This window comes from Cupressus sempervirens, chromosome 10 (genome assembly GCF_028749045.1).
Source record: "Cupressus sempervirens isolate cs-2001-9-10 chromosome 10, ASM2874904v1, whole genome shotgun sequence".
NCBI classification, from domain to species: Eukaryota; Viridiplantae; Streptophyta; class Pinopsida; order Cupressales; family Cupressaceae; genus Cupressus; species Cupressus sempervirens.
In genome coordinates this window covers 258603817-258675905 of record NC_143127.1, presented here as the reverse complement: position 1 = coordinate 258675905, position 72089 = coordinate 258603817, and the positions used below count along the sequence as shown (strand labels likewise).

At 33.3% G+C, this 72089-nt stretch overlaps 1 protein-coding gene across 2 annotated transcripts; it reads right to left on the bottom strand.

Moving 5' to 3' along the window:
• Window positions 1-33239: 33239 nt before the first annotated feature.
• Window positions 33240-43478, bottom strand: LOC149533621 (heat shock 70 kDa protein 5-like). 2 transcript variants are annotated; one of them, XM_089807516.1, is made up of 2 exons: window positions 43401-43478; window positions 33240-35434 (listed from the first exon to the last, which is right to left on the bottom strand). In XM_089807516.1, exon 2 carries the CDS (start codon window positions 35403-35405, stop codon window positions 33576-33578), a length of 1830 nt encoding a protein of 609 aa, XP_089663642.1. In that variant the 5' UTR covers window positions 35406-35434; window positions 43401-43478; the 3' UTR covers window positions 33240-33575. The 2 variants fall into 2 exon arrangements, with proteins under 2 accessions (XP_089663642.1, XP_089663643.1); XM_089807517.1 differs by having other exon boundaries at window positions 33240-35431.
• Between the last annotated feature and the right edge of the window lie 28611 nt (window positions 43479-72089).

The following is a 72089-nucleotide window of genomic DNA, read 5'->3' as shown; positions in this document are numbered from 1 at the left end:
GACTTATGACCCCCTTTGACCAATTACATGATGACAAATTTCCCTAGGGGTCCTAGGACCCCTAGGAAAGTCTTAGAATTGTTCATAACCCATTACATGATGACATATGTCCCTAGGGGTCCTAGGACCCCTAGGGACATATTAAAATCTTTCATATGGGTCTAAGGGGGTCATAGGTTGACCTATGACCCCCTTCGACCCATTATATGATGACATATGTCCCTAAGGATCCTAGGACCCGTAGGGACATATTAGAATCGTTAATATGGATCAAAGGGGGTCATAGGTTGACCTATGACCCCCTTCGACCCATTAAATGATGACATATGTTCTTAGGGGTCTTAGGACCCCTAGGGACATATTAGAATCATTCGTATGGGTCAAAAGGAGTCATAGGATGACCTATGACCACTTTTGACACATTACATGATAACATATGTCCCTAGGGGTCCTAGGACCCCTAGGGACATATTAGAATGCTTCATATGGGTCAAACGTGCTCATATGATGACCTATGACCTCCTTTTACCCATTACATGACAAGATATGTCCCTAGGGGTCCTAGGACCCCTAGGGACATATTAGAATTGTTCTTATGGGTCAAAGGGGGTCATAGGGTGACCTATAACCTCCTTCAAACCATTACATGATGACATATGTCCTTAGGGATCCCAGGACCCCTACGAACATATTAGAATGCTTCATATGGGTCAAAGGAGGTCATAGGTTGACCTATGACCCCTTTCGACCCATTAAATGATGACATATGTCGCTAGGCATCCTAAGACCCCTAGGGATATATTAAAATTGTTCTTATGGGTCAAAGGGGGTCATAGGTTGACTTACGACCCCCTTTGACCAATTACATGATGACATATGTCCCTCGGGGTCCTAAGACCCCTAGGGAGATATTAGAATCATTCTTATGAGTCAAAGGGGGTCATAGGATGACCTATGACCCCCATCAACCCATTAAATGATGACATATGTCCCTAGGGGTCCTAGGACACCTAGGGACATATTAGAATGCTTCATATGGGTCAAAGGGTGTCATAGGTTGACCTATGACCCCCTTCGACCCATTAAATGACGACATATATCCTTAGGAGTCCTAGGAACCCTAGGGACATATTAGAATCATTCTTATGGGTCAAATGGGGTTATAGATTGACCTATGACCCCCTTCGACCTATTACATGACGAAATATGTCCCTAGGACCCCTAGGGACATATTAGAATTGTTCTTATGGGTCAAAGGGGGTTATAGGGTGACGTATGACCCCATTTGAATCATTAAATAATTACATATGTCCCTAGGTGTCTTAGGACTCTTAGGGACATATTAGAATTGTTCTTATGGGTCAAAGGGGGTTATAGGGTGACGTATGACCCCATTTGAATCATTAAATAATTACATATGTCCCTAGGTGTCTTAGGACTCTTAGGGACATATTAGAATTGTTCTTATGGGTCAAATGGGGTCATAGGTCAAAGGGGGTCATAGGTTGACCTATGACCCCCTTCAACCCATTAAATGATGACATATATCCCTAGGGGTCCTAGGACCCCTAGGGACATATTAGAATCATTCTTATGGGTCAAAGGGGGTCATAGGTTGACCTATGATCCCCTTTGACCCATTACATGATGACATATGTCCCTAGGGGTCCTAAGACCCCAAAGAACATATTAGAATCCTTTTAATAGGTCAAAAGGGGTCATAGGTCACATAATGACATATGTCCATAGGGGTCCTAGGACCCCTAGGGACATATTAGAATGCTTCATATGGGTCAAAGGGGGTCATAGGTTGATCTATGACCTCGTTCGACCCATTAAATGATGACATATCCTCCTAAAGGTCCTAGGACCCCTAGGGACATATTAGAATCATTCTTATGGCTCAAAGGGGGTCATATGTTAACCTACGACACCCTTTGACATATTACATGACCACATATGTCCCTAGGGGTCCTAGGACCCCTAAGAACATATTAGATTCATTCATATGGGTCAAAGGAGGACCTAGTACATGATGACATATCCCTAGGGGACCTAGTACCCCTAGGGACATATTAGAATCATTCTTGTGGGTCAAAGGAGGTCATAGGTTGACTTATGACCCACTTTGACACATTACATGATGACATATGTCCCTAGGGGTCGTAGGACACCTAAGGACATATTAGAATGCTTCATATAAGTCAAAGGGTGTCATAGGTTGACCTATGACCCGCTTCGACCCATTAAATGATGACATATATAGCTAGGGGTCCTAGGACTCCTAGGGACATATTAAAATCGTTGTTACGGGTCAAAAGGGGTCATAGATTGACCTATAACCCCCTCTGACCCATTACATGATGACATATGTCCCTAGGGGTCCTAAGACCCCTAGGGACATATTCGAATGTTTCGTATGGGTCAAAGGGGATCATAGGTTGATCTATGACCTCCTTTGACCCATTAAATGATGACATATCTCCCAAAGGGTCCTAGAACCCCTAGGGACATATTAGAATCATTCTTATGGCTCAAAGGGGGTCATATGTTAACCTATGACACTCTTCAACATATTACATAATGACATATGTCCCTAGGGGTCCTAGAACCCCTAGGAACATATTAGATTCATTCATATGGGTCAAAGGGGGTTATAGGTTGACCTATGACCCCTTTTGACCCATTACATGATGACATATGTCTTTAGAGGTCGTAGGACCCCTAGGGACATATTAGAATCATTCTTATGGGTCAAAGGAGGTCATAGGTTGACTTATGACCCACTTCGACACATTACATGACAATATATGTCCCTAAGGGTCCTAGGACACCTAGAGACATATTAGAATGCTTCATGTGGGTCAAAGGGTTGCATAGGTTGACCTATGACCCCGTTCGACCCATTAAATGATGACATATATAGCTAGGGGTCCTAGGACCCCTAGGGACATATTATAATCGTTTTTATGGGTCAAAGGGGGTCATAAGTTGACCTATAACCCCCTCTTGTCCATTACATGATGACATATGTCCCTAGGGGTCCTAGGACCCCTAAGGACATATTAGAATGCTTCATATGGGTCAAAGGGGGCCATAGCTTGACCTATGAACCCCTTCGACCCATTAAATGATAACATATATCCCTAGGGTTCCTAGGACCCTTAGGGACATATTAGAATCTTCGATCCATTAGATGACAACATATGTCCCTAGGGGTTCTAGGATCCCTCAGGACATATTAGAATAATTCATATGGGTTAAAAGGGGTCATAAGTTGACCTATGACCCCGTTCTACCCATTACATGATGACATATGTCCGTAGGGGTCCTAAGATCCCTAGGGACATATTAGAATGATATATATGGGTCAAAGGGGGTCCTAAGGACTTATTAGAATTGTTCTTATGGGTCAAAGGGGGTCATAGTTTTACCTATGACCCCCTTGGACACATTACATGACGACATATGTCCTTAGGGGTCCTAGAACCCCTAGGGACATATTAGAATAGTTTTTATGGGTCAAAGGGGCTAATAGGGTGACCTATGACCCCCTTTGACCCATTACATGATGACATATACCCTAGCAATATATTAGAATCATTCTTATGGGTGTAAGGGGGTCATAGGTTGACTTATGATCCATTTCGACACATTACATGATGACATATGTCCTTAGGAGTCCTAAGACCCTTAGGGACATATTAGAATACTTCATATGGGTCAAAGGTTGTCATAGATTGACCTATGACCCCCTTGAACCCATTTAATGATGACATATATACATAGCGGTCCTGGGACCCCTAGGGACATAATAGAATCATTCTTATGGGTCAAAGGCGGTCATAGGTTGTCCTATGACCCCCTTTGACCCTTTAAATGACAACATATGTCCCTAGCTGTCCTAAGACCCCTAGAGACATATTAGAATCATTATTATGGGTTAAAGGGGGTCATAGGTTGAACTATGACCCCTATGACCCCCTTCAATAGATTACATGATGACATATGTCCATAGGTGTCCTGGGATCCCTAGGTACATTAGAATTGTTCATATGGGTCAAATGGGGTCATAGTTTAACTTATGACCCCCTTCGAACCATTACATGACGACATATGTCCCTAGGGGTCCTAAGATCCCTAAGGACATATTAGAATCGTTCATATGGGTCAAAGTGGCTCATAAGTTGATTTATGGCCCCCTTCGACCCATAAGAACAATTTTAATATCTACTTAGGGGTCCTAGAACCCCTAAGAACATATGTCATCATTTAATAGGTCGAAGGGGATCATAGGTACCCCTATGGGCCCCTTTGACCCATAAGAACGATTCTAATATGTCCCTAGGGTTCTTAGGACCCCTTAGGGACATATGTCATTATGTAATGGGTCGAAAGGGATTATAGGTCAACCTATGACCCCCTTAGACCAATAAGAACGATTCTTATATGTCCCTAGGGGTCTTAGGAACTCTAAGGACATATGTCATCATGTAATTGGTCGAAGGGGGTGATAGGTCAACCTATGACCCCCTTTGACCCATATGAATGATTTTAATATGTCCCTTAGGGTCCTAGAACCTCTAGCTATATATGTCATCATTTAAAGGGTCGAAGGGGGTCATAGGTCAACTTATGACACCCTTTGACCCATATGAAGCATTCTAATATGTCCCTAGGTGTCCTAGGACCTCTAGGGACATATGTCATCATTTAATGTGTCGAAGAGGGTCATAAGTCATCCTATGACCCCCTTTGACCCATAAGAATGATTCTAATATGTCTTTAGGGGTCCTATGACCCCTAGGGACATATGTCATCATCTAATGGGTCGAAGGGGGTCATAGGTCACCCTATGAGCCCCTTTGACCCATAAGAATGATTCTAATATGTCCCTAGGGGTCCTAAGACCCCTAGGGACATATGTGGTCATGTAATTGGTCGAAGGGGGTCATAGATCAACCTATAACCCCTTTTGACCCATAAGAAAGATTCTAATATGTTCCTAGGGGTCCTAGAACCCCTAGGAACATATGTCATCATTTAATAGGTCGAAGGGGATTATAGGTAAACCTATGACTCCCTTTGACCCATAAGAATGATTGCATATGTCCTTAGGTGTCTTAGAACCCCTAGGTACATATGTCATTATTTAATGGGTCGAAGGGCATCATAGGTAAACTTATGACACCCTTTGATCCATATGATACATTCTTATATGTTTCTAAGGGTCCTAGGACCCCTAGGGACATATGTCATCATGTAATGTGTTGAAGTGGGTCAATTGTCAACCTATGACACCCTTTGACTCATAAGAACGATTCTAATATGTCCCTAGGGTTTTGAAGACTCCTAAGGACATATGTCATCATGTAATATGTCGAAGTGGGTCATAGGTCAACCTATGACCACCTTTGACCTATAAGAATGATTCTAATATGTCCCTAGGGGTCCTAGGACCTCTAGGGACATATGTCATTATGTAATGGGTTGAAGGGGATCATGAGTCAACCTATGACCCCCTTCGACTCATATGAATGATTCTAGTATGTCCCTAGGGGTGTTAGGATCCTTAAGGACATATGTCATCATGTAATGGGTCGAAGGGGGTCATAGGTCAACCTATGATGCCCTTTGACCCATATGAATGATTCTAATATGTCCCTAGGGGTCCTAGGACCCCTAGGGACATATGTCATCATTTAATGGGTCGAAAGACCCATAAGAACGATTCTAATATGTCTCTAGGGGTCCTAGGACCCCTTTGGACATATGTTGTCATGTAATGCGTCGAAGGGGGTCATAGGTCAACCTATCACCCCTTTTGACCCATAAGAAGTATTCTAAAATGTCTCTAAGGGGTCATATGACTCCTAGGGACATATGTCATCATGTAATGGATCAAAGGGGGTCACAGGTCAACCTATGACCCCCTTAGACCTATAAGAACTATTCTAATATGTCCCTAGGGTTTCGAGGACCCTTATGGACATATGTCATCATGTAATGGGTCGAAGTGGGTCATAGGTCAACCTATGACCACCTTTGACCCATAAAAATGATTTTAATATTTCATCATGTAATGCGTCGAAGGGGTTCATAGGTCAACCTATGATCCCCTTTGCCCCATAAGAACGATTCTCATATGTCCCTAAGGGTTGTAGGACCCCTAAGGACAAATGTTGTCATTTAATGGGTCGAAGGGGATCATAGGTCAACCTATGACCCCCTTTTGACCCATATGAATGATTCTAATATGTCCCTACGAGTCTTAAGACCCATAGGGACATATGTCATCATGTAATGTGTCGAAGGGGGTTGTAGATCAACCTATGACACCCTTTGACCCATAAGAACGATTTTCATATGTCCCTAGGGGTCATAGGGATATATGTCGTCATGTAATGGGTCAAAGGGGGTCATAGGTCAACCTATGAACCCCTTTGACCCATATGAACAATTCTAATATGTCCCTAGGGGTCCTAGGACCCTTAGGGACATATGTCATCATTTAATGGGTCGAAGGAGGTCATAGGTCAACTTATGACCTCCTTTGACCCAAATGAACAATTCTAATATGTCCCTAAGGTTCTAGGAGCCCTAGTGACATATGTCATCATTTAATGGGTCGAATGGGGTCATAGGTCAACCTATGACCCCCTTTTACCCATATGAACAATTCTAATATGTTCTTAGATGTCCTATGACTCTTAGGGACATATGTCATCATGTAATGGGTCAAAAGGGTTCATAGGTTGACCTATGACCCCATTTGACCCATAAGAATATTCTAATATGTCCCTAGGGGTTTTAGGACCCCTAGGGACATATGTCATTATGTAATGGGTTGAAGGGTGTCATAAGTCACCCTATTACCCCATTTGACCCCATAAGAATGATTCTAATATGTCTCTAGGGGTCCTAGGACCCCTAAGGATATATGTCATCATGTAAAGGGTCAAAGGGGGTCATAGGTCAACCTATGACTCCCTTTGACCCATAAGAACAATTCTAACATGTCCCTAGCATTCTTAGGACCCCTTTGGACATATGTCGTTATGTAATTTGTCGAAGGGGGTCATAGGTCAACCTATGACCCCCTTTGACTCATAAGAAGCATTCTAATATGTCCCTAGGGGTCCTAAGACCCCTAGGGACATATGTCATCATGTAATGGGTCAAAGGGGGTCATAGGTTGAACAATTCTAATATGTCCCTAAGTGTCCTATGACCCGTAGGGACATATGCCATCATGTAATAGGTCAAAGGGGGTCATAGGTTGACCTATGACCTCGTTTGACCCATACGAATGATTCTAATATGTCCCTAGGAGTCTTAGGACCCCTAGGGACATATGTCATCATGTAATGGGTTGAAGGGTATCATAGGTCACCCTATGACCACCTTTGACCTATAAGAATGAATCTAATATTTCTCTAGGGGTCCTAGGACCCCTAGGGACATATGTCATCATGTAATGCATTGAAGGGGGTCATAGGTCAACCTATGATCCCCTTTGACCCATAAGAATGATTTTCATATGTCCCTAGGGGTCGTAGGGACATATGTCGTCATGTAATGGGTCAAAGGGGGTCATAGGTCAACCTATGACCCCCTTTGACCCATATAAACAATTCTAATATATTTTTAGCGGTCCTAAGACCCCTAAGGACATATGTCATCATTTAATGGGTCGAAGGGGATCATAGGTCAACCTATGACCCCCTTCGACCCATATGAACGATTTTAATATGTCCTTAGGGGACCTAGGACCCCTAGGGACATATGTCGTCATGTAATGTGTCGAAGGGGGTCATAAGTCAACCTATGACCCCGTTTGACCCATAACAATGATTCTCATATGTCCCTAGGGGTCCTCAGGACATATGTCGTCATGTAATAGGTCAAAGGAGGTCATAGGTCAACCTATGACCCCCTTTGACCCATATGAACAATTCTAATATGTCCCTAGGCATCCTAGGACCCCTAAGGACATATGTCATCATTTAATGGGTCGATGGACCTATGACCCACTTTGATCCATATGAACAATTTTAATATGTCCCTAGGGGTCCTAGGACCCATAGGGACATATGTCATCATTTAATGGGTCGAAGGGGTTCATAGGTCAACCTATGATCTCTTTTGATCCATATGAACAATTCAAATATGCCCCTACGGGTCCTAGGACCCCTAGAGACATATGTCATCGTTTAATGGGTTGAAGGGGGTCCTAGGTCACCCTATGACCCCCTTTGACTCATATGAATAATTCTAATATGTCTTTAGGGGTCCTAGGACCCCTAGGGACAAATGTCTTCATATAATGGGTCGAAGGGTGTCATAGGTCAACTTATGACCCTCTTTGACCCATATAAACGATTCTAATATGTCCCTAGGGGTCCCAAGACCCCTAGGGACATATGTCGTCATGTAATATGTCGAAAAGGGTCATAGGTCAATCTATGACCCCCTGCGACCCATAAGAATGATTCTAATATGTCCCTAGGGGTCCTAGGACCTCTAGGGACATGTCATTATGTAATGTGTCGAAGGGGATCATAAGTCAACCTATGAGCCCATTCGACCCATATGAATGATTCTAATATGTCCCTAGGGATGCTAGGACCCCTAAGGACATATGTCGTCATATAATGGGTCAAAGGGGGTCATAGGTCAACCTATGATGCCCTTTGACCCATATGGACGATTCTAATATGTCCCTAGGGGTCCTAGGGACATATGTCATCATTTAATGGGTCGAAGGGGGTCATAGGTCAACTTATGACCCCCTTTGACCCATAAGAACAATTCTAATATGTCCCTATGGGTCCTAGACCCCTAGGGACATATGTCATTATTTAATGGGTTGAATGGACCTATGACCCCCTTTGACCCATAAGAACGATTCTAATATGTCCTTAGGGGTCCTAGGACCCCTAGAGACATATGTCATCATGTAATGCATCGAAGGGGGTCATAGGTCAACCTATGACCTCCTTCGAGCCATAAGAACGATTCTAATATGTCACTAGGGGTCCTAGGACCCCTAGAGACATATGTTGTTATGTAATGGGTCGAAGGGGGTCATAGGTCAACCTATGACCCCCTTTGACTCGTATATATTAATAACATACATATTAATATAATAATATATATTAATAACATACATATATATATATGGTTATTATATTTAATAAAAATATTATGTTATTATATATATATTAATAACATACTTATATATATATATATATTACATTATTATATTTAGTAAAAATAATAATAATATAAATTATATTTATAGATTATAATGAGAATAATATAATATATTATTATATATTAATATATTATATGTTATATCTTTACATTATGTTATATATATATATATATATATATATATATATATATATATATATATATATATATATATATATATATATATATATATATATATATATATATATATATAAAATATTATAATACATATTTACATAGTAATATAACAAAAATAATTTATAAATCATAAGCTATAAGTCTTAAATCCGGTTTTCACTCCAAAATGGGTTGGGATTTCAAATTTCCCACCAAAATTCACCTAGCCATATCGGATATCCGATTTCAAATCCGATATCCGATTAGGCTTGGTATTTACCAAGCTTATCCGGTCAACCCAAAAGACGTGTTTGAAGAGGGTGTTAGTGATACTCAAACTTCGAGTAGTCGTCTGACAATTTTATTTTGATTGAAATTGAATGAAACGAAAAGGGTTTTTTAATATCGCTCTCAAGATTCCATCAATATAATTTCTGTCAAATTCTGAGATCAATAGGTATTTATTAGTTAATTATCAATGAAGATTATTATAAAGTGTTGATTGACATACTGATTGAAAAACAGCTATCATTTTCAAACGGTATAACATTTTTTAAATATAAAAGTTGTGTCACATTTTATGCTTCGCCTAGTATAAGAAAAATAAAAAAAAATTAATTTTGGTAAAATTTTCTATTAGTTAAGGTGGTCAGACACTAGACTTTTTTTTTTCCAAAAAGTTTTGGTAGAAAATTCATATTTAATTATTTATTTGGAATTAAAATACCGAAAAATATGTGTCACATCCGAGCATGAGTCTACTTTTCATATCTATAATTATATTAAAAATATATTATCATTTGATTTTGATTAAGGTGGTCAGACATACACCTACTTTTTATTTTTGCCCTAAAATTTTTGGAGTACTACATTAAAATTCAAACTTTTGACCAATCAATTATTTTTTTCTCCTAATAAGGCCTAGTAGTTTAGAAATTACATTCAATTTCCTACAGATTATTTTCTTACAACTTTTTGATATAAAGTCCATAACCACTTTAAAATTATGTGTCAAGTTAACATAACCCTGATTTTCTGATTTTTCACTGCCACTTAAGGCCATAGTTTGGTACACCATGATCCTGCACATACCCTTAAGGAAAAAATAAACTCCAACTTGAATTTTAAATTCCAAACTTGAATATGCCCTAACCATAGTTGATAACTTTGAAAAAGTGATTATAAAGCATATCTATAGGGGATGTAATAAAAGTGGATGCCTTAGCAAAAAAAAGGAGCTAATGGAAAAATTTTATATATAAAAGAATAAAAAACCAATTACATCTTTCTAAAATTTTGTTAATACAATCATATTAAAACTATGAGTTTAATTAGGTTTCTTAGTTTTTTTAGGGATATCTTTAATATAATATTCTTAGTAGCAATTCCTTTTAATAACAATATTATCCAATCATTGTATTCCTATTAATATCTTTAGTTTTGTTTATTTATATCATTATTAACAAATTAATATTTTTTATAGGAATTATCTATTTCAAACTAAAATAATTATTTATAGTATTATGTGATAGTATTATTATTATACCCTTTAATATTGATCTCACATATTAGATTGAATATTTAAGGAAATTTATAGCCTAAAGCATTTAGAATTTCATATAATAATAATCTAAGTTTATAGGTAGACTTTTGAATATAAGGGTCATATATTATTATTCCACCAAAAAAATTTATCTTTTAGACTATATTCTTGTTAATTTCTAATATTTTTCCCTTGGCTATGTGGATATTTATCATAAGTTATGAATAAGAGTGCAGGGTTTCTTTTTCAATAAATTAAGTCCGTTCAAATCCCTAGAACATGAGTTATTTCTTTTCTTAGTGGTAACAATCATTCTATTTTAATCTCTTTTACTTTACCATTGAGTTGTTTGATGCCAATATTGTTCTCTTAATGAGTACTAAAGTTGTTAGAGTAATAAGATATTGCTTTATTAATTAAATCATTTGATTTAATTATTAAGTCACTTATTATCTCTAATTTACTTAAGCTAAACTTTAGGCATATAATAATTAATTATTACAATGCAACCTAGGTTTTACCCTGTTAGGGTTTTGATCTCCTTTTATAAGGATTGATCTCTTTGTAATTTTATTCATTCACTTTTGATAATAACAATCTCTTTTTTTGCTCATCAAGAATGTCTCATCTATGGATCTGGGATTTCCAGCCTCCATAGCTTTTTGCTTCTCTCTTTTATGACATATGTTTGCATGCAGGTGATTCTTGAGAGTTATGGGGTTGATCTTTCATCAACTTCAACGTGGTATCAAAGCTCCAGATTTTCATGCCTTTTTTCTATTTATGAGAGGTCTGGCTTGGCTTTCAGATCTATGCTTTTTCTTTGAGAGGGTTTCATTTTTCAGAGTTATTTTGTATTGAATTTGGGGATCACTAATTTTTGGGTCACTTTGATCCTAAACAGACATCACCGTTGGGCTCAAAGTGCCCAAAAACCCCTATTTTCATATAAAATTAGTCCAATTTGGAGATAGTTGGAATTTGAGACAAAAAAAATTTGCTCCCAGATTGGGTACGTTTTCGGAGGCAGTGATTTTTTTCTTTTTTGACACATTTCTCAAGGCAACAACTTTCAAACATTTGGCATGCAAAATTGAAATTTTTTGTCATGTTTTTTGAGGTGGTGATTTTTAAATTTTTGCACAATTTTTTAAAAAATTGACATGCAAATCAAGATAGTTTTGGTACAAAAATGACACACTTCTCAAGACAATTTATGATATTGTTGGCCACACTTTTTGATGTATTTTGGCATGGATCTCGAGGCAGTAATTTTTCCTTTTCTAGAACTTTTTTGACTTGCATATGGGTTTTTTGGCGATAACTTGCTCATTTGGACTCCATTTTTCAATCCAAAAGAAGTGCTGGAAAGTTGATTCCAAGTCCGTTGTGATGGTGTAGTTTGATGATTTTTGGTGGTCTATTTTGTCTTTGAAAGTTAGAAGTTCTATTTTGCACTCTGAGAGACTTATTTTGAGACATTCTATTTTCTAGATTCTACACTAGGAACATCCCATTCAGTTTTTTTGCTTTTCTGCATTCTGATGGATATCTTGGTTGTTTTAGGTTCAGGGATCAATTTTTTTGTTTTAGATTGTTTTTAATGGGTTGTACTATCTATTTTATTGGCTTTATATCTTTTTTTATCTTTGTTTACATCTTTTTGTAGTATTTTTGCAGACGCACTAAGATAAAGTGCCACTTTATTGCATTTTGGGATCTTGGACATTCTTGTGTTTTGTTATACTTGCACTATATTATAAAGTGCCTTGGGGGGTTTCATGTTGGCCATATTCACCATCTTCCTTTGTCAAGTGATTGTTCCTTCCATGACATTAGCCTCATGATGTGTCAGTGACATGTGCCAGTATAGGTGTTTGTACTTCTTTTGCACTCTCAATGTTCTTAGTTCTTCTTTCTGTATGAGATATTGCATTCAGTTTTAGTGTTCATGTCTTACCTCTCAGCATTAGAGGGGGGTTATGTTGGTTCTATTGCTTGTGTGGTTCAATGGAGTGAGCTATGTATTTAGTATTTGATCCTATGTACTAGGCGATTGTAGTGGCTGGATACCTATGCATTTTGGTGAGATGGATCATTTACAATATAGACATTCTTTCATTCCTATTTTTGGAGGCCATGAAGATACCTTCCATCTTCAATTGATCAGCTCTTCAAAATTAGTCTTCTCTACCTGGTCATGTTCTATAAAGTGGAGGTTCTTCAGATCAATAGTTTCACAGTGTTTGCAACTTCATGCTTCAATAGTGTTCTTCATGATCATCTTTTGTTCCTATCTTCTAGAACATTCTTTCCATATCTTTTTGGAGTAGGGTTTTTCCCATGTGGTTTTCTCTATTTCTCCTCTTTATAGAGATTTGGTTGTACTTGGGTACCTCATCAAGCCTTGTTGTCAGGACCCAAATTTGCTTTCAATAGTAGTTTCTAGGTTTTTAGCTACTCTCTAAGATTATCTTAAGGGGGGTTGTTAGAGTAATAAGATATTGCTTTATTAATTAAATCATTTTGATTTAATTATTAAGTCACTTATTATCTCTAGTTTACTTAAGCTAAACTTTAGGCATATAGTAATTAGTTCTTTTATTAATTATTACAATGCAACCTAGGTTTTACCCTATTAGGTTTTTTATCTCCTTTTATAAGGATTGATCTCTTTGTCATTTTATTCATTCACTTTTGATAATAGCAATCTCTTTTATTTCTCATCAATAATGTCTCATCTATGGATCTGCGATTTCCAGCCTCCATAGCTTTTTGCTTCTCTCTTCTATGATAGGTGTTTGCATGCAGGTGATTCTTGGGAGCTGTGGGGTTGATCTTTCATCAACTTCAACAAAAGTACAACTATCATTATCTCATGTTTTTGCCTGATCTTATGATTATTTTTAGCAATCTTTCAGTATAATTAAGAATCATCATTTATTGGTCATCCTTGTCTTTTAATCATCATCTACTAAGTTAAATAAACAATCTCAAAGGTCTTCCTAATTTTTTGATATTAATGTATATGGGAAATCTAGTGAAATATTGTTATCTTGCCTACGACTCTGAGCCATAGAAATAAATGTAGTTCTCTTATGGTGTAATATAGTTATTGAAAGAAGCTATTTTTGGTTTATGCCACTCTTCAAAAATTCCATATTTGAATCTCCTCTAATAGCCATGGATGATGATCATAATGATTTTAGTTTCTCCCTTGCAAAATTGAAAAAAATAAGTTATTCGAAGAAATCCAAGGAAGTAGTTGCATTTGGCACAAAGAAATCTTTAGACGGTGAAGAAATGAATGAGGAACTACTTATTGTGAAATGTTAGGACATTTGAAGGAATATTTATTTAGGCCTTTTTGGTTTTCCTTAAATTCAAAAGGACTTGATATTTTGATATTTCTATGTATATTGAGATCTATTATCTTATCTACCTCATTTAAGTTTTAGTTAGATTTTAGTTTGCAATCATTAATATCGTGATAAGATTTTATGTATAGATCTTAGAGTTTTGGTAGTAGAAATTAGTAATTAATCTAGGTTTAAAAAAAGAATAATACCCTAAAATTGTTGAACATAAGCAAGTTGTATATTCATATTTTTCATATAAGAACACTTGTTTGTAACCTTTGTTTAATATATAAATGATATAAATATAGTTACTACTTATCTATAAATGTAATTTTCATTTAATCTATGAAATGATCTATGCTTAAAATGACAATGTTATGTAAGATCTTTTATGGTATCAGTTTTTTTAGATTATCTTAAAAAATATAGAATTAATAATTTTTTTTAGATTAAATTAAAATGAGTGGTATGAAGGAAATTGGTTTGATCCTCAAATTCTAAAAATATAGAGTTATGTTATCTTATATACATTTATGATATTCGAGTTTCTTACAAGGTAAGAGAACAATTATTTTTTATAAAGAAAATATGTTTTGAAGGGCCCTTGAAACCCTTTACAACACTAGAGAATAAAACATTTGAAAGACCAAGCTAACAAAAACTAGAGTTAAAAAGGACATTGAGCAAAAAGTCCAACGAGAAAGGTCATCAACACAAGGAAAGCCTAAAACAACACAAAAGAGACAACCAAAACTAGGAGTCCATATTCATAAGGAGGTTTGCAACCTCCTTCTCCAGAGAGTCCATCTTTCCAGATGCCATTTTGATTTTAGTGAGCTCATTTTTGTACTTAGAGATTTACTTCTTCTTGTTGGACCTAGTCCTACTCCTTGGGCCTTCTGTCTCAGCTATAGAAGTCCCATCATCTGCAATGATCATCACCTTTTGCATTTTCTTGCTCTTCAATCTACTGAATAGAGCCTTGAGGTTTTCATTAGAGGCTTTCAAGATATGATAGCTCTGGTTAGCTATGCCCCACAAAGTAGCTTGTGTGGCATCCACTTTTTTGGTAAGATCGAACGCTTTAGCTTCTAGGCTATAGAAGGCAACAAGGTCAACATAGCAGTTAGACTTAGCTTTGTCCCCTTCCACAGTGATCTTCTTTCCTTCCAATACACTCATTCCTTCCTTAATATCAACAATGTGGTGGAACAACCATTTAATGGACCTAAAGTTCTCCATCATGTTGTTCTTTGCATTGTTGAGAAAATTTAAATTATATTCCTTGCTAAAGTCACTCATGATCAAGATCGCAGGGTCGATGAGCTTCTGGAGTTCCACCTTCCCTTTTAGGTCCTCGTGAAGTCATAGCTTGATAGTTTCTCTGGCTATCCCTAGGCAAATGTTGTCCATGTTCATGTGTTTCCAAGTTGTCACCCTCCCATTAGCAGAGGCAGTAACCATAACATTTTTATCTTTCATTTGTTCTTCCATGGAGTTGGTGGGAGTCTCGAACCCTTGTTGCTCTCCTAGGTCCATATTATTGATAGGGCTCTTCTCCCTATCCTCCTCATATCATGTGGTCTCCTCTTGATGTGGCCGCTTCTTCTTTTCCTTGGGGATCTTTCTCATAGCCTCTTCCTCCCCTTCTATTTCTATCTCCTCACCTTCCTTCTCATCATTCTCAAAAGATGACCCCCTTCCTTTCTTCTTCTGGTGTTTCTTGGGCTTTTTATCCTTCCTCTGTTTCTTATTCATGCTAGTCTTCCCAAGCGTGTGCAGGTAAGAGAATTATTGTTATGGCTATCAATCTTTCTAATTTTTATCATAAGGTTGGAAATAATGTAAAGAAATAACAAAGGAAACAATTTTGAAAAATAGTGTATCATTAATTTCAATATTTAGGGCTTTATCTATCAAATAAGATTAGAATGTTTGTCTATGTTAAACTATGGATTTCTAGTAGAGTTTTAGTACCTATTAAATCGAACCAACTACCACATTTTAGTAAGATATGGATTTAAATAAAGATTCGATGGTAATTGTACCATATTTTTATTTCATCTTTTCTATTTTCTAGCTCTTTTATTGGTTTTCCCTTTGTTAGCAATGCTCATTTCTTTTAATTTTTATTTAGTTCTTGAGCTTTTCTTTCTATCTATATTGTTTGGTTTTTCTCTTCCCTCTCATTTTTCATTTCTCCTTTTGTCATTCTTTCCCACTTGGCTTCCCTTCTTTTTCTGTTATTTTCTTGGTTTTGTTAGTTTTCTTTGGATATTCCTCTGACAATATCAGATTTTTAGAAGATTATCATTTTGGTTTTTTTTCTTTCTATTTTTATCCTAGGGTTGAGCCTTCTTTCTTTTTTCCTTTTGGTTTTGGTTTATGAACTTTTGTTTCCTCTTCTCTTTTTCACTCTTATTTGGATTTTTAGGCTTGGTCTCTGAGATTAATACTTATGGGAAATTGTATGTTTGAGAAGGTCTCCCAAACATAACAATGTTTCTTAAACTATCTATTCTTAGTTGTTTCCCTTTCTCGTTCCTGTGATTTTCCTTTTCTATTGATGGGCTTGCGTAATCCCTCTAATGGATGCCTTTTCAATCGTCCTTTTATTTTTATTTTTTGATCTTTTATGAGATTGATCCTAGATTGATTTTGCTCTTTCTAGATAGGATTTGGTTTCCTAAATCAAATGCCAATGTTAAAATTTTCACAGTTGAAATAGATGTCTTGGTTTGGATGTTTGGTAAGGTTAATTCTTATTCCTAATTTTGAAAATTACTCCAAGTATGGTAATAAGATTTCTATTCATTTTTTATACAAATCTCGTTCAAAGCTCAGTTAATAGTTTTTATTTGTTATCGTTCTTTTTTTCAATATATTACCCATTGTCTCTTCAATTTTCGAAGGTAATCTCGATACAGACTATTTGAACCTGTGTCTATTCACATTCCATAGTCTTTTTTTTAAAGATTGTATATATTAGGCTTTTGATCTAGTTGTATTCAAGGTCGCAATCTATTATAACAATAATGGATACTACTATAAAGCTCTGAAGGCCTCCATTTCAATATGATTTTGATGAACTTGTAACTGGTAGAATTATTAAAGATATGTTTCTATCAACCCACTTTCTTGTTACTAGGGTAGTTTACTACATTTTGGGTAAAGAATTTATCTTCAACTTAGATAGATACAGAGTTCCCACTAATATCACTTCAATGTTTGTAGTCACAATTCACTTGGTAGAAGCTGAAATGTTTGGTATAGATCTTCTATGTAGAAGACTCTTTAAAAGTGTGTATTTAGGGGACCTGGAAAAGGTACTAATAAATATTAATGAAGACAGTATGATACCAAAACCCTATTATTATGATATTAATATTATGGGAAAAAATAATGTTCCTCTCTTTCCCATAGTATTTACTGCAGATCATAGGAGGTTCAATAGATGGAAATTTGTTGTTAGAAGAAATGTGGATTTCTTAATGTTTTTTCTGCATGTCAAATATGCACTTGGATATGACTGGATAGATCAATTTATGAAAGAGGACTACATTGGCCTTTGTGAAGACATTGAAAACATCAATCTTGAATATATTAAGCCTAATAATCCATATGATAAATTATCTGATTCAGAGTCCCATACTCAATAAGTCTATTTATAATTTCTTGTTGGTTAATGAAAAGTAGATTGAATAAAATCCTTATTAATTCTTCTTTGCTCAAAAAACAATTTTATTTTGAATATCCAAAGTTTTATATTCTAAGGTTTCCTATAAAAAGCCTTGGAAGTATTCAATTTTGTGTATAGTTAATTTTATCAATTATTTATGGTTGTAGTTCTATCTTTCTAACAAGTGATCTTAGTTATTTTTAAAATGTAGGATAAGCGCATGGATATCAACAAACTAAAGCCTTTGAAGGGTGAAAACACTAATCTGTGTCACCCTTTTGTCTAACTCGACCGATTTGTTCAAAAGGAATCTGGTTAGATCATTTTTGGTCAGAAGGTGTTCGACCAGATTGATGTGGTGCCGATTAGGTGCCAAGGGGCACATATGTGTGAATGACACTTCTAATCGAACCCCTTCCAGATGGAATCGGTCTGGCCAAGTTAGGTTCAACCGAAACCCTCAAAAATTATAAAAACAACAAAACGAGCAATCTGCCTCTCATTTGCACCAAATGACATCCAAAGATTGTGGAGCGAGTAGGAGCTACAAGAGCATTTTGGTCAAATTGAGTACGTGAGCAATTATTTTCAATATTTTAGTGTGTTTTATGTTTTATCTGATGTTTTCTTAGTTATAATTTGGTTTTATAATGATTTTTATTTAATGTTTTACTATTTTAAATTAGTACATGTAATATTTTACTTTAAATTTGTGTAATATTAGATAAGTTAGAAAAAATATTTAATTTTAGTAAACTTTAGAGAATATTAGATAAATTAGATAAATTATTAAATATTTTTCATAATTAGAAGTTTAGAAAATTATTTAGAGAAAATATTAGAAATTTTTGACATTTTTACTTTGTTTTTGTTAGAAACTATTAGAAAATGTAGACAAAAGTTTGGAAAATACTACTTGAAATAATATAAAAACTAAGAAATGTAGAAAATACTTGAAAACTTTATCTAGAACATAAGTAAAACTCTAACATTGAACCAAATGAAACTGATAACTAACACCCTCACAATGAACCAAATAAGACTTTACCTCTTACATTGGGCCTAATTAAACTCTTACTAAAATGGTAAGATTGAACCTAATATATTATAGCTAACTCAAACTGTAACCATAATTTTGAAACTAATCAAACTCTTGTTAGGATTAAACATAGACATAAATAATAGTTACATGCAAATATAACCAATATTAGAAAATAATAGATCGCACATAAGAGAACACAAGACACAAAGATTTAACGTACTTCACTGAATCCTTGGGCTACGTCCACCAACAAGTCTAATATTATTATTCCAGTGATTACAGGATGAAATCCCTTATAACTCAGTTACCACTACAAGAAGCTACAATATCACAATACATTATGAAATCCCTAATGCTAAGCCTTTTTATACAAGGTTTTTACCACTTACAAAATTAGGGCTAGAATAAGTCATCAAAGAGAAAAAATAGCAGTTGGCGCCCTTTACAATATAAGGTCATTTTTGGCTTCAAGGGTGCTGCCCCAAAAAACCCTCGCAGCCCTCAACCCCACCCTATACTGCAATAGGGAGCGCACTTGGGGAGCTGCCCTTTGACCCCGTCTTGGGGACACTGCCCCCACATCACAACAACTCTAACTCTCACATTGAACCAAATTAGAGTCTAACTCCTATATTGAACCTTAAAATCTAACATTGTTCGCCTATTGAAACTCTAATTGAAACCCTCAAACCCTTAACCTCTCTCTAACTCCTAACTTTTTCTCTCTATCTCCCTCTAACTCCTAACCTCTTATGAATAATCCCTAATCCCCTTCTCTCTCTAACTCTATCCTAGTTTCTCTAATCCCTAACCCCATCTCTCTCGCTCTCACCCCTATTTCTCTAAACCTTAACCATATCTCTCTCTATAACGTGTAATCTCCTCTCCCTCTAATCCCTCTCTCTCTCTCTCTCTAATCCCTAACCGTCTCTCTCTCTAACTTTTAACCCCATCTCATTAAACCCTAACCCCCTCTCTCTCTAATTTATAACCTCAACACTCTCAAACTAATAACCTCATCTCTCTCTCTCTCTCTCTCTCTCTCGCTAAACCCTAGCTCCTCTCTCTAACTCCTAACCCTGTCTCTCTCTAACCCCTAGTTCCTCTCTCTCTAACTCTAACCCCATCTCTCTAATCCATAACCTCATCTCTCTAACCTCTAACCCTCTCTCTAACTCTTAACCACATCTCTGTAAACCCTAACCCCCTCTCTCTCTCTAACCCTATTATCCCTAAACCCTATTAATGAAATCAAAATATAATGTAATTAACTTTTCTTTATATGTTCTACAATATGACTCAAATTTGTATTTAAATTTCATGTAAATTCGTTAAAAATATTCATTTAGCATGTTTTGATTAGATTAGTTTTTAAAATAATGTACATGTGTGTGTGTGTGTGTGTGTGTACGTGTGTGTGCGCACGCGCATGCAGATTTCTATTATTAGCTCTCTTATTTTGTTTGTATATATATTTCATCATTATGGTATCTAGTGGTAGTGATTCTCAAAGAGGCCAATATACATGGTCATTTACATAGTGGATCAACATGCAAATCCACTAATACTACCCAAGATAGATAGACACTTTTTGTGAAGACTCTTCAATGCTTACAACACATACTTGATGCCATTGATCATAGCTTGCAGGTTTCACCTACCTTATAACATAGGGATGAGTTGATCAACATGATCAACATTGTTCAGGGCTTTAACCATTATGATAGTATGGGTTTGGACACTTTTTATAGTGCTCTCTTTCATAGTGTCAGTGGTGCTATGAGGTGGAGAGAGATAGATGATCTAGTGTCAATGGAGAATGTGAAGAGCATGTTCCCACATTATCAATCATTTAAAATGGCCAAAGGGTATTGTACTATGAGGTGTACTAATCTATTGGTGGCTCCCTTCATATATCCTCATTGGTTGGTTGCGCATCGTATGTGGCCTCAAAAGGATGAGTTCCCCTTTTATTTCTACAAACATTTGTTTGCAAAATTGTATCTACATCATGATGTTGATTATACAGATATCCCTAGCCATGTTGGGCACAATAAGGGTAGGTTTTCAGATAAATTTAGACACCCTGATTCTCTAGGGCCCGTTAATAAATTGGCATTGATTGGTCCAAACCTTTTAGTGATGCCAAAATGTTTGAATTTAGCTATAGTTAGAGATAGAGTGCTAGATGATACATGTAGAGATGTGTATGAGAGGATCGCCACTATTGCGATCCAAGTGCATGAGATATCTATTGATGGAGTGCATAGATACATGACACAGTCATGGTCAACATCTAATGGGGCTTAGGATGGTGAATCATCTTCAACTAGATATATGTATCATGAGGTTGACATCCCATCTCCACTAGAGGTCTCTTTAGAGTCTTTAGTAGACTATTTGAGGGCTATGAGCACACTTTTTTCTACTTATCTTCTTGTAGCCTATTGAGCTATTCACTTGTTGGATGGACAACCTCTTAGTGTAGTGCCATCATACGTGACTACTATCCTTAATGGTAGATAAGAGGCACATGGTGGTCAGGGGCAAGAGGACATACTTGTAGTAGCTACAACTCCACCACAGACCATAGTTAAGGATGCAATGTCTTACCCACCATGACGATCATTGTTTACAGACATACTCATAGATCCTATGCTCGACATCCCAGATATTACCTTAGGTGATCCTAGCCTAAGTGACATAGGTAGACATATATTTGTGATGACGATGTCATATGGGGACCTATAGACACCTACCCATCCTATGCAACTTGAGACATAGGTAGAACTTTACAAATATATATATTTAAATGTATAATGAACTTATATATAATATTTAATTTATTAAATTTTAAATTTGAATGTATTTGACATTTTTTTTTCTTCTATTGCATATAGGCTACATCTATAGCTTAAGACGGTGGAGATGTATAGAGGCATGTCCACCCCAATCATCCTAAGACACAGGTAAATTTTTTTGTGCATAAGTTTGTATTTAGAAAGAATGAAATATATTTCATTTATTGTCTATATATGCATGTACATGATGCATTTATTCTTATATTACTACACATAGGCTTTGAGATCTTGTGGTGATAGATCACATCATGGATCGTGATAGGATTGTGTTTGATAATTATACATATCACATACATGACTTTGGAACATATGTTTTAGATGTTTGATATTCATTTACCATGAGATCGTTTAGACTTATACTACTTGTTTTTGATATCTCATATAAAGACACCTATTATGGGACATTTTACATTTATAGTGCTCATATTTGACATGTTTGATATTTGCATGAGTCATCTAACCATAATTTACATTTATAGTTGACGTATTTGATATTCATTTGTTATGTATGTGTTAGATTAGATATTTCTATGTCAACAATCTTACTTTTAATTCAATATATATAAGAAATTAGATCAAAACAAAGTATCAAGCTTACCTTTCACTTCCCAAAAAAATCATTTATTATATGTTGTGTCTCGGGGAGAAAAATGAGATTTGCACCATTCAACGACTTGATTTGCTTTCTCTATCTTTACACATGTATATAAAAGAAAATTGTATGAATTTTAACAAAATATAAAATAATTATAGAAGATTCTCATATACATCAAATTGGATTAGTACATATCAATGTAATACTTGAAAGTTCATGTTGATGAACTGCACGCTTTACACATGCTCCTGATCCATCATGCTCTCCTTTTCCATGACCACTTTTGAAGAAGTTCCAAATAAACTTAACATTGTGGCTGACATGTTGTTTTGTAAGCCAATTCAATGCTTTTGTAGCCTTAAATTGCCTTGTGAAAAAATAAATTAAACAATTTATGACTGATCAAATTTATTTACATAATTTAAAAGTTTAACTTTCATATACATGTACCTGCACAACCATTAGACCAAATCCATTATTATGAAGTATTTGTCCCATGATTTGCAAGATCATCAAAGAACATTCCAAAACAATGAGCTACACAATACCTATCGTGAACCCTATCATCACTGATACAAAAATATACCTCATTAATGATAATGTGTTCATTTGGATCAATACTTTCTATCTCATCCACACCAAATTGTGCTTTTCTATAGATAACTTGTACAAAATTACAACTTGATCATAGTGATAATATCTAGCTCGAGTTTCAAATTGGGGGGAAAAAGTATAATTTTCAGAAAAGTCTACAACTGACAAAAGATATCCTTTTGGGAAACAATTTTTTAAATCTCGAAACTGTTTAGCTTGCCATCTTGCACCATGACAATGCTAGATGTGTGGATAAATCATAGTCTTGAATTTGTCCATAAACTCACCATATGGAAAATTTCTCTCCTTTAATGCTATTTTTTTAGATTCATCTCCATTCTTTGTTCAATATATCTCATAATCAAATCTATTCCACACAACTGGTGTTGAAACATCAATATTGTCCATTTCAAAAGGAAATTTTTGCAACTCTCCACATTTTTTACATGCATTGTACATTGAATTCATCTAACTCATTAGAAATATCACATAACATAGGCTTGACAAACTATGTTGTGCTTCTAGGAATTATCACATTTGGCTTAAGTGTTTTCATAGCTTTTCTATAAGATTGTAAACAAAGATGAAACTCAACATGATTTCTACATGTACCTTATTTATGCATGCAAAACAAGGGCACGACCTCTCAAGCATTCTCTAGCATATTTTCACATTTAAAGTATATTTTTTGAATGCTTCAAACAATTTGCTTTGTGTTGTCTACAAAGTGTTTTGGATATGCAATTTTCATACTCGTCTCTTCATCTTTCATATGTATAGTGTCTCTTCTATTAGAAGAAACATGTGAGTGGCTGGTCCACTATTCAACAACCTATCTTCTAACATCTTCAGAAATTCTATCATATTGAGGAAGCCTACAAATATTAACCCAATTCTTTTCAATGTTCTCATCTAGCAAATTTCTTCTTTTTATATATCTTTGAATAGTTCTTCTAGATAGATTTAGCAATTCAGAAATTGCCTAAACTTCCTTTTTTCTATGACAAATCCTTTTTGGTAATCATAGTCATCAATGCTCTCCACGTAACACTTAAATTAGCTACTCGACTTCTATTATCAATAGCATTTAATGCACCGGTCAAATTCTAAACTATTGTTTCATTTACATGATTTTCAAAGCTTTTCTTATTGTTCACACCTAACAACTCTAGAACAAGACTCATTTCTCTTTTCCTAAATAATTTGACAAATAATTGTGTTTTACCAATAAGGGATTTGTTTTCAAAAAATTGTTCCCACATATTTTCAGGTGTAGCTTGATTGTAATTTCAAGCATCATGTGTTCAGATGATTAAATTTCTCTAAAAAGAGATTCTTCATACATCTCCATCAAAATTTCCAACCCTAAAACAAAAATTTCAAATTTTCTACTACTTTCTGGAAGTCCAACATGATCTTCTTCAACTTTAATCAATGGTTCTTCAATTGGTGGCTCTATATTTCATTTTGTCCATCCTTTCTTCTGGTCATCTCTTATTCAATCATATATTTTGTAATTTTTATTTTATTCCCCATTGTACAAAAACCTGTAATTGAGAGCTTTGAATCAACTATATATATAAGACTTCCAAATTCACCTACATAAATAATAGTACAGATCATAGACAATTTAGAAAAAGTTGTCAAGTTTAGAAGCTTGTTATATTTGACTATCTATAAAAATAGAAAATCTTAAGATGAAATAGTTGCTAAATTTAGATTAAATGAATTGATTAAATATATTAATTAATTTAACTATTTAATATTTCTAATAATTTTAATAATTCTTTAAAAAATTTAATTTAAATCCAATAAGGGAATTAAATCAAATCCAATAAGTGAATTAAATAAAATAAAATAATAAATTTAATTAATTGACTTCAATACAAAATAAATTAAAAAAACCTAGTTTACAAAAAAAATCTACAATATAATTGATTTAAATAAATAAAATTTTAAAAAAACTTAATTTTTAAAATATTACAAAGGATCTGCATTATAAAAAAATACAAATTTAAAAATAAAAAGCCTTTAGAAAATAAATTATTAGACTTCATTTTATTCATTTAAAGATATTTTAAACTTAAAATTTTAGGCGGTGGGCCACACATGCGACCTTCTCTATTCGGTACCATTTCAGCCGAACCCGATCTGGTTGAACCAAGTCTAGCCGAATCTATCTATGTGTCATCTTATGTGACAGTTTCTCCCATGGTTTTGGCAATTCTAAAAAACTTTACACTTCATAGGTCAATTTCAACATCACAATTAAGGTTTCGAAAAAATAAAAAATACCACTGGATAGAGCTTAGAGTCAAGATTATGCACTTTTTTTTTAGAAAGGTCACTCTATATCATTTACAATAATTACAAAATATTGCAAGTACATATTTCAACATTGAAGTTGATTTGCATTTGGAAAAACATAAAAATTAGTAGATGATACCAATTTTTTGTAAAAATGGTCAACTGTTCTAGAGAACAGAGTCCTCTTCGACAATATGCAACATTTTAAAGGATTAAAAGGGATTTGCTAGGGAAAAGATGGTGTGAACAAAAAATAGTTAAATTTTGAATGATTGAACTTTGCATAGCTATAACAAGCAAAATATACAATATTTTTGAATCTTTCTTTCTGATAGTTCTAGGTACACATCATAAAAAATATACTTTATAATTAGATGCAAAAACATTTATTTGCATTTAGTTTTGTGGTGGTAACTATGACTCCTGACTTGTTGATTTTTTTAGATAGTTAGAGAAGGTCATTTAAATTTTATTTTTTAGAAATATTACTTTTATTTTTAAATTTAAAATAAAAATAATAGACACAAATTTCATCCATTTATATACATTTCATCAGTTTATACCAACTTAAAATTCAAAATAGAAATATCACTTTTAGATCATTGAAGTTTAACACTTTTAAATTGTTGTTAGCCTTTTCCTTTGTAAAAGGGTGAGACATGTATGTGCTTTTACCCTTTTCAAGAAAAAAAGAATTAAGAAATTGTCTACTAAGGATCCTGGTCATTAAAAAAAATGAATTCAATTTGCTTTATCTAGGGCCCTAAGGCCTTTTACATATAAAAAAACATAAGGGACAACACCAGAAGATACACTAAGAAGAAGAATATCAGAAACCATTACAAAAACTAGGGAATAAGGCCAAAAAATCTCGCATTAGAAGCATGTGTCCCATTTCTAGGAAGATCATGGCCAACCACCTAGGAAGAACTCTTGAATACCATCCAGTTTGGACAAGAGGCACTTTTCCACCATGAAGAGGGTTTCTCCAATTTCACTTGTACTCTAGATCACATTTATCTGCAACATGCCTTGTTTTGAAGTACCTTCTACATAAAGGGAATCCCTTATTCCAAAGGTTGAATCTAGCTACCTATAGAAGACATAAGTTCAATCTCAACAAGAAACCTCTTAGAAGCATCGATATCTACCAATATATGAGCATAGGTGGAGTGAAAATATTAGAAGACTTTGCATTTACCATCAAAAACTCTCCAAGCACCTTTCCTTCTACCTCTTAAAATGAATCCACCCTAAAGATGAAGTGGGAGGTAGGAGAAGTCTAACCTAAATTAGCATCTTGCAAAAAGTTTTAGAAGAAGTCTTGAAACCCGGATGCCAAGGTTTTACCATTAATGGGAAATGATCCTCCCAACTGAAAAAATGTTGCCACAAAATAGCTTTTTATCTTCCACATTATCAAATTTGGAAATAAAAAATCCCTTGGCTATAGACAAAATTCAAACCAAACATGAGATAATGGGGTTCTCAATGCTTAGAGTAACATCTATATTATGTAACATTAGGAAATAAATATTTTTTAAAATTAGAGTAATGATAGAATTTATTAAAATATTGAGGACAAATACTCTCAAATGATTGTAGTAGATTTCCTGAATGAAGAACGTGCCAATGTGATCAATGTGATCAAAAAGGTTGAAGGAAACATATATGAGAGAGTAGACTATAGTGATGCTAATTAGTTCCTACAAGGACTCATTTCTTTGAGCCAGATAACTCTCCAGTGTTTAACCCAAAGGAGAAGTTTTCAAAGTCTTTTCTTCCAATCATCAAATGTCAGATACCTAAGTGTTCCAACAACATATGAAGTAAATACCTCATTCTACCATAGGTCATGGCCTATCTAGACTTCATACACAAACTATATTCTTAGCCCTACATACAATATAAAATACTTGGATCTTTTTTATATTATGTTTTCAATACAAATACACAATCATGGGGTTGATCCTACTCATGGTGAACTCTTCTAAATTAAAGTATCATCTAAATATAAGCAATATCGTAACAATGAAATGTTACAATGTCTACTATAAAAAAAAAGGTCCTCAAGGATTCTATGTTGTGTTAATTTCTCGTAACCCAACTACATATTAATTGTACAATAAATTCATAGAATAGAAACTCTATCTAATTTATAAAAATCAAAATAATCTAGATTAATTCAAGTAATAATGGGAGAAAAAATAATCAAAAAACCCAACCACAAGAAGACAATAACATAGATATATCTAGGAAATTCAATTGTGGAGAAAATCCTACAATGTTGGATCTTCTATTCAGCCTAACACTCAATTTTCTCTTCAAAATCCAATGTAAGTTTTTTGCAACAATCTTAAATATATACAGCTCAGTTGCATTACTTAGCTTGCAATATACTACTTCTTTTTTTGCTTTCTTTAGCTTTAAATCATATATAAAAGAACTCTCAATTTTATGTAACCTCACAAAGTTAGAAATGTTCTTTTTAAAAAATAAAAAAGACTAAAGTTGTTAAATATCTAACTCGAGTTGCTTTAAAGCAACCCCGCTCTACCTTTTTCAAGCTAAAAAAAAAAACCAACACTCCCTCTTAAAGAGGAAGGTCTTCTGCATAACAACCAATGTATCCTTAAAGAATATAAACTTATCCTTCATCAAAGCCTTTGTAAGGATGTTTTCTATCTATTTGTTCTTAGAAATGTACCATGATTTCACTTTCCCCTTCTCCACGCAATCTCTAATGAGGAAAACTTGTGACTGCACCTTTTATTTAGCTTCAAGAGCAACAACCCATTCAACAAATTACAAGATTGTCACAACAATTCTTTCAACCTTGCAATCTTCTCTCTTTCCAAACACTCACTCTCAACTTATGCAAGTAACTTGTGCTAAAAACTATCTTTAGAAGAATCTTAGAAATTCACAGCAAAAAGTATAATAGTTTCTATCTACATGAATAAATGTCTTTACTTCTCTTGCAAAAAAGTTCTTTCCCCTTCCCTAGTTTCTGGTAACATTAATTTCAAACACTTTGCCCTCCTTCAATCTGCATCTTCATATACACACCCATGGCTTTGAAGTTTTATATTCTTGCATGAAATAACATCTCTTAAGAAACCCTTTGAGATATCTAACTTTAAATGAGGTTTGTTAACCTCTCAATTTTTAACCTCTACTACTTGGGCAAAGAGGTTAAGAATTGTCTCCAAAATATGTGTTTTGGGCCTTACGCTTAACATTTTTGGTTTTTTGAGGTTAAGGTTTGGCATTTGAAACACACGTTTCAAATGCTTTTTGTAACTCTTTTTCTTTGATGATGAGGTTAAGAATTCAAATGGAAACACATGTTTTGAACCCCATTCCTTAACCTTTTAGAGGTTTAAATGTTAATGTTGCAATAAAAAACATGCATTTTGAAACCTTTCATTAACTTGTCAAAATTTGGAACTGTTGGATTTCAGGAATTCAAAGTGCTACGCAGAGCTAGAGACAAGCTCGAGGCATTAAGATCACAAAACTATTTGAAAGACGTTAAATTGTAGGCTCTTTTAAACCTTGAGTTTTAATGCATTTGAATTTGCTTGGGCTAAATAAGATGCAATTTTGGCATAATATAGCGAATAGGATACCAAGGCAACAATATTAAAAGAAAAAAACACTTGAAAATATTAATTTGTATTTTTAAGCCGATAGGCTTATATGTGGGAGCTTTGCTCCCAGTTTTTTTTTTTTTTTCACTAGAAAATTGTCAGCCCTTCTCCCGTTTTTATTTTTTCTAATAAGAATTAGTTGTGCATATATATTTTCAAAATTTGAAAGCTATTTAAATGAATTATTTTTTACTTTCATTATAGAAACAAATTATTTCATTAATTATGGAATTAATTTTGGAAACTATTAGAGTTTCTAAGTTTAACTACTATCTTTTTTATTTAATTAAGCCAATAGGCCTATATGTGGGAGCTTTGCTCTCGGTTTTTTATTTTTTTCACCAAAAAATTGTTAGCCCTTCTCCTGTTCTTATTTTTTCTGATAAGAATTAGTTGTGCATATATGTTTTTAAAATTGGGAAACTATTTAAATGATTTTTTTTTGCTTTCATCATAGAAACAAATTATTTCATTAATTATGGAGTTAATTCAGGAAACTTGTTAGAATTTCTAAGTTTGACTACTATCTTTTTTATTTAACTCTTAATCTTATTAAGTTTTTTGTTTTGATTATTGAAATCAATTATTTGGTTAAATCTAGAACAAAAATATCTTATTTAAGATTTCTCTGTAAATAATTTTACAAATAGAGGAATTTAGATATTGATTGCCCATTTATAATATTATATTGAATGTGTTTTTTTTTTAATAATCACTTGTAATTAGATTTTAATTTATTATTAGCTCATGTCATAGGAGGTAAACTTACACAACCATTCACTTCAATAAATAAAAATTAAAACTTTTGATTAGTCAATAAAATTTAACATTTTAAAATGTTTTTAATTCTTATGAAGTTTTATCTTTTTAATGTATTTATTAAAGTGAAAAATGACTTTTAAAAAAAATCTTATTGATTGAACTGAAATATAACAAGAAGAAAAATATTTTTTCAATCTAAAAGTAAAATTCATTTTAAAGTTAAAAGTTTCTAAAATTTGTCAATTACTTTGTTCTTTGGTCTTTTTGTTTATATTTTTTATAGAATCTTTTTAGTATGCATAACTTCTTTCTCTGTGAGAGACTATGCCTGTGGAGATTTTATATTTTACATCATAATTCTCCCACTATTGTTGCATAGTTTCTAAACCAAAATTTCTAATTTTATTGCTTGTGATTTAGTGTTTCATTTTTAGAAATACTTGATTTTGCGACCTTTTTTTTCATTAGGTTCTTTCCTAACCATATTTGGTGGTCTGTTGGTTCTTTGCTTCTTGTTTTGTAATTTTTTAGTCCCATAGATCCTTGTTGGTATCCCATTGGAAATTACTAAATTTATCTTATCTTATCTATGAATTAGAGTTTAATTTTTAAAGTTTTTTTTATTTAGAGACTGTTATTGGAGAGGGATTTTGCTTTGGCAAACAACTTTGAAGAGAATAATTTTTGGATAGGGTTTTATTTAGACATTTTTTAAATTTCAAAGATCATTCTTCAATAGAGTAATGGAGGGTTGTAAGTGCCTTCTTGAATGGATAAATCTATAATTACTTTTTAATTCTCTTAATATAATACAAAGGCTACGATTGTTTACCGATAACAAAAAAAATAGAATAATGGAGGGGTCTAATGAATCAGTGTTTTATTTGAAAAGATTATGAATTTTGAAACTTATGCATGTCTTATTTTTTAAGATCATTATTAGAGGCTTTAATTACAAATACTTATGAATTAGAGTTTCATTTTCAGAGACTTTGGATTTAGAGACTATTTTTGAAGAGAGTTATTATGGTGCCCTTTGACTCAAGGTTTTGAGATTATAGATTTTCAATTTGGAGACACATACAGGTTATATGCTTGTTCACTAATATTGTAGACTTTCAATTTTGGAATTTTTATTTGTACAGATTATATGATTGTGCTTGTTGGCTGATTTTGAAAATTGAATATAAGATTATATGACTTAGAATTTTTTTTATTACATGTTTTAAATTTGAAGGTTGTATTTAAAGATTTTAGTATGCGAGTTATATAATTTAAGGTTTCTTTTTAACAGATTCTAAGTGATTGTGATACCAAAAGGTTCCATGGATTTTGCTTTGTGGCTTTTAGCAAGGAGCAAATAATGATGAACATCAGTGAATACCACAATGGAGGAGGCTACATGTTCACAACTATGGTGGTCATGGTTGTCATAAATCTGAGCGTGGATGTGGTATTACATAACTATAATTTGGAATTCACAACATTTTTTTACATTTTAATTATTGATGTATATAATTCTTCAAAAGAAGCTAGACAATGTTGTGATTTAATGTTGCACATTGTATTCATTATTTTATTTTTAATTTTTGTAAAAAAATTCATTGTCATTTAGTGCATTCTTTCTAATTTCTACATTTAAAAATATTGTTTGTTTATTTATAATTAATTTTATATTGAATAAAAAGATCTTATGAATACACTAAAATCAAAGAACTAAATAGAATTTGACTCTTGTTCAATACAATAATGCCACCACTTTACTAATAAACTAAGTGATAAAATTTTTCATATTGTAAATAATTTATAGAGTAGTTACTATAATAAGATTTATTTTAAAATTATAAAGAATGATTTAAATACATTTTTTGAACTATTTATCATGGTTGCAAAATATTATTCAACTGATTTTTTGTACGCCAAAAAAAATTAATATATAAAATTATATTTATTTAAGTTCATTTGTGAAGTTTTAAAACCTAGTTGTGCTTAATGGTTTATCTTTCTCTTTGATGTAATGGGTTTCGGGACCCCTTCAAAACCTGCATTTACCTTAATTTAAAACATTAATGTAATATTTTACTAATACTTTTAAAATCTTATTATCGAAATGTAAATGTTGGGATTTAGTTTTGTGTTGTTAAAGTCTACAAGAAATGTCTACTTTTACATTAACTCTTAAACCTAGAGTTTGAAATGTTGAAAGCGTCAATAAATGAAATATTCAAGGCATCAAATTCTTTGATTATGTTCCATAATTCATTAGGATTATTTAAATTATCTTTTGCACTATGCAAAATAAATTGTATCAATAATATTGTTATTTCATTTTGAAATAAGTCCATATTGAAGGCATCAAATTCTTTGAAATAAATTAAATATTGAAGGTATCAAATTCTTTGACTAGGTTTCATACTTTGTTTCTATATTACTATTATGAACTTGACATGAATATTAATTTTTTTAATTGATGACGAATTTTGAGTTAAGTAATGTAAGATTTTTGACTTCATTCCTAATGGCAAAATTTTATCCATGTTTAGGGTTTCATATTTATTTATGTTGTTTATGAAAACAAACTAAAGTTTAAATGTAGAAAGAAAAATTCACTCTTGAATTTGTTATTTAATTCCTACGTGTAATCCTTGTTTGGATGTAGAACCCCAAAACTTAAGAATTAAAATATGTTCACTTGTTATTTCCTACAAAAATTTCTTGTCTTATGTTATAAAACTCAAACAAGAAGATTAGTTCATATTATAAATGCATTGATCCCTAACAAATAACATATGTTCTTCTTAGATTTATCATGTTTTCAATATTTTGGTCTTCAATATTCATTATAAGAGTTGTGTTTATTATTGCTTGTAAATAAATCAACTCAAAATAACACACATCTATGTTCAAATACAAAATTGTGAGCTAGGAATATTTCAAATAAATTTTTGGTTTCTATTTTATTTTTTTAGTCAAATGAATTTGTAAAAAACAATAACGTTTACATCCTTATTGTAATGATGTGAACAGTGGTCAATAAATCAAGATGCACATTATAATAAATGAAATATTTCTTACATCTTTTCTACTATGACATTTCTATGAATTTTACATTTTATTTATTGACTATGTTTCAATTTTTTAACCCAATTGGACAACTTCAACCATATTTCTGACTACTCATATTCTTTAACAACCTCTTATTTTCCTTTAGTTTTACTAGGGTCACTTGAATTGGTTAGCCTAATGAGATATTAAGTGACAAGTGGTTTCAAATGTCACAATAAGTATTGGAAAGTACTTTTTCTTTGTCTTTTAACATTGATGAAAATCAAAACTCCTATCAAACTCATTGTTGAACACACAAAAACGTGCAACTGCTAGGAATATTCTTTTAAGATTTTTTTCTATTAAACTACCAAAACTAAACTTCATAGACATTTTAAGAGTCAAATACAATTGCCATGGCATCATCTGCCTAAACTCGAGTAGATATCTAATTCAAAAAACACAGTATTAATTGTATGTTTATCTATGTTTTAATACATTTCAAATATATTACTCATTGTAATCATTCCAACGGAATGATATCCTTGTGTTGTAAGCATGCATTCCATGCCAAAATTGCTGCCCTGCAAAATTTATGATAAGCACATCTTTCTGCATTCCCAGCCCTCTTTAGGTAGATTGGATCACCCGTAATTGATTTAAACAGGAAAACAAAGCAAGATTTGAAGCATAATTAGATCAGCATTATGAAACTATAGTAAAAGTTACCGAGTTTTTCAAGCAAAAAGAGTAGGCCTACAAATTATAGATTTAAAGTTTGGAACACTTCACTAAATTCCACCTCTCTCAGCTTCTCTTCGAATTCTTCAGTGTCCGCATCATGATTCTCCTCTATCCAATCAAGTGTAGATTTTGAAAGATTCTCAATAGTTTCTGCCCGTGTAGCCGTCATCGATCCTCTAAGCTTCTGTTCTCTTGCTTTGTTCCTTCTTTCATAAACGAAGTTTTCCAGTGCCTGTCTGGCTTCGTGCTTAAGAGCGACCTGTTGGTCTTCATATCTGTATCTCTCTGCATCAAGTTTCATTCTAAGGATTTCATCTTTACTCAATCCACAATTGTCCCTGGTAATTACTATGCTCATTTCACCTGCCATTTTGTTTCGGGCAGAGACCTTCAATATCCCATTGGCATCTATTTCGAAACTCTCATATATCTCTTCATTTCCTCGAAGATCTGGTGGTATCCCAGACACTTCAAATCTTCCCAGCAAATTATTGTCCTTCACAGCAGTTCTCTCACCTTCGTAGACAGAAATTTGCACAGATGTTTGATAATCTCGACTAACTATGAATGGCTGCTCTTCCTTTACCGGAATTTGGGTGTTTTTGGGAATTATCACGCTCATGATACCTCCTTCCACTGCAACGCCTAAGCTCAAAGGTGTGACATCTTGAAAAAGTACATCTGAACATTGGCCAGTCAATACAGCAGCCTGTACAGCAGCTCCATAAGCCACCGCTTCCTCTTGATTGATGCTTCTGCACAATTTTTCCTGGCCGAACAACTCTGCAACTAATTCCTGCAACTTGGGAATCCGGGTGGAACCCCCCACCAGAACTACTTCATCAATTTCATTTGCTGTGATTCTTGCTTCGGCTAAACAGAGTCTCACATCCTCAATGCATTTATAGAAGAGATCATTGTTAAGATCTTCAAAGGTGGCTCTACTAATTTGGGTGCGAAAATCAATGTTTTCATGGAGGCAATCAATCTCTACAACTGTTTCTGTAGCAACAGAAAGGAATCTTTTAGCCTTTTCGCATGCTGTACGCAATCTGCGAAGTGCTCTAAAATTCCTACCAATTTCCTTATTATGCTTTCGTTGGAATTTCTCGACAAAATGATTAAGCAATCTGTCATCAAAATCTAACCCACCCCGATGAGTGTCTCCTCCAACTGCTTTCACTTGAAATTTGCCCCTTATGATATGAATTATAGAGACGTCAAAAGTGCCGCCTCCAACATCGAAAACAAGGATATTCTTACCATTGGGAGAAGAATATGTCTTGGTATCCAACCCATAAGCTATGGCTGCAGCATTTGGTTCACTTAGAAGTTGCAGCACATTCAGCCCCGCCAGCTGGGCTGAATTCATTGTAGCCTGTCTCTGTGCATTGTTGAAATAGGCCGGCACGGTGACAACAACATTCTTAACTTCAAATTTAAGGAACTTTACTGCAATCTCTTTCATCTTGGACAACAACATTGCTGAAATTTCTTCAGGGGCAAAAGTTTTAGACTCGCCTCTGTAAGTTACCTGTATCTCAGGCCTCCCATTACTTCCTTCAATAACAGCGAAAGACCAATTGAACATGTCACTTTGTAGTACAGGATCAGAAAACCTTCTTCCCATCATTCTTTTCACATCATAGACTGTGTTGCCTGGATTGTATAGAATTTGAATTTTGGCAGCCTCTCCTACGAAGCTCTCCTTATCATTGAAGGCAACAATGGAGGGAGTGGTTCTATTGCCTTGGTCATTTGTTATGATTTCAACTCTATCATGATGCCAAACACCTACACAGCTGTAGGTGGTGCCCAGATCAATGCCAATAGCTTGATCTCTTGCCATAACTGTGTTTTGCAAAACCAATACTCCTGCTGCAACAAGGTAGTATAGTACGCATGAGTCACACTCAATGGAGGTTACAAATTATATCATACAACTGACTAAAGCTAGGGGAGAGAATTCAGTAGTTTATCACCCCATCTTTGTGTTTCTCAAAAGCTCACATGGCAATTTCAAATCTCTCCCAATCCATTATGGTAGTTTAAATTGGCAAGTCTCTTGCTAATAATCAAGGTTTCAGGATCACACCATCAAATATGATATCGTACCAACATTTTTTTTATTGCAGTGTCTAAAAAGTTACCAAGAAAATGTCCGATTGCTACTTGTGCACTGATTGTGTTTTATTGACACAGTGATGTAGCATCACATTATATGTTATTTTTTAGATCCAAGAAATACATTTTATTCAATTATAAGTAGTCATGATCAAACACCAAAAGCTTTAAATGCACAATGATCAATACAATATTAAAAAAATTGAACATAAAATCAACAAATGCTATCACAATTATTACAAAATGCTCAACTACTAGATTGCTTTCCCTATTACCTGTCATAATTAGCTTCTAAAACAATAATACTGCGTCACAGAATTTAAATTGTCTATTTTATTAGTGAATTATTGAAAAGACAAAATAATTTCATATAAAGAAAAATAAATTTCTTTATTATGCGTACATTGGTGAAGACAACAATCATGATTATTTGTTGTTCTTAGCATTTCAAGATTTCTTCCTCACAAGTTTGATTTATTAGCTCTTATTGATACTTCTTTGTCTTAAACCCTCTTGTATTTCTTTTTTCATTCATTGAAAATTTCTATAGCACAACTAGTTGCATGAACTATGAAAACTTGAGGCACTGCTCATGTTTTACCATGCGGTTCTATTGTGAAGCAAAAATGTTTGTCGCATTGGGAAGTAAAACAATGATGGGCAGAAAGCAAATGTCAAGAAAACGATGGTCTGCTAAAGCAAGTGAGAAGAAACAGAGTCGGACAAGCCTCCGTGTTGGATGGGATTGTGGCAAACCTCCATGCTAATAAGGCCATAATGTTGGCCAATGAACAATTCAATCTGGATTTAAGCTACGAGGTTCCAAATTAAATACTAAAGTAATTAATTCAAACATGCGCTTTTGAGAACTAAACTTTAAGAAGGCTTCTAGAGAAAAACCCTTTCTCATTTAAATGAAGACATTTTTGCCCACAGGTAGAAATTCAGAATGTGTCTTGACAGGGGAAATAAACAAGAATTTGAAGATTCTAGGAAACTCCATATTAATAACTGTATAGTTGCTTACAGAGCAACCAATACACTGTTTCAAAGGAGCATTTTTTTACCGTGGGATGGGTACTCGGAGATGTTGGATCGGTATCACTAATTTTGGAAAATAGAAGCCGTTGGCACTTAGAACACTTTTTTAAAATATAATTTAAATTTTTTCAGAAAATATCATGACATAAGATTTGAAAACAAAAATGGTAAATCAGTTATACAAGAACAATAAATGGTAAAGGCTATTCTCTTTAGGCCATTATTATGACAGAAAAATAGTCATACAACTGTTTATGCCCACTACAATAGTCTACATTGTCAGCGGATGTGATCACTATAACTTCACATAGATTTTTCTATCATCCAAAATATCAGCATGAAAAATTATGAAGGTTGTTTATTTTATTTGTATGTCATTTTTTTTTGCCTTTTAATGAGTTTTATCTTAAGTTTTATGTCAGGGGGTATCAATTTTTATGTTTCGCCTTAAGTTTTATGGTAGTAGACATCAATTTCTGGTTGGAGTCTTGAAGATCAAAAATGGTAGGAAACCAAATAGCTAAAAGAGCCTTGTGCATCAGGAAATTTCTAGAAACACCTACTGTACTAGAGGCACACCTCCGTCTCTGATACATGCCTCAAGAGGTGCAAGACAGTTCTGATCACCATGGTAAAATAACATGTCCAAAGAATTGGTTGCCACATATCCCAACAGATGAATTAACAAGCTGGATAATATTTAGTCTTCAACAGAAGAGATACCTCAACAAGCCAAGATTTTCATTTGGAACCAGAATTCAGCAGAAATCAGCATATGAAAAACATATGTTGGTGAATAAAATAATTGAAATAGCATGTAGCATACTTATTTCCAAGGAACCTTTATTCCATGCACGACTTGTTTAGCACTGAAGGCCTCAAGTGAATGTCAGTGATCTTTCCTCCAATATTCAACCTGTGCTCTAAGTACCAATAAGCCATGCAATCGGTCCTCACAGTTATTTCCATTTATAGAGAGAGTGGAATGAGCATGTTCAGTTTGCAAGACATTTAGTCATGAATTCATGAGCCCAACGGAAAAATGACCATGTAAATCATTCCATAGCATAGCCTGCTGCTACTAATGGAAGAAAATGCTCTCTTGTAAGTGACAGAACTACAGTGCACAAAATTTTAATTTGTCCTCATAACAAACAACAAATTAGGATCAGTTCCTCTCATACTAAGGTTATTTTGCTTTGATTCATCGTTTTAACCAGTTAGGTTGATGTCCTTCGTCCATTTTAGTTTGCCCATTTCATTCAATTGCTCCCAATAAAAAATCACAAACTTTGTTCATGTCCTAAATACATTTTACTTCAATTTCTGACTTTCAACAAAAAAACTTATCTCATATTACCACAACTTTTTAGATTCTTACAAGACTAAGGATTGCTAGCAAGAAACATTTCCACTTTGATCCAGATTATTAGTGTATAGATCTACTCAAGGTTATCTGTACCTTTGCATTCTGTCTAGGGAATAACACAAAAATATTCAACTTTGCAGCTATCATCAATAAAGTAGACTACGCATCCTTCGGTTCCTTTCAAAATCAATTGTCACAACTAATCATATATTTTAAATTACAGAACATTTTATTCAATCCAAATAAAACTGCACATATAACCTTGTTTTAAGCTAGACTTTGGTTCATAACATAGAGAAGTCTAGGTTATTGGATTTGGACCCTAGACACCGCATCTAGGTCCAGATTCGTGATTGGATTCGTCCTGATCTGAGCGGGGTCCACATTTTATCCTATGGGTTAGGACAAATCTGCAGGCTCGTGGATCCACCTGGATCCACAAGGTAAACTACAGACCCTGCCCACATTCCACGAGGATTTGTGTAGATCCTCAAGGATCCAGCGCAGATCCATGCGAATCCACAGGCCAAAAGCTCATAAAATGGGTCTAATCTTCGTTAAAAATGATTTTCATTTTAAAAAAAAAATTTCCCTCCTAAGCCTAAAATGACCCTTTTATTCAACCTGCAAATATATTTCACCTCACATTTTCTCTCTATTTTGCTCTCTCATTGTTGCAAATTTAAAGTGAAGTTCTTGGAGTTGAAGGAGATCAATGTGGAGCTCCAAATGCCTTGCAAGAAGTGATTAAGGTATGTATTTCAACCATTTTCTTTAGTTCTCTCACACATTAATAATTTATTTCAAGTTCTTCAAAACTTTTTAAAAAAAATTTCAAGTTTTTGTTTAAGTGTTGAAGCATGGTTTTCTTTCATTTTTTTTCAAGATTGCAACAATCATACAATAAGTAGTCAAGGCTTAGTGGATGGGAAGGGATCACAAAAATTCACTATTGATAAAGGGTCTCTTTTATGGAGACACGCAACAAAAATTACACAATGTCCTGGAGTAGGTCATACATATAGTAGTGTAATTTTTGCTATGCACAATGCAAAAGCTCCTATTCCCAAATGAAACTACATTTTTGGGGTTTTGGGGATCAAGGAATTAACCTTTGTGAGGGCAGTGAGGCAGATAAGAAGGGAATGCCAGCTGCACATATAGCAGCTTTGGCAAAAGAGTAAGATGTAGACAAAGCACTTGCAAATGGAAAACAATGTGCTTACAACAAACAAAAAAGTAAACCAACACCACCACCCAATCAACCAAGCACCAAACAAACTCCACTCACCGCCTGCAAGAGAGACCCATTATAGAGGGCATTTCAAAATGAGTTAAGAGATATTGCCTTATTAGAATATTATAATGTTTCTTTAATGGTCATCTTAGTTGGTCTTTAGTCTATTAGGTAGTTTCTATTCTCGTCTTTAGTTCATGAATGTTCCTTTTAGAAACATCATCTTTGTAAATTTATATAAGGACCTTTCATCTCTTTTGTTTGATACAACAATTACAACAACATTGATTTACCATAACATGGTACCAAAGTAAGTTGATGGGATTTCACAAAATTTGGCGATATTTTTAATAGAAATTTGAGCCTCTTTTGATCTAGAATTTTCTCCAAAATTTTCTCTAGAGATAAAAATCATTAGAGGTATTTTATAAAACTTTTGTGGTTCCTCTTCAAAGATTTTTGCTGGAAATTGCAAGCCTGGTTAGGATTTTTGATCTTGTGATTTCTTGTTTGCAACAAAAGACCCTAATTTTATAGCGTTGTATGTACTTGCATGTACTTGTATTACTTGCATGTACTTGTATGTTTGTTGCATGTACTTGCATTTACCAGATTACCATGCAAAGTCTCATGTTTTATCACCCTTAAAAATTTTTGATGGGTTTTCATAATTGTTCCACTTAAAAAATATCTTAGGGTTTCTATAAATTTTTTCATCAATGTTTTTTTTTTCTTGATTCTGTAATCCATAAAGTTGTGTGGGATTCTCTTATAGGTTTATAATTTTTTTCCTCAAAAATTATCTTTGAAGTTTTGTCGTTTTTCCTCAAAAAAATAAATTGTAATCTGTTATCCATGTCTCAGATTTTATTTGGTTTTGATTATTTTTCACCTCAAAAATCATGTTGAGTTTGATCGATTTTTCACCTGAAAAGTAATGTTTGCTTTTTTAATTTTTTCCCCTAAAATATCATATCAATTTGTTTTGGGGCATCATGCTCATCTACAAAGTTTGGAGGATTTGTTGATTTTCCTCAAAAATGTGCTAGTTATTCTCAGTGTTTGTCTCTCTCCATAGAAGAGAAGCTTCGTTATCCAACTTCAAGTTGGATATTTTGAGATGATTTCTAGTTAGATGTTTTGCTAATTCTGAGAGGCTTAGTGGCAAACTTATCTTAGTGGCAAAATCAATGGCATGCTCTTGTCTCTTGTTGCAAAGCATCCTAAAGGAGGGGACACCCTTCTCTATTCTTTTTTTTTGGAACAAATTTTGGCTTCTTGGTCATTAACATTTTACAGATCCAAGGAGGTTCTTAGCAACAATAAAATATTTTCAAAAATTTGTGACCACAAGACATCAGTTGAACAATGACCATTAAGAGAGGGTATAAGAAAATTATAATGTTTCTTTAATGGTCATCTTAGTCTTTAGCTTATTAGGTAGTTTCTATTTTCGTCTTTAGTTCATGATTTTTATTTATTTTTAAAACACATTGCCTTTGTAAATCTATATAAGGAGCTTTCATCTCCTTTGTTTGATACAACAACTACAACAACATTGGTTTACCATAACATGTTAATCATAAAGTTGGACGTTGTCTATTTGCAAATTAAGTCCCATTCAATTTAGTTCGATCACCATATTGGAGGGAGATGGTGCAAGGCTGCAAGCACTAAATGCAAAACCTTCTAGTTACCAAGGCCTTGGTTATGAAAAGGTGTGCACCACCTTATAACATGATAAGAGAAAAAATATAGACTCAACTTAAACCGATAAGAGATTCTTGGGCTCAAACAGGTGTGTCTATTGTTTTGAATGGATGGAAAGATTGTGAAAGTCATCCCTTAATCAAAGTTACTGTTGTATGCCCCAAGGGGGCAATGTTTTTGAAGGCAGTTGATAGTGAAGGGCAAGTCAAAGATGCAAAATTTATTTCCCACATTCTCATTGATGTCATAGAGTCAGTGGGTGCTTATAATGTTGTCCAAGTGATCATGGACAATGCAAAAGTAAGCAGCATTGTAGGGTTATTAATTGATCTAGATATGATCATATCTTTTGGACATTGCAAAACGTCCACTCTCTCAATTTGGTGATGGAAGCAATTTGTACCAAAATAGACTAGGTGAAATAGATATATGACGAGGGTCAAGAGATTCATATCTATGTTACCCCAAGTTTTCAAGACGAGGGGATGGGGGTATGAGGAAATGGGTTTCCAAGACTTTTTTTTTTTTGCTATAATAAGGGACCGCAAGGGACGGCTATATATATATTCATGAATTTCAGAATTACTTAACAATGTCACATTCATCATAGCACATCAAGAACCTTCTAATGCGTATTTTCTTGAAAATCCATTTGAAGATTGAAACTGAAAACTTTAGTCTTGACTCTTTTATGAGTGAATCATGTTACAAACTTTAAAGTCTAATGATCTATATTTTGAATTTTCATAATTTCATTTTATAATTCAGTAATTCAATGTGAATGTGTTGATTTTCTTTATAATCATGAAAATAGATCAATGATCAAGTATACTAGATTTATACTACAAAAACAAAGTGATTTAGGTTTAGAATTATGTATATTTCTCTTTTATTTTTTGTATAAATAATGCATATATATAATATGTATATATATCCTTATGAATTATAATGGAAAAAAATCGCAAATCCACAGATTCGATTCTCATGCCTGAATCAAAATCAGCAACTTAGACAGAAGTTCAATACTTAGAAACACCACCACCCTGTCAGGTAAAAGCCAATAATAATTTCAAATTTCATCTATCACTGAGTCACAAGAATGTTCCATACTTCCCTGTCAACGGTCAAGGGTCCTTGCAATAGACGGGGAGATAGTGGACAACTGAGTACAACCTAGGATGAACAGCTTAATCCCAAACCTAGGGCCAATGAACCGCGTCATATTTATCATGAGCTGGCACTAGACTCTAAGTCTCAACATTTAACACAATGAAGGACTGAACTACAGGAGTCATAGGCAATACTTGCCACTGAGAAGCAGATAGGACCAAGCTCAGCAAGCGAGCAGCTCAGCCAAAAATAAATGATGGTCGAAGCTAAACTTTCACACTGCAGCCTCCACAAGAAAAGTCAATTACATCCTTATCAAACGATTAACACATGCACCCCAAGCATCCCAACAGTTCAACAGAGAACAAGACCTAGATCAACAACCGGACAATAATCAACACCAACGGATGCCACTAGTAAAGAACCAACTTCCCATTTACTTACACTTCTCAGAAGCCCTTGCTGCTGCAGAAACCCTAGTACAGTTAAAGTTGCAAGCAAGAAATCTTAGTTTCTTAGAGACACGCCTATCATAACCAAGAGAGAACAAGATGCTTTTATTCATTACCCAGTTCTATGGCTAATCCAAGAACATAAAAGTGTCCACCATAAGTTCATCAATCCACCTGTATAGAGAGTTTATAGCAGAAAGAACGTGAATCGATAAAGACTTCACCAATTTTCTCACTGTAACCCTAGCAATGTTCAAACATAGCCCTGTCCTCATACTCAAATTGACAAGAATGGTAATGAAGAAGTTTACAAAGCGAATCAAGTTTGGCAAAAAAAGAAAAGAACATGGAACAAGCATGAGAGCTCAGAGAGTTCAAGAATGACAGAGGATTATGTATTGCACATATCAAACTTTAATTGGGGATAATAGTTGACACAAACCCTAAAAGGTCAATCTTTCGCAACAACATCGAATGCATAGCCTCAGTCTCTGTGAAGGCATAACCACACAGTCGACTACCCTCCTAAATCGCCATGACAACAATGTTATGAAACCATATCAAATCAAATCTAATGACCAATCCGCAGCTGTCCCAACATACCGGACGGTTTGAATGACAGTAAAAATAAGTTCAAGCACGCACTCGTAAACAGAGAGAACAAACAAATCAACTCTATCCATTGCAGCTAGGATTACTCTGCGAAAATATTTAGCAACAAATCCTCTTTCTTATTTTCCTAAACTCCATATTCATGTTTTCAAGTTTCCATTTCATGAAACAACTGAGTTGCAAACTTACCTGCAGCTCCAGAGAAGCAACCGAGACACCTTCCAATCTTTCAGCCCACAACCACTCTCAAAAAAATAAAACCCCTACGAATTTCCTTCCTCCTCTCTCGACTATAAAATGATACATCAAAACCTTGGCTGACCGTTATTTCGCCGAAGTTACGCTGAATTTGTGATGGACGATCATCAATTTACGGTCAACGGTTGATAAACCAGGAAAATTCTAGAAGACGCGGATTGAACTGATAGCTGCCATCCATCATTCGCATAATTTTCCTTGTACCAAGATCAAATTGCATCTTTTTACCAAGCGTGTGGAATACTTTTCCACTAAACATGCTACATCTATTGTCCGACCGTTATTTCGCCGAAGTTACGCTGAATTTGTGATGGACGATCATCAATTTACGGTCAACGGTTGATAAACCAGGAAAATTCTAGAAGACGCGGATTGAACTGATAGCTGCCATCCATCATTCGCATAATTTTCCTTGTACCAAGATCAAATTGCATCCTTTTACCAAGCGTGTGGAATACTTTTCCACTAAACATGCTACATCTATTGTCCGGCGACCGACGAACGTAATAAATGAATGATTACCACCTCACTATGCCACTTTATTTAGGGCCCGTTTGGTGAGCGGAATAGGAAAACATATTCCAGAATAGAACGTATTCCTGTTTTTCATTTGGTTTAGGGAATATTTGATAGGAATTCGTGGATCTAAAAATTTATGTTTTCTAAAATTTAAAAAAATGGAATAGGAATACGTATTCCAATAACACCTATTTGGATGGAATTGCAAAATCTCATTTTTGGACCAAAATTGGAATACGTATTCCTATTTTACCTCGTATTCCAATCCCGTTTTGGTGCATCCAAATAAGGAATTCAAATTTTTTGGAATACATATTTCTATTCTGCTCACCAAACGGGCCCTTAGTGTTCCACTGTGCAACTGTTATCCGTCCTTAACCATGCAGTGATGTCCATTCATCGATTACCTTTTCTCTTCTTTTCTCGTCTCTTATTCCTCATTCTTCATATGGAGGCACGAAATTGGTATGCCTCATCCCTTCCGTCTATCATATTTTGTACAAACGTTGTCACTGTCTTTAATTTTTAAAAGAGTACTTTATTTCAAACTTTAAAATAAAACTTTTTCTATACTTGGTTTGATATTGTATAATAAAATATAATCTTGATTTGTTTTTGGGTTTGATTGTGTAAAGATTTTTACTATCAACATTTTTAGATATAATATTGTTCAAGTACTTGGTCTTCTCCCCTACGTGATCCATCATGAGGATGAAAGAGAGCAAGAGATGCAAAACAAAGTGAGTTGCAAATGTTGACTAACCAAAAGAGAAGATGTTGATTGACCAAAAGATATAGGGACCAAGAGAAGAGAGATTGCATGTACACCAAAGTCATAGTGAGCTGCACATGTTTACTGACCAAAAGATAAGATGTGTTGACTAACCAAAAGATAAGATGTTGACTAACCAAAAGATATAGGGACACAGGGAAGAGAGATTGCACACACACCAAAGTAGAGTATGTAAGATGGTTGGACAAGAAACCACAAGGGACAACTCCACAATCACCATAGAAAGAAAGAACATGAGAAGTAAAAATGAAAACAAAAGAAAGGAAAAAATCAATCAAATGTGAGAAATTGTGGATAAGTAAATAACAAATCAAAAGAAAGAAAGAAAAAGAAAAAAGGAAGTCGCAATTAACAAAACTCCCAAAAAAAAAAAAAAAATCTATGCATGGTGAGACAATTATATTATTAAAAATATTGTATGTAAGCATATAATATATAACATGTATTGTATGTTTACACACATGCATATATGAAGCATGTGTGTTATATTATCATAATATATACTAGTAGTTGCATGCTTTTGTATTTGCAACAATAAGCTGATAGAAACTATATTTAATATTTTTTTTGAAAATATAATCTTCTAAATAAATTAAATTATTAATAATTTATAATTTTAATTAAAAAATATTTAATATAACAATTAGTAATATATTTAAAATATTTTAATATATATAGATATAATCAGACAACTTAAATACTATTAAGTTATTCTAGAATTAAAATTGGAAAAAAATATTTCGGTCCTTATGTATAATTTTGTAAAATATAAAATAAATATGGCTCATAGTAGTTTTGGACAAAAGTTTAATTCTTTATTTTGACTGGTCAAATTAATAGACTAATAGCAGTCAATAGATATATTTCAAGATTTGTAATGGTAGACTTATTTGTCTTCAGTTGTCTATTGTCAACGTTGTTTGGTCAATTAGAGTGATATGTGTTATTGTATGAAATTTTATGTATCTCAATTTTTTGAATAGATTTTGATGGTTTCTTATGGGTGTCTCTATAAAATAGTTCTTAATATATAATTTTTTTAATTTTGATTGAAAGTACTCATGTATTTTGAATTGCTTAAAATTTTTAATTTTTTAACACAAAAAATTATAAGATAGTATAGTATCCATCAATTGAAAAATTAATCTGATTGCTAATTTTTTCTCTAAAAATAAAGATTCTTAGCACACTAAATAAACAAGTGCCACGTAGTGGCTAGTACTTGTCATTAATTAATAGTAGAGCAAAATGACATTTGTTTTAAATGATAAGAGCTGCAATTTTATTTAGAATAGTAAATTGCATAAATAGAGAACATTAGGTATGCATTATGGACAATCACTATGTGTCTCGTTAGAATAACACAATAAAAATAATAAATTTATTTGTTTGTACATCAATTTAAGTACATTAAAAAAGGACATGTCTTTGAACTCAGTAGAATAATAATATTTCACAGTAAGCTTTTGGATTTTAATTTGACATATAATGTAAAAGAATATTTTTAAAATAAATTAATTGAAAAAATTAAAAAGTAAAGTAAGCGAATAATTTAAAATACTGTGAAAATCAACAATTATAAATTAAATTAATAAATATAATTCAATATAAATATTCTTTATTTAATATTCTTAATACTTTTTTATTTATAATAAATATTTTCTAAACTTATACACTAATAACTAATTTGTTGAAATTACTCATTTATTATTATATTGTTAATCAAACTACTGTTCTATTGTTAAGATTATAATATTATATTTATTGCTTTTATAAAATATTAATAATTATTATTTTTGTGTTATTATATTTATTATTTTACACTTAAGGTTCACGAGATTGAAAAATTACTCAACATTATTATTAATTTCAAAATTATGATCACAAATATAATTTAGTACTTTATTCATTAATTTTTTTAAAAAAAAAATAAAATAAAATCACAAAGTAAACACAAACATAAATCAAAGTATGCATACTCAAAGCCTAAAAATAGATGGACATAAATATATGATTTTAATATATCTCAATCCAATGTGTAATTATAATTTGGATGCTTTTCTTCACAAATTCCAATAAAGAGAATTAATAAGAATGAATGTGAGGATTGAAAACATATACATGCAAATTTAAAACTAAGAAAACTTTTTAATTTGTATGATTTTTTTCCCCTTAAATGAATGGTAAAGCTTTTAGTTCAAATTAAAACTATTTTAGATTAACAAATATTTTTGACACTTACTATATACTAATATAATACAATCAATTTTTTTAAAAAAATTATATTACTAGCAGTTGTGCATTTATGTACGTGCAATGATTAGCTAATAGTTAGTATTTGTTGAAATGATTGAAGTACTTTTTTCACAATATTTTTATTTTTTTGTAACATATAGTTAAATCAAGAAAAACATCAATTAGTGAAGGAAATATTTGAATAAATTTGTAAACATCATTGATATTTCAATCTCCTAACAAATTTTGTACACCATATAGAATATGCATATAGCTTTAATTGTAAATGAACTAAATTAATTAATGAGATTTTAGAAGCATGATTATCATGATAATAATATAAGATTAGAGCAATTCCAGATCTAAAATGGAGCATTCATGAAATAATTCTAACATAATATAGTTGAATAAATATGAAAAAAGCTACAACTTTTTGCTTTTGTTAATTAATCTCTCATGTTCAAGAAATGCAATAGACAATAGGTCTATTGTTTGAGAAGAATAAAGGTCAACATACAATTTTCCTTGCATGATTCCTTTCAAAGGCAATGGAATATTGAAGTTGATCTTTATAACTTATTTAATAAAAGAAAGTATTCGATGCATGAAACATTAATCATGTTGAGTATGGATTGTGAGATGTAAGTTGTATACAAGCCATAGAAGTACAAGTGGGTTAACTTTATTTGTAGACGATTTTTAAGAAGTTAAGTTTGTAGTCTTTAGTCTATCCATTGCAAAGGGACAATCTTCAATCATTAGCTTTTTAGCCCATGAGGCATTGAATCATCATTCCCTGTTATTCTCCTATTTCATTTCATTTTGTTAATGTGGGTCAGTAAACATGAAGACTAAAGCAAAATGTGGTGTTTAGTTAGTCTTGTTTGTGCGAAAATTTAATCTTGTTTCTTACCTTTTCAGGAGATCTTCAGGAAGTGCTTCCGGATCAAATCTCCAGTCTTTGTATACTATAATAGACTATTCCATGTAATATTTCCCAATCTGTGACTAACATCCCCTTCATAATAGCAAAGGAAAAGACAAACAAAAAGTTGAATGCTAATGCAGTCAAGTATCAAAGGAACATGTAAACCTAGGTCAATTTAAGAGAATTATGCTACCAATTGTATCCATATGATGCGAGTGCTAAATGTACAAATAGAGGATGTAAATTATAGCCAAGAAAAAAATATTGGGTCACATGGAGGATCCATGAAGAAATGAAGTTAAATAATACCTACAAGGTCATTTCATGATGTAAATAAGGTTATTAAAGCCATACTCTCATACTGAGTTTTGTAACCAAGTGGGCTAATATTGCCATGATGGTAAAATTAGGTCTAATGGCCTAAGTAATGGTTTGAGGATGACTTGAAAGTAAAATTAGTTGTTTGGATTAATATATATGATTATACGGTTGTTGGGAGACTATGACAATGTGTTGGGGAGTTGTCGTGTGTTCCAAAGTTGGAAAAGAGTCCAAAGTTGTCAAAATATCATTATATGTAATAATTTTTCCATGAAACAGACCAATCCAAAGGTAGTTATGTGGGTGGTCATCACTTTCCATAGTTGATGCAGGTTTATATATGTTGTAAAGGCCCAAGAATGAGGAAAGGAGTGGATGTATGGAATATAATATTAATAAAAGTTGAATTTGCTGCATAAAATTTGGGTATGATTATTGATGATAGTCTTTTTTTAGTGTTTACTTAAGTCTTAAATATTGTCTTTGCAAAGATCTTTTTAATTCTTTATATTAAATTGATGAATCGGCCTTATTTTCGCTTTTGTAGCATTTAATTTCATTCATTTTGAACAGAGCTATAGTGATTTCTTTAGAAATTGCTTAAACCCTCTTCTAGGGTAACCCAAGAGGGAAAATAATGTGATTTATTTAAATCCAATGTGGATATGGTCCCCAAAATGTAAAGGTATATGGGGATAGACATGTATTATAATTTTCCAAAGTGGCAGGTTGGCATGCACATGTTTTAGATGGAGAAAGAGGTTGGTTATAGGTGAATGTGTGACTATACCAAAAAATACAGTCATGGTGCAGGGGGTGTATCTCACAAATGAACCATTGGATCATGCTCAAATTTGGATATGTCATTTGTAACCATGTTTTCAAAGACCTTACCAAACAGACTAGAGAAATATTATTTGGTTCAAAAGTTAGAGATGCCTGAGTACCGGTCTATGAAAAAAACAAGCAAGTTTCTTGTTGACGGTAAATTTATGTTGGAAAAGGATGGGCATTGTTGATGGGATCAATAGAAGAAAATGATGGTCCTAGGTTGTTTTAGGAAATGGGTAATCTATCATAGGGAACCATTGGAAGATCTATAAGAAGTCAAAGTTCATGTGGACAGTGAGTCTCATTTGGTATTAATTTGATTGGATCATCTAAGTGAGTAGCTAAAACTAAAAATCGTTTAACAAATTGAAATTTTGAAATGATGAAGAAATAAAGATTGGCTAGACTCATGGCGTCATTCAAATGCTTGCTGCTTATTTCATAAGGGAACAAGTGATAACATGGAGTTCTTTAAGCAAAATGTATAATGTGCAAGTTTTTTTAACACATTCTTTAAGCAAAATGTATAATGTGCAAGTTTTTTTAACATAAAATGGTGAAGCAATTACAATTTAGAAATTATACATTCAATGTGGATTAAGGGGGCTGGAATTATGTAGCTACTGCTTGAGGAAAAATGTACTATATGTCCAACACATTTTTCATTTTTCATTTCCCCCTTACTATCAAAATAAAACAATGTCCACAATAAATAAATAAATAAATAATTCATTATAGCTAGTCTCTTTTGATACATAGAAAGAAGTGTATTAGAAAATTAAGTCCCTTTTATAAAATGAAACATGTCCATGCATCAGATTCAACCAGGAATGTTAAATGCAAAAAAATGTCCTCTGTGATAGAAGAATTATGAATAAAAATGCCATGAGCTCATTAATCCATTAGTGACGGCATCTTTGAATAGCCAATTCCTATTGAGGTATTTGCAATACTTAAAAAATTAGGTCATCTTTACAAATAAAAGATTTCCATTTTCTTCTGATAGTGATTATAAATGAATGGCCTCTACATAGGCAGAAGAGTTTACAGATGACTGATTGAAAATATGATCAAGTTCTCTTTGAAGAGCTTTAATAAGCATATTTTCATAGAGATTACTCCAAATAGATTTAACATATTTTTTCATAACCAATATAAATCAAACAATTGATGATACTTTTTATGATTTTGAACATAAATCTTCAAAGAAAAATTAGGAATACTCCATTATCTCACTGATAAGGGACAATTCATAATAACGAGAATTTTTTGTCTATTCTATCTCTTTAAAACTTGTTGATTTTGCCTGAGTTACCATTTGGTGTACTTTTCTTAATTGAAACAACACAACAATTTTTTCAGATTCCAGTGACTATAAGTTTTGCTGTAAAGTCACAAGTTTAAGTTCAGTTTGATTTTCGAACTCCATCAAAGCACTTTGGGAAGCATGAAGATCATCTAGTGCTAGTAGTCATAAATTTGTGGCATTTTCCATCTCATTATCTATTGCCTTTGTATGACCATCAAGTTCTCCTCTATCTTGATAAAGCTTCTGCTCAACAATTTCCAGCTCATTTGAAATAGATGCCTTTCTTTCTGTTTTAGATTGAAATTGAGTCCTGAATTCTTCCAAGGTAGAAGTAATTTTTGACTTCTCCCTCTCCATGTCACCAAGTGCCTATTATAATTGCTTCATCTTTGTAATCAAATTTTCATTTTCCTTGGCCAATCCTTTATTGGCACTTTGGTTTGTTCTAAGGAAATATTTTTGCTCCTAGGACATCTACAAAATTTGTTTAGTGGCTTACCCATAAGGGGTTCCAAATGGCAAATAGGCTGCTACCTAGGCCAAGATAGGAAACAATCATTATCTCCTTAATATACATCAATATACACTCAAATGCTGATAGTACTCCACATCTATTTAGACCATTAATTGGATTTTCTCCTTTTGAAGTCAAAGAGTGGATTGATGTTGCCCAGATGTTGATGTTGCTACATATCCAGTCAAACCATGATTTGGATTCTGTTCTTGTGAAGTTGGAAAAGTTGGTTGTCGATTCTAAAATGTTGATACTACTCCATATCTATTCATGTGAAGATCAGGATTTCCTCCTTGTGGAGTTTGAAAAAAGGGCCTTCTCATTTGTGAGTGCCTCTGTATTTGTAGAGGTGGTCCACTGACCCCTGAATTGTCTAGAAGAGATGTTTCCATTGGTAGATTGTTGTTCCTTTGGTAAGAAATGGATTGAAATGTCTCCATCATTTGATAAGTAGGGCAAGATGGATGTGTCTCCCTCCCTTGATAATCAGTATTATGTCACTTGGTTTTGAGCAAATGCATGTTGTTGTTGGTTCAAATATGATGCAGGTCTAGCTCCACCCACATTCTGGTTTGAATATGATGTAGGTCCAACAGCACACACATTTTGGTTTGAATAAGTTGACATTGAAGATGAATAACCAGCTTGAGCCCATGACTTGATTTGTGATTGACTAGACAAGCTAACATGTCCCTACACTCCTCCTGAGATGGATGAATAATTTCGAGGTGCTCCATATTGATTGGTAAAAAGTGAAAAGAATTTCATTAGATTATATTTGCATCCAAAATTTTACCATTCAACTAAAATAATTATGAGATCCCACCCAAGTAATTTTTACCTTTGCAAGTTGATGTTGTCATCGGGGGCTAGTGTCGATGGTTGAAGGGGTGATAATAGCTGCAACTGTGCTTCTTCCTTCTTCTTGGTACCTATGTAATAATTATTTTTCATTTTGCAATATCTTTCGAAAGTGAATGGTGGATGTATTTGAAGGTTGTCAATAGATTTCACTCTTGATATTGATATAAATGTAAATCCCTAATGTTCTCTTTTTCCAATGTCTATTGTAGCCTTTTCTAGGGTGAGTCCCTAGGATTTGTGTATTGTTATTGCCCAAGCCATAGTTAGCGGTAGTTGTGTACGATTCCCTTGAGTAATTGGTGTAATTGGTATATTCATTGGGTTATGTGTATCCCAGGGTGGCCCAATGTAATTTTTAAAATTGACAATAACATATTTGGGTAGTTCTGGAGGTTTAGAATTTATATCGTTGACAATTGCTATTATTTTTCCAAGTGATCCATTTACCAATCCAACTTGTATCCATAGGTTTTTTGTTAACATGATTTGTTGGCCAATGCATAGGAGAACCTCTATTTGAAGTTGATCATCTTCGTTATGCTGATCTGACCTCGATGCAGCAACTCTAGCTACATAAAGTGCTATTGGGAGGTTCAATTGTTTTAGCATTTTTTTATTATGTAGTTTCACTAATTCATTGGTAGCAAATAAATGGATTTGTCAAATTCATCCCTATGTTTGACACTTAAGCATTTTTTTGTTCGAGTCATGAGTGTCTCCCAATCATCTTGCAAGGGTTCAACATTTCTAATATGATGTAGGATTTTTCGAAATTGTAGTTGTGATTTTGTTGTCCCTTGCTGATGAAAAATTATATCCAATGTAATTGCAGTATTGAACATTTGCCAAAGCATTATGGCCATAGAGGTTGAAGCATATATTGGCCTATCGAGTACTGGTGGTAGTTGGCCTAAGTCACCAACGAGAATGATAGAAATCCCACCAAAAGGTTGTTATTGTCTTTGTGGAAAGGCCTCACGTAAGCGATTGTCAATTTTTATGAGGAGTTTTGGTCCTAAGAAGCTCATTTCATCTATAACAATTTATTCAATATGTTTAAAATCTTCTTGGAGGTTTGTTAATGATTGGCCTTGTAAGGGATGCATTTCTTTTATTGGGATTCGAAGGCATGTGTGGATTGTTGATGCTCGTATGTTGTAAGTTGCAACTCCTGTAGGTGCTAGTGCGATCAATGTTTTCTTGTTATTGTTTTCTGTTATGTTTATGGTTTTCCTAATGTAGTCAATGAGGTAGGACTTGCCAGTTCTTGTTGTTCCTTGGATAATCATTTGCAATGGCTCTTTTTTGAATGTGCTCATGTAATGTTTTTTGATGATGTCTAAAGCTAACTGTTGTTTGGGGACAAGAAGGTAGTTTGTTTGCTTTACTTCAAAATGGAAAGTATTTTTATTTGTTTGTACTTTGCTTGTAGATATGAAATTTGTGGTTGATTCATGTATTGCATGACAAATGTTGTTTGTATTCCATTGGTGATTAATATCAATGTCTTGTTTTCCAAGAAGGTCAAGTTCATTGATTGTTAAGCTTTTTGAGGCTCCCATTTGGGAGAGCAGCTCCCATTCATATAGGTCTGTGTTTTGTTGGACTTCAACATTGTCATTGTCAATGTCATCACTTTCTTCATTTGTGGGCATGTTTATAATTCTATTAACATGCCAAGGAGAGTAATTATTGGTTTGTATTGTTCTCCAATTTGATATTATATCCTCTTTTGTAATGCTAATATTTTTTGGGATGTTGCGAAAGTTTTTGTAAAGCAACAATTCGCTCCAACAAAATGTTTCAAAGTTATTAACACTTTCTTCGGGAATGCTCTTGAAAAGTGGGTACACAGAGACAATTGCATTGGTTTTCCTTTTTTTCCATTGATTCTTCTTTCGGTTCTTAGAGTAAGTGTACATTTGAGCTATTTCAATGAGTGATAAAGACTCTATTTTAGGGGGGCGTTCTATGTACGATTGGATATATGTGTTTCCTAATTCTTCTTCGTTATCTAAATTGTTCAGTCGATGTAGTACCATTTTGCTGACATTCAATGAAATGAAGGAGCGACTGCAAATTACAAGAGGCAATTTTTGTAGCATGTGGCATGTCTCTTGTGCCCCAATATCATGATCCACAATGATTCCCATAATGAATTTTGGATATGCTAGTAAAGCATCATCTTTGTTTTCAATTGTATTTGCTATGTTTTGTAATATGGTATCGTAGGTTTCTAATTTTTTTCAGCTTTTGATGCATATTTTGAGATATAGTTGAGAACTACTCTTCTTGACATGACAGGTTGGCAATCAACATTTTCTCGCCAAATTGCAAGCATTTGTGGGTTGTGGATGTTTAGGCGATCATCATTTCTTGCTACATTGTAAGTAATTTTTTTTCATTGTCACATGTTAATGTAGATGTTGGTTGCTCTTTCCACAGAGCTTTGTAGCGGCATTCTGATGTGTTTCCTCATTTGCATAAGCATGTTTGATTTGTGCATTTGGTATGCCTCTATACAGTATTCAATATCTATTCATAATCGAAGAGAGGATCTATCGATAATATTTGAGGAGTGTTAAGTAGGCAAGGATCGTCGTTAGCCATGTGATAAGTTTTGTTTTGTCTTTCTAGTAGCATACATGGATTCCATGCTGAGACATAGTTGTTAAAGAAAGCTTTTGCCTAGTCAATGTCGAACGTGTCATTCCAATTAATTATGTTCATGTTAGGTGCATTTGGAAGCCATATAAAGCCATGTATGTGAGCCGATCCTCTGTGTTGTCACTCATACCTATACTAGTAATCTGTTGCGTGTGATAGTTTTTCTATGACTTCTTCATAGAAGATTGTGAATCTTTGGTGAAGGTATAATGATGTAATATGTGGGTTCTGAATAATATTTTCTATCATGTGTTTTCTTGACATCTGTAATGTTGGGTTTGTATTTTGTTGGAATAAAGTATGTAAGTCTACCCACTTTGTGTTTGCTAAGCTCAAGGTGAAGAAAAGTGTAGGTTTTCCTAGTTGGTGTATCATAGTTGTTAAGTTTAGTTGAATTTTATTCCAATAAGCTCATGTTCCTCTTAATGAATTTCCAAAGTGCATTAGTTGATTGACCAATTGATTGTCTGGGATGTTTTGTAGGTTGTGGTGGAGCATTTCAATTGTTTTTGGCACTTTTTCTAGAATGTTTGATTTGAGGAAAAAAATGGCTATTTATTGGCTACAATGTCTCATAATTAAATTGTAAAGGTAATATTGAAATAGAACATGGCTTCCAACCTGTTGTCATAGTACCTCACTAGGTGCAATCCGTATTCGTGCATGTGAATATGTTTGATTCTTGGTTGAAGTGGGAGTGCACATCCAATTGGAAATAGTGTGGGGAAAGCCATGCTAAATAGCCCCTTAGTGTTGTATTCATTTATTGGTAAGGCATATATTGTGGGCCATGGTATGATTTTGGGTGCATTGGTGTTCAAACCTAGGAAAGACTTAATGGTTTGTAGCTCACATTCTCCATTAGGTAATTGTGGAATGAATGATGATGAAAGTTGTAATTCAATGTCAACATTCAATGTTATTTCAATATCATTAGTTGTTTCAGTGGCTTCAAGATCAATCTGATAGGAGTGCAACTTGTTAGATATATCAATGGTTATTTCAGGCTCAATAAGTTTAGTGCATCAATATCGATTTCTACGTCTTGGTAGTATGGGTCATTTTTTATTTTGTATTGTAATGCTTTTAGAACATTGTTTTTATTGACATAGCAATCATAATTGTTTCCTAATAGATTTGTTCAGCGTATTATTACTAGTTCAAGGTCATCCAACCTTCTTGGTAGAAGACATGCAATGCTTGAAACATCTTGGGGGAAACTTATAGTGCGTCCACTATATTTATATTGTCCTCCTCTTGCATGTGTGACTTGTAATATAGGGTTTACTCTAGAAATTAGCATTTCTTCTACTTGGGTGAGGTTTTTTAGGACATTTAGTTGTTTTCCAAGGTCCAAGTTATTTGCTAGAGAGAAACGATGTATATCTTTTTCTGAGAAGCATCTTGAGCATATGTTGTCTGAAATATTCTTTTTTATTGACATACATGTGTACCTTTCCTTACAGCTGCTACATGTTATAACTTTTGATAATCCATCAATGCGTTCTTGAAATTGTCTCATTGATTTGTAAAATTCTCCCATGAATTTTTGATTAGGCATAACAATAGGCATTGTTGGTTGTTGCGAGTTGATGAAGTTTTCAATGTTGTCTAAATGTGGTGAGAATGGTACTCCTTCATTTTTCTTTGTCTTTTGGGTTCATCTAATCTATGTTGGTTAATTGCAAAGGCACTATTTTGTCCAAAGGTAGTGGTTTGACATCGTGTGAAGTCTGTATCATTATTTTCTATTATTATAGTTTTTGAAATGTGATGTGGTGTTTCTTTGTTTGTAGTTGACTTTTGATGTATTCTTTTGTGGCTACATCTTGTAGAAATTTTTTGTTTGTTTTGATAGTAATATTTTTTATTATACTCTCTCATCTTCTGTTTGATAATTTTAGAATTTGCAAGTTATTGCTGCATTGTTGAAAGTTTTTGAAAATAATAAAATATCAATTTTTTGTCATAAGTATACAAGATCTATAAAGCTTTCAATAATGCAAACCTTAAATTAATATAGGTAACTATGATAATGTGCAGAATTAAACACAATAACTATAGAAGATAGCAAAGTAGATTTTAATATGTGGATACATATGCATATAGTGAAGAATATTGATAAGAGAAAGTAATTGAGAAATACAGACTTATACATACATATATTGCGATGCACTAAAACTTTTGTGTGCACGAAGTATATTTGTTGTAGACTTATAAATGAAATTTTAAAAATGTAACAAATGATAACTTACTACATTAGTACTCTCACCAGGGTTTGAACATGTTGACCTCATTTCCTTTCTTATAGTATCCTGCAAATTTTTGTAAACATAATTGGGTATACAAAATGTTAAGTTACATAGGCAATTTAAATTTCTCACATAACATATTATATATACACGTGTATGTGAGTATGCCATATAAAAACAATAAAGCCAACATTTGAATAGTAGTAAAATAAATTTTCAAGTAACTAGATGATAATTTGTAGCAGGAATGAGTGATAACTCATAGTAGTTTTGAACCCTTCATCATTGGAAATTGTGGTTTGACCATGGTTGAAATTTTTAGATCTTGTTTTTGTTGACATAATATCCTGTATAAAATAATTTATCCATTATAATCAATGTTTGAATCCAAAAAAATAGGCCCAACCATTACACATACTGTCAAAATTTATATGAAATTTCTTGTAATCATTGCAGGCACAATCCATGAACACATTATACTAGATTTGGTGTGTGTAATGCCCCGCCAAGGGATCCAAAGAATTAACCTAGAATTTCACTAAGTTTGGTAACATTTTTTTTATAAAAAAAAAAAATAATAACATGGAAGTAAATACCACATATAACTTGTACATAATAACGGAAGCAATAGCAATGTCCATCTAAAAGTAAACATAACATACATAACCGATTTCATTCTTTAAGAATCCCTTAATGTTGAGTTACATCTAAATTAACTAACATACATGAGTCCATCTAGTACAACATCCACATGAAATAATAATGATAACTCCAATGTTCATACATTACATTTCCAAATACTCAATCATCCTCTGTACATGTCACAGGGTATGACAAGCTCAAAGAATATACATATGTAGAATAAGGTACATCATCCTATTCCAATCCATGATACATCAAAGTAGAGATAATCACATGATACATCATCATAGAAGACATATACATCCATCATAAAGATCAAACAAAATAAACTAAGTGCACAGTTCCTCCCAACTGTTAATAACATCATTAGACCATCGTGGGCCCTAGCCATCCCTCCGTGCGTAACATCCCAAATCACCGAAGAGATCATCGACATTAACACAGTAGGAATGTCACTCCTAACATATACAACATCATATGTAGAAAGTAATCTAACATGCAAATATAAGCATAAGATAACATCATCTAACATATGCAAATCATCAATGAAAGGATACATATCCACCATCATGAAGGACGCATCAGCCACGATGTCTCAATGAATCTCAAAATGATAAGAGTGGAAAATACACTACCACTCGACTGCGTGGTACCTAAGTGGTCCACTCTCACCATGCTGAGGAGATAATCTCAAGTCCCAACAGGTTATCAAAGTCACATAGCATAAATCCCTAAAATCCAAGAATCCTAAAAGTATACTAACTCAAAGGTTCCAATCATGAAACTAACATCTACTTCCCAGAGGCACACAATGACATGTAGGAACCTACTATGCAAGCGGGAAAGTGTCATCGCATTTGTCTCGTACAAGTTACCTTGGCAGTTAGCTAAACTCCACGGGTCCATATAGATCTCATGCGGCCACTAGTATCCTCTCATACCGACAAGGCATACTATGGAATGCAAGGTCGCAACCATGCATTCTCACTACTCCCATCCTAGCCTATACAAGCACTCAAGGCATGGGCGAGAACCAAAACTCTTATCTTATTAGGTTCATTCAGTTAGTATTAGGTGTGAATGTTATCACTTATTAATCCAACTTACAATGAGTTACCCTGGCAGCCTCTTAGGGCCTCGGCCCCCATTGCAAGCCACTTCCCGACACTACATGCAGATATCCTACCCTAATGCTCATGGTATCATAAATCTCAAAATCACAAAAGATAATCCAAAATAAAATCATCAAATATGCATAAAAGCATCAAATCTCCATGAGCAAACATCCATAGAAAATCATGACCACAATAGCTCTCTATTGGCAACTGAAGTATCACTGATAATCAAAAGTATCCAATGGTTCTCAATAACCAAAATATATCTCAAACACACTGATCGAAGACTCCAAAAATGGTTGAGTCCAAGCATGTCAACATGACATCATAAATCACATTTCAGTCCCATCATGGCAACTACAAAATAACCAAGGATAACTGATCGATGACCAAAAATAATGGTTAAGTCAAGTGTCTCATACATAAGAATCTCAACTATAACAATCAGTAATCTCATCCAATACATAGAGCATTCCATCACATAACCATGGTTGGGTTTATAAAGATCGAGATTAAAACATCATCATGACATCACAATCACATAACCCCCAAGCCTCTGGTAGACGTCCTGTACTGGTCAACACTAGTCAACCCAAAACCCAAAATAGTAGCATAAAGAATACACAATGTAAACACATGTTTCGTTTTGCTAAGTTTCCAAATTTGAATGTAAAAGTCTTGGTTTAGGTTTCCCAAATTTAGAGAAATAAATTTGAAGGAACATTTTGTACGTTTATCCATGTATTGTTTTTGGTTGGATAAAAGTTTTCCTTTATAAGTCTAAAATCCAATTTCCAATTATAATATTTTGTTGAAATTGTTCCCCACCAACTTTTAATTAAATTTCATATACTTTATATATTTTATAATTTAAAACTATTAATTAAATCTTAATTATAAAATTATAAAATTATTCATCATTATAAAAGATGAATTCTTAAATCTTTTATCAAATAATTTTAAATCTTTTAATAACATATTTACGTATTACATATATACATATATATATATATATATATATATATATATATATATATATATATATATATATATATATATATATATATATATATATATATTTAAATATATATATATACATATATATATAATATAAATATTTATTATTTCATAAAATCGAATTAATAAAATTCGATTCATACCGTATGAAAATTTATAACAATGAAATTTCGATTTCAAAGAATTCGTATAAACATTTTTTCTTTTTTCATATAACATAACATTTTAACATAAACATTTTTTCTTTTAAAAAATGCATATTAAAATTCCCCCCCCCACCTTACTGCGGTACGCAGTACCTGCGGTTGTAGGCACTGCGCTGACAGCGGGTACGTAGTACCCCTGTCGTCGTAGACTTGTGACGGCAGGCCTCTGCCTTCCGCAGGGATGAGGTACGAATCCGTGCCAAGGGCAATTTTTTTTTTTTATATATATATATTTTTAATGCGATTTTCAATAATGTTTTTTATAAAAACGTTCCCATGCGATAACAAATTCATTAATATGAATTTTCTACTGCAATTTGATATTCGAAATCCTTAATATATATACATATGTATATATATTCATATACGTATATACAAATTTTGTGTCAAAAATAATGCATATATATATATATATATATATTAATATATATATGTATGCAGATTTAAAGATATAAACATATATATGAATTCTAATTTTCGGAGTTTTCCTATAAACTTTTAAATCTCAAATTTATTCAATAAATAATCTAATGGTTTGGCTACCATTTAAACCCTAGCCCCGTTTTCCTTTTAGATCTATGCATATAAAATTCTCAAATAAATTTAATTGCCCATATTGAGAATGCATACAATAAAAATATGAAATTCCTTAGAAGACATATGGAAGACACGAAGAAGATAGGGAATACATGATGCGAAAATAGCATAAGTAAAATCACAAGAATCTACCCGGACTCTGATGCTAATTCGCTCTTCCTCAGAAAACCCGCAGAGCAAGCTCCCTTCTTCAGAACTCTCGAATCCTCCAATGCTCCAATTGCACTCCAAATGCTCTCTCTAAGCTTCTATGAATGCCTTAATATAAAGAGCTCTCAAGAAACCTTTGGAATGCTTTTTGAAACCGCTGAAAGGTGTCACCAACTAAGCATGGATCTTTTCCCACCTTTTTGGTAAGTCATAGAGTTGTAGACACCTTGTGCTTAATTGATGCACTAACCCCCGTGTTGTTGACACATGTTAATTCCCATGCAAGCTTATAACTCCAATAATTTCTATTTAAATTTTATAATTTTCATTTTAATTTTTATAACTTTTATTATTATTATTTTATAATTATTATTAATTTTAATTTCTAGTTTTCTTTATTTAATTCCTTTCCTCAATAATTCACATTTAATTAATCACAATCAAAATATCAAAGATCATGATATTTTATTAATTTTCTCAAATAAATAATTTATTAATTAAATCTATTTAAGACTTAATTAATGGAAAATTCACCATAGACCTCCAAGATAAAATATGAAAACCCATCATAGAACAATCATACAAAATCAATCTAAAGGGTTAAAAATCACGAAATATGTCATCCTACACATTCGGTGGGTATTCAACTCTGATACTTGTCCTAACTCACTAGGACAAATGGTTTTTTTTTAGGTTTGAGATTTGGACTTGAGAATTTATCTCCCTTCTCTTATCATTGAGATAGTATAATAGGGTACGCTCATCTTGGCAATTCAGGGAAGTCGATACCCAGTACCTGCAACCTGCAGAAAAACCATGCATGTACATACAATATATATAATGCTAAGCTAAATAGACAATGGCAGGAAGTGGTGCATCGCGTAGATCCTGACTAAGCAGGTGACTACGACTCCCTTCCTTAACCACATCAGAAACACCATACAATAAGAAAACACGCACACCATACACATGCAAGTATGGGGTAAGTAACCATAATAAAACACATGAGATAATAAACCATCTAACTAATTATCATTAATAACTGAAAACAATGTAATGATCATCATACATACATGAAATGTAAAGTCTAAATGATCTCATCATATATCAACTGAATCCCTATCATAATATTTGATAGTGTCAAAACAACACCACTAAACCATCAACATAAAACTAGTCTACATAGTCTGATAATAATAGCAACAATAAGTCTAGAAAAGATGTGAACGAGGGTAGGCACTACAGTGTGTATATAGCAGATATAAAAAGGAAGGAGCGAGCAGCAAAAAAACCACAGTGATTTCCATAAATAATAAACATCAATATAAATATACAATTAGATTACAACACACCAATAATATATAAGCATCAAGGTAGACAAAATCAAGGACAAGCATTACCTAGTGAAGCATATAATCAAACAGCTGAACAAGAATATATCAATAAACAATAGATTAAAAATATGTATAGTCAAAAAAGGAACGATCAAGAATCAATCAAAATACTGCATAAGGTATGATCAAATTGAATAGATCTTTTGCCTAACACTACAATGTTGAGTACATTGCGAAAAAGGACTTCTGCCAAAGAAAGAAAAATAAGATTTGAAGTTATGGATAAGATAGATATTTTATTAATATATTGTATGCATATTTAATATTCCTAAAAAAAATTCTTGAGAGTAATCTCGATAATTACTTGCAAGGACATATCCACTATGGGTCAATCTTCTTAAATACTTCCAGTGGATGCAATAAATGTGAACTTATCGAAATAGAATCAAAGTTGGTTCTCCAATACTTAAATGTTGTAACCCCTACAAGGGATACATAGGATGTATATATAGCATTTCAGATATTATAATAGGTCGTGGTTAAGTTACATATGCACCAAAGTCAAGTAGGAGGTTTTTTGAACTCGGTCCTTGAAAAAGGATGCAAAGTATGAAAGGCAAAAAAATGGACATGATTCAACAAGGTAGAAACTAAAAGTGTAATGTTTAAATATATAACAGAAAATGTAGCCACATGTATGTGCATAGATGTTACCTTAGCTTTTCTAGCAATATTTTTATGATGGTTGAGAAAGTTGCATTTCGCCCAAAATCAAGCAATGGACTATACAGGTAGATCCTTGACAAAGGATGCAACAGATGAAAACCAAATTATGAACAAGGTTGAAGATGGCAAAAAGGTATAACGTTTTCATTGGCTGCTTTAAAGATAGCCATATCAATTACAAACTTACATGATTAGTTTGTCAGAAATATGAACAAGTATATGCTATAAATAATACATTAATTATTATGATAATAAATGTATTATAGGTGGGAAGTTGCATATAGGCCAAAGACAAACTTGTGCACAAGTGTGTCATCATAAATAATGCAATGGATGAAAGCTAAAATAAAGGAATATGATTAGAGAAGGAAATATGGTATGAAGTTTTCATATATAGTTGTATGGATAGCATTATCATTGATCAACTAAAGTGTTTACACAATAGTTAAGTTCCTGAGGTTCAAAATTGATGCAAGCTGATGAGTTTTCCTTATTTGCAAAAAAAAAAAGGAATGAAACACTATTCCAGTTGGACATAAGTGTTGATGGCATGAAGGAGTAAACTATTGTAGGCACCATCACCAATGACCATGTTCATGGATGAGCTCTATCTCTAGAACTTGATCAAGTGTGAAATGCTGCTCAAACTGTTGCTGAGGAAACTTTGGCCATGATATCACGCATTCAAAGTGAGAATAGGAGAGAGTAGATAGAAGGGAAGGGGTAGAGGGTGTGTACATGTTTACATTGTGTGTGGTTTAGGGTTAGAGGATATAGTAAATGAATATATGCAACAAACAGGGCTGCTTCTGCTTCTAAAATGGCAGGTAATGAATGTCAAGGGGTACACATAATATTTTTGCACAATTTTTCTTTTAAGCCTGGATGAGCATGGGTTGATTGCGTGAGAGGAAGGAATATCTTTGCCCATGGACCATATGCTGCCCTTGTGGGAGGAAGGAATATATTTTGGCCATGGACCGCACGAATGTACTTGTGTGTGCAAAAGATCTCTTGTATTTGTTTGATTTTCTTGTTAATAATATGCTTGGTTTGATTTTGGAGCTCCAATCTTGTCGCTTTTCCTGTCCACTGCATGTGAGTTGTATGGCTGATGTGGTCTTGTTGACTTTCCTGTACTAATCTTCGAGTAGTACCTATGTCTAGTTTGGTTCTAAATATGCCATCCTATTGCTTTTCTTGTACATAATATGTACTAGTATTTTTGGAAAACCTGTGAATACTTTTGTCACTTGAACATGGAGGGGAAGGATATGGAACAACTAGAACCATCTTCTTTGTTTAACGACAGAAAGCTAGGAAAAAGGGAAATGAAAGGTTATCATCAACAAGGGCATTGTAAAAAAATTCTCTTATTAAACTCCCTATGAGAAGCTCACTGAAAAAATGCATCTTAGTATAGAAATCAGAGGAATCCTCAGCATTGGTAAGGCATGAAATGTTGAGAAAATGTGCACAATGAAAAAACTCAACTTGTTCAATTGGGGAAACCTGATCACCAAGTGAATAAACAAGATGACGACCCCATTTGAACTTGCCAAATTTTTAGTTTGAACAAAAGAAAGGTCCATGGGTGATACATTTACTTGGAGATGTCATTTTACATCAATTGTGAGCCCTTAAATTGTTTAATTTGTAAGGGATATCCTCAACAACCAATAACACAAAAAAAAATACACAAAGAGACTAAAATTAACATCAAACAGAGACTATCTTATAAGATTTATAGTGGAGAACAACTATGGAAATCAATTGGACTTAAATATCACTAACCTCATATGAATAACAGTAATCTAATGCTTCCCTTGCGTTAAATAAAATTATACATACATATGAATCCATGTTATAAAATAGCTTTATTCCAAATAATTCATTCAATCATGTCCCACCAATACATCAAATCATCAATTTGTAAACCATCAATCATGAATCTATAAAAGGAAGGTATTCAATTATTAATCAATCTTAAATATAGGTCATAAAAGAAATGAGTACCGAGTTTCTTAAGTAGTTATTTGTATGAATAGTTCTAGCCTAAAATCAAGGATAGTTTATAATGTGCTTTATCTCAAAGTAGCAATATTTGAAATTTTAGAAACCAAACATTCGATTTCACTTTTGAAGTCCAATTTTGAAGCCTTTGTGATTGTAGTTTTAAATCTTGATTCAGAAATGTAGAATTCATTTATTATTGAAAGGGTAAATCTAAACATGTTAAAAAACATAGCTTTGATGATGTCTTCAGCACTTGAATCAACTTCAATGTCATACTATAGCATATACAACTTTGTGGTAGGCATATGCAGTAGGGTTTTTGCTACTTCATCAAAAGCAACTGCCCAAATATTAGTTGTGATCTTGGAGTTTTACTTGTAAGAGGTATCTGTACTTGCAGTCTGGAATTGTCTTCTTGCATTTACAACAGAACCATGTCTTGTCTAGATTTTCAATGACTTTTTTCTTGCATTCTTTTCCATTCACAATTATTGGAAAAGATGGGTAGCAAAATGTATCTTGCCTGATGAATTTGATGGTTGCTTTTATCATTGTTTCCAAGGGTTAGTTCATTTGAATGCATTTCTCCAAGACACTTGGAATTGTGAGTGAAATTGTTGTATTATTATTTGTCAATAATATTGGCAATGATGGTATTGAAAATTCTACTCCTTCCATCTTGGACCATAGGGCTTCAGCTTCTGGTATGAATGGATCTATTATCAATATGGTTGCTGCTATAGTATTGATGACCTTTCCCTTAAATTCAGAAATATGCCCATTCCTTATAGCAAGGACAATAATCTTAATAGAATCTTTCAAACTTCTTATTTGTTCACCTTCATTTAGACAAATGGGTCCCCAAAAATTGACATCTATTAATGCTAGTGACATGTCCATTAATGTGACACTTCTACGTTGAACCTTACTTGCATCCTTTCGTTGAATTATTGAGATATCTCCAACACTAACTACAACCCCAATAATATCAACCAATGTATTGTTTTTTATGTTTGCAATGTCATTAATTGGCCTAAAATTGTATCCAACAATCCCAACAGCCAACTCATCATCACAGTGTTTATATATCGATGAATGGTCAAGAGTGATTTCCATGTGGCTATTTAGTTTGTTGTATTGCTTGTTTGCCTCTTTAACTGAACCTTTTGAAATTATATAGTTGCCACCTATTTGCACTCTTTCATAGTGCAGTTCTGTAATGTCATTGAAGCAAACTATTCTTATTTCTATGCCTTCGCTGTTCAATATGTCAAAGCTAAAAACCTAGCCACTGCCTCGATTGTTACTAAATTGTCTAAGCTTCTTTTTCATTGTAACCCTCCCTTTGATAGTCCATCTAGTTTGAAATGGATTTAAATCCTTTATAGGGCTGATACACTCAGGTATTGGTAGTTCCCTGTGAGGTGTATGGATGCCAAATTTTGCTCTTTTGTTGGGCGTGATAGTTGTTTTCTCTTCCAGCATCTGTTCCTCTTGAGACTTATATAGATACCTTGGTTTCCCAATGATATTTTTATCTTGTTGGATGATTTGTAGGCTAAACATGATTATGGTCTTATTAGAAGAGGTTGACTTGATATAGGATTAGTTATATATATTATATGTAAATAAATGAAAATGTGTATATAAGTTAAGTTTGAGAATTGGTATGTCTACCTAGAATCTCCTATTGCCCAACGAACATTATTTGTCAATGATACTATAGATTGTATTTTTAGCGTGTTTGAGAATAATAGGTCATTGGATTTTTCTGGCAAAATTGCAAATTGCATGTGTTTGCCATCAGATAAGACAATCTTGTATCGATCTTGATCTTCAAGGATGGCAATCCTTTTGAATGATAAGATTTGGAAGATTGGATTTGTAACAAGATCTCCAGCATTGATCGACAAAATCGCATTGGTAGTCAATAGTGCTTCCAGTATAGGTTCCTAAAACCAATAATTTGAGTTATATAATTTTTGTTAAGGTGAGATATTGTTAGTATATTACTATTATAAATGTATAAAAATAATCATTGTTACATATAATTTCATATTGTTATAAAGATTCATATTATTATATGCATGTACAAACATATGCATATAGTGAAGAATAATGATAAGAGAAAGTAATTGCGAAATACAAACTTATACATACATATATTATGATATACTAAAACTTTTGTGTGCATGAAGTATATTTGTTGAAGGCTTATAAATAAAAATTTAAAAATGTAACAAATGATAACTTACTCCATTAGTGCTCTCTCCATGGTTTGAACATGTTGACCTAATTTCCTTTGTCACAGTATCCTGCAAATTTTGGAAAACATAATTGGGTAGACAAAGTGTTAGTTACCAACTTACATAGGTAGTTTAATTTCTCAAATCAAAAAATATATTTAAATATATATCTATGTGAGTATGTGAGTATGCTATATAAAAATATTAAAGCCAACATTTGAATAGTAGTAAAATAAATTTTCAAAGTAATTGGATGATAATTTGTAGGAGGAATGAGTGATAACTCACAACAGTTTTGATCCCTTCATCATTGGAAATTGTGGTTTGTCCATGGTTGGAATTTTTGGATCTTGTTTCTGTCGACATAGTATCCTATGTAAATGTATATTAGTAACAAACCACTACAAGTCAATGAATAGTAATAGTTTCTTTTACATATGAAGGAAACATTATGCATAGGGAAACTCAATTGCCTACAACAAATATACATTCAAACAAAACACACTCATTAGCAAACTGAACATTCAATTGAACGTATATTTAAATACCTTGAAAATAGAGGATAAGAAATTAATTGAAGATCGACTGTAGCTATTTATAGGGTCTGAATATAAATTGTCAAACTTTAGTATCATATTGAGCCAAGAAACATCTCATATTAAGCCTATGTCATATGTACAGTAGTAATGTGTCATAACCCTCTTGGAGCAAGGGTTAATGTAAGGTTGGCCTATAGAGAAAACTTTGTTGAACCATATATTGGACTTGTGTCGAGGAGTTGGAAAATTGTGTAAGACTATTTGAAGGTTGTTAACCTATTTTGTGCACCTTCCTAACCATGTTTGAGACAAAAGCCTTGTTTTGGCCAAGAAGTGATGTTGAAATCCAAAACCTTGTGTTGAAGGTCTAGGTTGTTGAAAGGCATCCAAAACCTACGAGTGAAGTATTTGCTACTGTTAATGCCGTTGGTAAGGAGATGGAAAAGATTATTCAAGCACCTAGTTCAGATGATATATCCATCAGTGAATAGTGAACAGGAAGGAAATCTGGAAGAGTTGATGGTGTATTGAGTTCATTTTTGGATTCAGAAGACAACGATGTGCGACTAGTGGGATGTTTGGGATTTTCCTTAAACCAAGTAGTATCTAAAAAAATCAGCTATGTTGGAAGGCCTTGCAAGTATGGGTCTGCTTCTACTGACTATGTGTCAATTTTAGAAGAGAAGGAACTAAAGGATTCTTTGAATGTTGATAATAATGTCAATGCAGAATCATCAGATGTTGTTGTTAAACATAGGAACAATTTGCAACAAGACTCCTCTAGGTACATTGGGCCACCACAACCGAACAGTGATGTTGTTGGTTCTGAGTTGCTCGAGCAACATGTAGAGCTTTGTTTGGTTGAGAGGGGAATGGTCAATAATGATGATGGTAGAAATTGTAAATTAGATGGGGATGATTGTTGGACGGTGGAACAACAACATATTCCTCAAAATGAAGATAGTTTGGATTGTACCTATGGTGCTGTGGGGGTTAAGGTTGCCAAGAAGAATGAAGATGAAATTTTGGTGGCGAAATCATCAAGGGAAGATGATAGCTCCGACACAATGGCAATTAATGTTTGCAACAATGACAAGGAGAAGGAAGTTGGAGCTAATGATGTGCAAGCCTTAGTCATGAAAAGAAAAAGAGAGGATATGATTCTATTACTTACTTGGTATCCAAATACATTCATTCTAGATTGATGTTAAGGTCTTGACTATTAATTCCATGCTTTTAAATTTGTTAATGTGAGTCGTGCATGTTAGCCAACTGGTGTATGTTGTACGTTCATAAAAAATGTAACTAATGTTCGGCCCTTTGGATTTTTTCCTCTACTATCCATATGCTTGTGTACGGTAGGAGCATTTTTTAATAATGCTTTAATATATAGTGCTCAATCCATTCATGTCAGATGAGTTGATAATAAGTGCCTGCAACTTTCCTTGTCGAAGTTTTGAATTCCCTATTGTCATTTGTGTTTTTTGTAAATAAATGATCTACGATTGGTCCATGTTGGTTGTATTTTTTTCAAATTGAGTATGGCAGAATTAATCATCACGGGTCATTACGATTTTTCTCTCTGTATTGAAAAATATAAGTGCATTACAAGTCATGTTATGGATTCAACTTTTTTTGTAGTTTAAAGGTTTCTGTGGTCTTTTTGCTCTCCAGCTTCCTCAGGAGACCTCCAAACTATATTTGGCCTTACTATATCATATTATTATCAAATAAAATAATTATAAGAATAACTATACTATATTATAATTATAACAATATACGTCAGCTGGTTAGAATAGGTCATTTCTTAATGGATGGTGGGATGGTCTCCTCGGCATATTGTCCAAATGGTTGGTCATATATAGTTGGATAAATTGGCTACTTTGGGAGCATGCTTCCAGTATCCTTGATCTAAAAATGGCTTCAAATTTCTTGTTGTATTTGTTAAGGTTACCCCTCATATAGGGACACTGCTTCCATTGGCTACTGCGAGAATCAAAGAGGGTCAAGCAAAGACCTCTGATTCCCGTTACCTCAAATAACCCTGGGGATCTAAGGTAGGAGCATTTCTAACAACTTAAGCTGTGCTCGATTGCATTAGTCTATTAAGCATTTCCAAACCTTGCAGAGAAAATAGCATGGCAGATATGAAGCAGAGCAACATCAAGAAAAAGGCACATGACATCCAAATAGTTCCACTCCAATATTTGGACCCTCTTCATGAATCAATGATCAAAACATATGTTACACTAGCTTGGGACTTTGGAGGCTGATGCAAACCACTGCAAACCATCAAATATGATATATAGGCATGTTGAGAAACATAGAAGATCAGTAATACTTAGGGAATAGTTAGGGAGTTGTAGAGTAGGAGGATGGAGATTCAAGAGCTTTACATTCTAATATTTTTTTGTAATAAGCCCATGGCAACTATTAGCCTACATGTGGGGTCTACGGGCCAGTTGTAAGCCTAAAAGAATGTTGGTTTGTTTTCTTCAGCATTCAATTTTGTGTTATGTCTTATGTGATTGGTTGCAAGGCTGGACTGCCCATTCTGAACCCTCTAACCTTAAATGCATTAGAGGGTGATCTTAAAGAGTCATGTCTAAGGGAATCCAATGCATGTAACTAGGACTTTGGTGCCCCACGATTTTGAAAATAATTTATGACAAAGGGCTTAGGATTTTGAATCCTATTATGAATCTTCATCTCCCATTTCAACTAAGAATGTCCCTAAATCATTCTGCATTAATCATTATGTGCGCCTAGGGTCTTAGCAATGAGATTTTAACTATGAGGGAAATGGCAACATTCTATTCACCTTACTTCTACTCTTTGCATAATTTTTGGAGGCAATGAGATGGCTTGTGCCTTTTAATTCTCTATGACTTTACTTTTAAATCCATTATTGATGATTGCTAAGGAGCCATCAAGAACTTATTTAAGAAGGTGGATGCATGTTCCAATGTCCATGGATCACATCGAAGTGGAGAAATTGGAGGTTGGAGGTTGGAGGCCCTTCATCTGTTGTGGGGTGGTTTGCTAGATGTGATTGAGTGTTGTGTCCCCTTTTTCAATCCTTGAATATTTGGTGAATGGACTTTTATCATAGGATTACAATAGATGAGTTAGTAGATACTTCCATTTTTCAGTTAGAAATTTATGTTGCATTTGATGGATATGGCAGTTGAGTCTTGTGTTCTCCAAATGAGCAATGGCAGGGTATTTTAGCTCTGCAATTATGCAATGGCTAAGTCTCCAGTATGACTTAGAGAGTCACCACCAGTGTGTTTCAGGGAAAGAAAAGTTAGTTATTTCAGTATGATGTTTCTATTTTATTTTATTTGTAAAGAAGTTAAGTGAGGTTTCATTTTTTTACCAATCTTTCTCCAGCCAAATAAGTACGCAGTGAGCCTTGCACCACCTCAATCAAATTACACACTTGAAAAATGTGTACCTACAAATAACAAGTGATCATCATAGAGTCAGTTGCCAATATTTAAAATGAGATTAAAAATTATCCCATTATGGTAAAATATGTATCAATTAATATTGTATATAATTTTTAAGATTACAAATTAATAAAATCTATGAAACTAGCAGTTATGAACAATAAAAGATTATTTTTCTTCTGTAACAAGTGCCTCTAATCAAATAAATAATCATTTTGACTTTCTTAAATTGTTGATGCTCGAGAAAAATTCTACAACTAACTATATATTTGAGATAGGTAAATTACCTTAATTATTAGTTAGTATTTTTAACAGTTCAATCATATCCATTGCAAATGATAGTCAATGAAAAGGCAAATAGAAAATAACCATTGTTCCATGGAGTTTCCTTATGGAAAGTAGGAGATCAGGAGAGCCAAGAGCTTAGGTCTGTGGGTCAGCATATTGCTTATAGATTGAAGTAAAGGCTTGGCTTCCTTGCCAAGGATAAAGCTCTACTTCAGCAAAGCTAAAATTTTGAACATAGATATATATGTTCTTAGTTTACCTTCTAAAAACAAATATAAAGGTATGACTCAGAGAGTCCACCACCAGTGTGTTTTAGGAAAAGGAAAGTTAGTTATTTTAGTATGATGTTTCTATTTTATTTTATTTGTAAAGAAGTTAGTTGAGGCTTCATTTTTTTACCAATCTTTCTCCAACCAAATAAGTACGCAGCGAGCCTTGCACCACCTCAATCAAATTACACACTTGGAAAAAGTGTACGTGCAAATAACAAGTGATCATCATAGAGTTAGTTGCCAATATTTAAAATGAGATTAAAAATTATCCCATTATGGTAAAATATATATCAATTAATTTTGTATATAATTTTTAAGATTACAAATTAATAAAATCTATGAAAACAGTAGTTATGAACAATAAAAGATTATTTTTTTTTCTGTTCAACCGTATGAAACAAATACGGATCTTGTTTAAGAAACATATGACTGGAACATGCAATGGTTATGGAATGGACTAGTTCCATATAAAATTGATGGAAAAAAAAAATGGTCAAATGGGAGCGATGATAAAAATATGACTGATACAAATTTTTAACTGAATGTAATGATTGAAACAATGAGCTTATGGTAAGGTTTACATCTCAGCAGTTCACATTACCCAGGTTTCTGTCTCCAAATGTGAGAATTATTTTTAAAGCTGAGCATTGGCTGAAGACTTTCCATACCTTTCTAAAACTAAAACAATCCATGGGTTTTTTATGCCAAAAAGACCCACAGGAAAACAACTTTTAAAAGAAGAATGGGATAAGTTTCAAAGCCCACCCACTGTTCATTCAAAGGTAAT

What these genes read in the sequence shown, in the direction of transcription:
- LOC149533621 (XM_089807516.1), bottom strand. Translation starts at nt 35,405, where the DNA reads ATGGCAAGAGATCAAGCTATTGGCATTGATCTGGGCACCACCTACAGC.